We start from the raw sequence: 65,847 nt of genomic DNA, 5'->3' as shown, positions 1-65,847 counted from the left end.
ACCGGGGAATTCCCTCCACTGTCTACCACTCACACTCCTTTAGCTTCTCCGAAATACATCAGGATTTTGTCCCTCTTGGACGGCGTAGTGTAAGGAAACACATGCAGTCTTAGGAATCTAATGGCCGTACGTTAGATTCCTAATTCCTAATGTATTAGGCCGTACATTTTAGTCCCTCCTACTTCTTAATGGCTTTGGGCAATTAATTTTTCTGAGCTACATCAGTAAAATAAGGATAATGATAGCCACCACCTACAGGTGTGAAAACTAAATGAACAAAGAGATTGACACATGGAAGGCCCTCAAATTTATTTTCCTTACTCAAATTTTAAACCCCTGCAATATAACTTCTGCTCTAACAACTGCTGAACCAAGCTATTTCAAAGGACACTTAATGACTTATAATCACCAAACCAATCATCTGTTCTAATGCTTAGATGTATGTCTAAAAAGGAAAGTACACACACACACACACACACACACACACACACACACACACACACAGCGCCTCCTCTTGACCACACTCTAGCCAGGCTCCTCTGAGCCCTTTCTCCACTAGGCCTTACCTTGGCCTATAAAGAGGTGGAACAAGCACCACACAGTTCCACCGTAGGCTGTCTGTAGCCCCCTTAAAATATCTTCCTGGGAAAGCTCAAGGCTGCCAAAAGAATTTACCGTTTCTTCCAGCCAACACTTGAAGGCAGGATCTCTGGCTCCCAGCCTCTGTGGAAGGATAGGAGCTTAACTTCCATTAGCACCAGTTAACAAACCTGGATGGGTTTCACATGGACCAAACCTTCCAGCTTTTTTTCACTTAATTTTTCACTTTCCTGACTCTACTGAGCCTCCACTCACTGCCCTCTTCCTATTCTCCCACTCTCCTCTTAAAAGGCCAGTCACTTTTGTCCAAATGAAAGTTGGGTTTAATTCACACTGGATCCTTTTCCCTAATGCAATACATAGTGTATTACTGAATAAAATCTGTCCTTAACACTTTAGTGTCCAGCTGTGTTTGTCTTTAAACAAAGTTATGTACATATACATGCACACACATACATATATATATATGGCAATTTAGGCTGGGCTTGCGTGAGTCTCTGCTCCACTTGGGGTCCTCTGCAACAGGTCCAAGGCTGGGGACTTGAATTATCAGAAGTCGCTCTCACTCACAAGTCTGGTATTTGATGCTGGCTCAGCTAAGACCTCAGCAGAAGCTGTCAGTTCCAACATCTCCACGTGTCTTCTCCATTGTGGCCTGGGCTTCCCCACAACATGGCAGCTGGGTACCAAGGCATGTCCTTGGAAGTGACCCCGCATCACTTTCAGTGCATTGCATTTATAGAGGCAGCTGCAAAGTCTTGCTCAACTTCAAGAGGGAAGGGAAATAGACTCCACCTCCAGGTGAGGATGTGGTAAGATTCTGGAAGAGCCTGTGGGACACAAAATACAGCTCTGGCCTTTTGGAAAATGCAATCTGCCATAATCATCACTGCACATCCTGTGACTTCATTCTTCTCTCATTCTACTTTGTTTTAGTCATTTTCATACTTGCCTAATCTCCCCTAGTACACCATAAACTTCTGGATAGCAGGGAGGGTCTTATTTAATTTTTGTATCATTTTCAGTTACCTGCAAGTGTTTGACTTAAATACAGTTTTGACACTAGATTGTGAACTAATTTCGTGAATCCTTTCAATAAATATGAACTAAATTGAAAATCTAATTGACAGAAGGAGAAGAGTGGCCAGTACCTCTCCCTCTTTTTTTTTTTTAACTTTTATTTGCATTTATTTTTTGCAGCATTTATTCCCGGGCCATAAGTTTTTGTTTCTTCAGTTTCTTCTGGGATATTTTTCTTCTGGGCAACCTCCTCTTCTGGTTTAGGAACAATCAGTTCTTTTTCAGTAAGGATCGTCTCAATGTGGCAGGGAGAGCTCATGTATGGTTGATCCGACCATGAGCTCTGTAAGTCCTGCACCACATCGTTGGGGCTTTGTTCGCCTGGATTTGCTCAATGACCAGAGAATCTACATCTAAGCCCTTAAGTTCAGCCTTACTCTCTGCATTTTTGAGCATGTGCAGTAAAAATTCAGCACTCTTTTTGGGCCACCGACCCTGGGTCCAGCCCTGCTCTTTGGCCTGGGCACACCTACCAACTCCACCATTGTAACGACGGAATGGCACACATTGCTTCTTTAAAGTGACATCCTTCAGATACCTAGTGGTTTTTCAGATAATGCATACCCTTAATGGCCTGGGCAGTTTCACGAGTGTTCTTAAAGTGAACATGAGGATTTGAACCTCTTGACTTGCATGATTTTGTGGGGTTTTCTGGGTCAAGTGAATACCAAACCATTTTGAGAGGTCACCTCAGGCCCCTTACCAGAAAAATTCTCTCTTTACTACCTGTTTCTGGGACAGCTCGCTGGTTCAAGGAGAAGCCTGGGAACAAGCTGGGAGTATACCCTAGATAACTTTTGTGAACTCCCTTTCCAAGATTCTTCAGTCTTTCTGCTACTACTTGCCGCTCAGAACTTTTCCTTGCATAACCACAAGATGCCACCTAATCTACATCTATCAGGAATATCACTCTATCATGACCTTCCCCCTTGCTTTAAGCACATTCAGCAAGAATCTCTCTCTGCATGTAAAATACTTTGTCTTCTCAGATTATTAGTCCATTGGGGACAGTGGGCAACCCATTTTATCTCTAAATTTCATGTGTTTCTAATGTCCAGAACAATGCCATATATGCAACATGTGTTCAATAAACTATTTATTGAGGAAATACCATTCTACTCGTACAGGATCATATCTTATCTTTGTTCCATTATAGCTGGTTCTTCATGTGACTCAGAGAAGACACAGGGAAACAACACTAAAGTAGTATACCTTCATTAAAAGTTTGCTAAAATTGGGCTTCCCTGGTGGCGCAGTGGTTGAGAATCCGCCTGCCGATGCAGGGGACACGGGTTCATGCCCTGGTCCGGGAAGATCCCACATGCCGCGGAGCAACTAAGCCCGTGAGCCATGGCTGCTGAGCCTGTGCGTCCGGAGCCTGTGCTCCGCAACGGGAGAGGCCACAACAGTGAGAGGCCCGCATACCGCAAAAAAAAAAAAAAAAAAAAAGTTTGCTAAAATTAACTGATTTTGCAGCTGGCCGTGGGGAACTAACAGTCTGCTTTAGATTGTGCTTTATCAGATTTAAATACAAACATGATAGTGAATTACTACTTCCATAGAATAATTTAGGAATTGTCTACTTGTGTAATAGTGTGTTACAAATATTGAGGATTTAAACATTTTGTCCAAATTTCCCCCAAATTTAATAGTTTTAGCCTGAATCCTCTGAGAAGCTGAAAAATGTAAACCAAATATCCAAGTACATCTAAGAGAAATTAGGTAAAGCTTTTGGAACCTCAAGACCCAAGTCTTGATTCTTTCTTTCTTTCTTTCCTTCTTTCTTTAAATCTAAGTATAGTTGATTGTACAGCAAAGTGTACAGCAAAGTGGTTGAATATCATATATACATACATATATATATTCTTTTTCAGATTAGTTTCCATTATGGTTTATTATAGGATATTGAATACAGTTCTTTGTGCTATACAGCAGGACTTTGTTGTTTATCTATTTTATATACAGTAGTGTATATCCATTAATCCCTAGCTCCTAATTTATCCCTCCCCACCCCTTTTCCCCTTTGGTAACCATAAATTTGTTTTCCAGTTCTGTGAGTCTGTTTCTGTTTTGTAAATAAGTTCATTTGTATCATATTTTAATTCCACGTATAGGTGATATCGTATGGTATTTTTCTTTGACCAAAAGTCTTGATTTCTTAATCTGTGACTTCCTTCCTGTGTAACCCTTAATTGCTAAAACCATATTTCTTCAATTTTGCAAAAGTGATACTGTTTCTATTGCCAGCCAAGGAATTTTTTAAAATAATAAAACTTCAAAGGTAATACAGTCAGCCCCCAAATGGCTGTGCTTTAGAATATTTTTGCTTATAGTATGTGTACAGAAAATATAGGAAAACTAAGCAAAATTGTTCTTATAAAAAAGAAAATTTGGGGGACTTCCCTGCCGGTCCAGTGGTTCAGACTCTGTGCTTCTAACATAGATTTATATTAATGGGATATTATACCACATTATCAATTTTTAAAATGTTTTACTTTATTATTGATATATTTATCCCGTTCTTTATTATGTGAGTATTTGATTTGGAATTCTTCAAATGGCCTCTTCCTGCAAGGTAATTCAAAATGCTGATCCACGTTGCACTGGTGATTGAGAGCAAGGTTAAGATACAGAAGACATTTCACAGCTCAAGTTGGAGATGTAACAGGAAACAGACTCATGAGGTGTAAAGTTAGAAATTTGGAGAGATCTCAACTAAAAAAAAAAATCTGGGGCTTCCCTGGTGGCGCAGTGGTTGAGAATCCGCCTGCCGATGCAGGGGACATAGGTTCGTGCCCCGGTCCGGGAAGATCCCACATGCCGCGGAGCGGCTGGGCCCATGAGCCATGGCCGCTGGGCCTGCGCGTCCGGAGCCTGTGCTCTGCAACGGGAGAGGCCACAACAGTGAGAGGCCCGCATATCGAAAAAAAAAAAAAAAAAATTCCATCTCATTTTGTGCTCAGACTTTTGAAATGTTTTAACTCAAGAAACGGAGATCTGAAAAAAAATGGCACTGTGCTTTTATTTTTTTTTCTAGTTCAATATACAGCATTGATAACCGTTCTCATTAAACAGACTTTTGTAATTTTACTGGTTGACATGCGTGGCACTGAGTTACATGATTTATAAGGCTTGGCGAAGGAAGAAAGCATTCACATGTATAGGAATAAAAGGGATGTGAATATTACAGAAACGGTACCTCAGTACACTGATGTACACGTTTAAGATGTGAATCACGAATCTACTGCTGTGGCCAGAACAACCTATACATTGATTCTGAAAGACATTAAAAGTTGCCAGTAAAAGTGGAGAGGGTGTTACAGGGCCCTGGTACTTCCCCCGTTTCTGAGAAACACAGTGTCCCAGCACGAGCAGGGTACATGGTAGTGCTCTGCAGCACCAAGCCATGTAAAGGTACACAGTTTGCTGATATTTAGTTATACTTCCAGTGATAAGCTTAATTTCAGAATTAGGGAGTGGGTTGGTGACCTCTAGAGATCCAGAAAGCGCCTGATGCTGGGAAGTTCCTGCTATCAAAGTTAAAGTGACCCTTAAGTATCAGAAATTAATATCATAAGACAGCAGGGACTTTTAGAGGCAAGACTGATGATCGACTGGGGGCTGAAATCCCCATGTCAGACACCCAGAGTTAATTAAAAATATTAAGGTATCGTGGCAAGAACAATTTAAGGAAAAAAAAAAAAAAAAAAAGATACTATGGCAAAGTAGACCACAAATCAATATCATCGTAACTATAACTCAGCTTAACAATACTGTGCTCAAGGATCATACACCCGGAGGTTTATATTTAATAAGACCTATATTTAAGGATAATGAGTAAAATAGTGATCTTGAGGAACACAAAGCAGGAATAATACAGTTTTGCTATAGTGTTTGGTGAAACATTTTTCACAGTCGCTGGAAAGCAGTACCAGAGATGACATAAATTGAAAATATAGGTAGTCAAGGACTTTGAATAAAAAAGGGAAAATCCGGGCTTCCCTGGTGGCGCAGTGGTTGAGAGTCCGCCTGCCGATGCAGGGGACACGGGTTCGTGCCCCGGTCCGGGAAGATCCCACATGCTGCGGAGCGGCTGGGCCTGTGAGCCATGGCCGCTGAGCCTGCGTGTCCGGAGTCTGTGCTCCGCAACGGGAGAGGCCACAACAGTGAGAGGCCCACATACCGGAAAAAAAAAAAAAAGGGAAAATCCATGAAAGTCACATGCGTCAAGAAAATAGGGAGGTAATGTTGAGGTAATCCCTATGCAGCTATAAATTCAGACTCAAGGACTTTTCCTGGGTATACCCAGTTAATTAGAAAGAGTTGAGTCTGGAAACATCCGGATAAGGACCTAGCTCTACAACCCACGCAGGTCTACCAAAATATAACACTATGGTACTTTTAAGGACAAAAGTGACTTGTGGGATTCACGTCTCGATGAACAATTCCTTTGGCTGTTCCATGTATTCTTCTAGATTAACCTCTCCTCTGTCCTCATCAATCCCAACATCTTCGAGGAATACATTCTTTGTGTGGCACCTAATGGAAGGAGGAGAGAGTGGAGGGGGCGAGCCTTTCCTTTTGTGGCAGTTTTCTTACAAGTAAGTAGCGTTTCTTCGAAGGGCATCATTGGGTGAAGGTCTTGGCGAGGACTTCTTCATGCTGCTCTAGATGAACACTGCCAATTCCTACAGCAGGTACCGGCAACGCGGGTCGGCTCACCAGACGGAGCTAGCGTTGGAGCAGAAAAGAAATACAATGACATTTGGACTAGACCAGAGCTCTGCTTAGCTCGTCCAGGGACGTGCATGTATTTCTCTGAAGTTGTTTAACTATAGATCACCTTTTTGGAAAATAATGTGTTACATAAAATAGATTGCAGGGAGATCTATGTCACAACTGAAAACTAAATTCCAGACATGATAAGGTGAGACATATTCTGGAATCTGTCCTATTCTTAGGTAACTGTTAGTTGGTTTTAGCTGTAGAGTTTCCTAAATTAGACCTATTTACAGGTGAAAATGATTTGAGTGCCGTAAACTGGTATCAAGTGACCTGAGTTTTAATCAAAGCAGAGTAGAAAGATAAACAGAAGCACAACTGTTCTTCTCCTTGTTTTCCTCTTCCTAAAGCATAACAAAGAATCTGGCCTCCGATGTCTACCAGCTTTGCAGGTGGGCCTGGAATTAAGTGTTACTGTAAAACAAGCGAGCTCATGGCTCTCCTCCCCCAGGGCTTGGATACTGACCTTTGGGACAAGAATGCTGACTAGGCTCATGGGAAAGGTAGACGACAGGCAGGTCTTCTACCTTTTCGAGTATAATCATTGTTTTTGTTTTTGTTTTTAACATGATACTAGTAAGTACACATATACAGCTTGCTAAACACTCAGCAGTTTAGTCTGAAAAAGGAGCCTAAAACTAGGTTTTATATTTTAGTTTATCTTTAGAAGCTTTGGACTGATAATAAGGGATAAACCTATTTGTTGGCACTCCAATAGGAGAAAAGGGACGCACACAAAACACTGCAAAAGAGAAAGAGCTATCACCTTGCAGGCCAGTTGCTTTTCAAACCTTGGAGAAACAAAAAACCAAGGACCCATGTTCTGAGGCTCCTCCTGACTCCAAATAAAATCTATGAAAGAAGAAAGTTCATCTCAGTACCTCAAGTAAATATGTACAACACACTACACACACAGACACACTATATATGTATGCGTGTGCACATACATACACATGTATATGTATATATACACATATACATACATAGTTATATACACACACACACACACACACATACATCCTCAAGTAAATATATTATTACCTTTCCAATAGGGCACAGTGTTGTCTGTTTTGTTTTTGAGAAATGCATTGTCATGTAACCATCACCACAATCACCATACAGAACAATTCTCTAAACCCCCAAATACTCCCCCATCCTGCCCCTTTGTGCTCAGCTCTTCCTCCCACCACCAACCTCTGACCTTTTCTCTATCCCCGAAGTTTTGCCTTTTCCAGAGCACCAGGTAAGTGGGATCACACAGTATACAGCCTTTCGGTTTTGGCTTCTGTGAATTAGCAAACTCCATGGGTCATTTTGCCGATAGCAATAGTTCACTCTCTTTTATTCTTAAGGAGCATGAAATTGTAGGGGTGCACAATGAGATGGCTTCTTCATTCACCAGTTGAAGGATGTTTTGGTGGCTTCCAGCTCGGGGCAATTATGAATAAAGCCACTGTAAATATTCACATATGGGTTTTTCCTTTCTCTTGAGTAAATACCTAGGAGTGGGACTGCTGGGTGGTAAGGACACTCTGTGTGTAACTGCATGAGAAACTAACAAAACTGTTTTCCGGAGTGGCTGTACGAGTTTGCATTCCCACCAGCAGTGAATGAAGGTCCCAGTTGCCGAGCATCCTCATCAGTCCTTGATATTGTTTTGTTTTCATCTTAGCCATTCTAATAGGTATGTAGCCGTATCTCATTTTGGCTTAATTTGCATTTCCCTATCACTAATCATGTTGAGGATCTTCTCATACGGGTATTTGCCATCTGGTTCTTTGGTAAAATGACTGTTCAATTCCTTTGCACCTTTTGAAAAACTGGATTGTACATTTTCTCACTGTTGAGTTTTCAGAGCTCTTTAAACATTCTGGAGAGTCCTTTGTCAGATATGTTTTTACAAATATTTTCTCCCGGTTTGTGGCTTGCCTTTTTTATATTCTTTGCAGTGCCTTTCGCAGTGCAAAAGTTTTCCATTTTGGTAAAATCTACTTTTTCTTTTCTGGAACGTGCTTTTGGTGTTATGTCTAAGAACTTCTTGCCTAACCCAAGGTCATGAAGATTTTCATCCACTTCCTTCTAGAAGTTTTATAGTGTTACATTGAAGTCTATGATCAACTTTGAGTTAATTTCTGTATAAGGTGCACAGAGATATATCTAATCATTCCAGCCCCATCTGTTGAAAAGGCTTATCTTTTACAATTTTAACGGATGTATCATAAACGATTGTATAGCACTGATTCCCTCGAAACTCAAGAAATTCGATGTCATGGGCTTCCCTGGTGGCGCAGTGGTTGAGAGTCCGCCTGCCGATGCAGGAGACACGGGTTCGTGCCCTGGTCCGGGAAGATCCCACATGCGGCGAAGCAACTAAGCCCGTGAGCCATGGCCGCTAGGCCTGCGCGTCCAGAGACTGTGCTCCGCAACGGGAGAGGCCACAACAGTGAGAGGCCCGCGTACCACAAAAAAAAAAAAAAAAAAAAAAAAAGAAATTCGATGTCTTATATGAAAGTGGGGAAGAATGAAAGGGACACCCAAAGGGACACCAAAAAAGACATAGAGACATTGGCTTCAGTTCTATTACTTTCATATCTCCAGATTCCATGAGATTAAACTTTCTAATAACTCACTGCTCCCGTACCATCTTTTTATTTGAGATAGTTCAGATGGGTTTCAGGTAACTTAAAACCAAAAGAGCCTAATAAGAAGGACCCTTTACCTCTAACATGTTTGTATTTGCTCATCTCTTCCTGCAGCGAATCCAGTGGGAAAGGGCAGAGTTCTTCCATTCGGATGATAGCAAAGTCATGCCTCCTGGCCTCCAAAGATTCTCTTTGCTTCAGCAGGGCATAGAAATGTTTGCCGCAGCAGAACACTAAACTCTTAACCCTGATGGGTAGAAAAGGGACAATGAGGCGGGGGAGAAATATCTTAAAGTAAGAACTGTAGCAGAAGAAAGGGGGAGACCACAGAGATTTAAATGCTTCACCACTGAAGCAGCGGGGGCGTTGTAGTGGGCTTCAGTCATGCTGTGCCCTGGCCAACCTTCTTGAGCAACATGTGCCTTCAAAATTCAATCTTCTGTGCATATTCTAACTCCTACCCCATGAACTTAAAGGACTTATATAAGGAGAGAGAAGATTTGGGTCGCTTGGTTCACTCAACATGAACTAGTTTTCCCACTCACTACAAATCTACTGCAGAGTATGAAAACAGCTCCACATCAGATTACTTTTTTGGATCCACAGATGAGTCACCAATGACTGGTTTGAATGCTGTTCCTGGTGCCATTTCTTGAAGAGTTGACACAGCTGCCTAAGGAGGGGGAGGGGGAGAAAAAAGCCACAAATCTATCAACCAAGGGAAAGGATCTGAAGATGCTTTTACTTATCAGGGATCTTTCCCAAGAACTAGTACCAAAATTCTCTCCTGGGACTATAAGTAAACATATGTACTAATAAACAAAATATCTTTCCCAAAAGTATCTGTTCTGTATACTTCAGAATAAAATATTTTTCTGAGGTTATATAAGATTGCCTTTTGTCTAGTGCCACAATAAATTTTAACAGTCAAAATTGCAGTGTGGGGGACTTCCCCGGTGGCACAGTGGCTGAGAATCTGCCTTGCCAATGCAGGGGACACGGGTTCAAGCCCTGGTCCATGAAGATCCCACATGCTGCGGAGCAACTAAGCCCGTGCACCACAACTACTGAGCCTGCGCTCTAGAGCCCAAGAGCCACAACTACTGAGCCCACGCGCCTAGAGCCCGTGCTCCGCAACAAGAGAAGCCACCGCAATGAGAAGGCCGTGCACCGCAACGAAGACCCAACGCAGCCACAAAAAAAAAAAAAAAAAAAAAAAAAAAAAATTGCAGTGTGATGACTCAACTTTATTATCAATAAAAACTACACCTTAACTTTCTGGAATCAGAAACAACATTTTATAGGATTTATATTGTGAACTGGAAGAGCTGAGTTAGGGCAATTATTTCTGTCTTTAGGATTTTGACTATAATTTATAAACGAAACAGAACAAGTAGGAACAACATATGAATATTTCCACGATGAAAAGAAATTTTATTACTGAGCCCAATTTAAAAAAATACTTGGGAATTCCCTGGCAGTCCAGTGGTGAGGACTCAGTGCTTTCACTGCCGGGGGCCCAGGTTCAATCCCTGGTCGGGGAACAAAGATCCTACAAGCTGCGTGGTGCGGCAAATAAATACTTGTTGCAAAGAACTTAAAGTAGAAAACGGATGAAGCCGAAGTGAGGGATTTGATCCCTTTTGCTATCATCTAGTTAGCTTCCCTCTAGTCTAGTCCCAGATGGGTACATGACATTTAGACTAGGCCATTGAGGGCAGCCATACTGATGCTGGGATATTGCATATAACCTAAAAAATTAATATTAGCTATCCAGCTATGCTTATTAGTAAATAATGTGTGATAGAGGCAATCTTTCTCCCTTCTGAACCAGAGCGTTTTGTCAGTCCCCACTTCCTACAGCAGGAATCAAAAGGTTCAGAGTTCAGAGTTAGGTGGGAAACTGGGGTGGGATTTTGGTACCACTTGACAGACAAACTCCCTGTACCCCTGAGTCATGTTTGCTACATGGCAAGTCATCTCTGAGTGGGCCATGGATAGAGAAGTCTGGCTATTTATATTCTGCTAGATCCCTTGTACCAATACTCCAATGTTCAGGAAGAAATCAGAATTCAATACTGGTTGTACTGACTTTCCATTAACAAAAGGACTTACATGTTTAATGAAAATATTTGACTACTTAATAAGAGTAGTTTTTCACTTGAAAGTCTATACGATAGCTGTTGATATTTTTTAAGCTCCCCAAGGAAGGCTTCACTTATTTAATAAGTTGTATATTAGACTTGGGGAGAGGGGTGGAGCATTAGGGCCAGCAAATGAACTCATTTTCAGTTTCAAACAGCAAAAGAAATTCTCAACAAAACTTCTAATAGTTCACTCAATACCTAATAATATACATGCATTATATTTAATATCATTGTACTCCTTTTCGTTATGATTGAGAGAGCAGGTGACAACGTTAGGGATACAATGAAAGTTGGGTTCAAGAATCCCAGATCAGGATATGGGAACATATGTATATGTATAACTGATTCAGTTTGTTGTAAAGGAAAAACTAACACACTATTGTAAAACAATTATACTCCAATAAAGATGTTAAAAAAATTTTTTTAAATAAAAAAAAAAAAAAATAGACAATCAACAAGGATGTACGGTATAGCACTGTGAACTATACTCAATATCTTGTAATAACCTATAATGGAAAAGAATCTAAAATATATATATGTACGTATATGTATATAAATAACTTTTCTGAAACTAACACACTATTGTAAATCAACTATATTTCAATAAAAATTAAAAAAAAAAAAAAAAAAAAGAATCCCAGATCAGGACTTCCCTGGTGTTCCAGTGGTTAAGACTCTGTCTTCCAATGCAAGGGGGTGTGGGTTCGACCCCTGGTCAGGGAACTAGATCCCACATGCCGCAGCTAAGACCCAGAGCAAAATTATAGTAACTTTACATTTTGACTTGGCTCCTTTCACATTGCTGTTTCAAAATATCGGTGTCAAGACAGCCCCATCAGAAAGATGGTGTAAAGGGACTGAATTTGTTTGTCTAGAATGTCCGATGATCCTCATGAAACCATCTCAAAGTTCACAAGGTTGTTCACAGAGAGAATAAGCAGACCAAACAAATGAACTTTCAGCCATTGGTGAAAGAACTTGAAATGCATTTCCTCATTATTGACCCCTGAGGCTGGGGTGAGACAGGTGAGGGGCCTGGAGAGCAAAATTTAAGGGGGCGCTCACTCTGGGATCACTCAAGTACCCTTGACCAATTGTGAGAACAAGGGGTCACCTTACTCCCCTCCAAATGCTAGAAACTCCAAAAAAGGCAACAGGTGAAGGCAGATCACTGGCAGCTTCCCTCAACAGCCCTCACTTCCAAATACACGTTCTCTAACCTTTGTGAGAAGACAAGATCATCTCAAACAGCCAAGTCCTAAACGACTTAGTTCACTTCAGCAGTGGCATCCAAATAAATGCAGAGGTTTTTCGAATGTTAATCCTAATTCAGACTCTCATACAAAACTGAAAAAAAATTATAGCAGGTGGCATAAATATATGCTTAGCAGTGTTTCTTATCTTGAACTCTGCCACTTGAAAACTAGCATATTTATGTGATTTAAAAAAACATGTGCGGGCTTCCCTGGTGGCGCAGTGGTTGAGAGTCCGCCTGCCGATGCAGGGGAAACGGGTTCGTGCCCCGGTCCGGGAGGATCCCACGTGCCGCGGAGCAGCTGGGCCCGTGAGCCATGGCCACTGAGCCTGCGCGTCCGGAGCCTGTGCTCCGCAGCGGGAGAGGCCTCTTTGTTTGTTTGCCTAAGAGGCAAACAAACAAACAAAACATGTGTGCTTAACACTTAGTTCCGGTAAACCAAGAGAAAATATACTCTGGTAAAGCCAAGTAGTGATAAGCTATACTGTTACAATGTTTGAAATGGAGTCCACTGGTGATAAATCATTTAACAGAAAAAGTCTAAATAAAAGCCAATGAATAAAAGCACTCATTTTCATCAAAGTACTTTCAATTCCCAACTTGCAACTATCAACACAGCAGTGCTGAGACCATTTGGACTTTGAAACTTTTCCTAAAAGATTATTTCTGCTCAGACTGGGATGCCAGGTTTGTAATGTTTGCTATGCCTGTCCTTCATGACAATGAAACTGAGAGCGACTTAGATTTCTAGTGATTCTTGAAAGGTTAAAAAAAGAGAGAGAGAGAGAGACAGAGCAGCATGGCCAACTAAAACCAAAGAGATGCTTCTGTCATTTGCATCTACAATCAGTTACAGAAGAGACGAAAATGCAGGGGAAAAAAAATGACAGGAGGAAAAAGACTAATAACCAGCTTTTTCTACTTACAGGGAGTCTGAGCAACACCTTCGGAGAAGCAAGGATGAGGGGCTTCCTGAAGTTCCGGACCATCTGTCTCCGTAGCAGGTGAAAGTACTGGGCGGGCGTGGAGGGGTGAGCCACGCACATGTTCACGGTATCCCCGTCCACGCCCTCCTCCGCGCTGTCACACATCTGGGAGGGAAGTGAGAAGAAGGGGCAGACAGTCAGGTCGTCTCACTCCATCCTAAGGGCACAGGCTGTCCTAAGGGGGACACGGGGCTCTCGACGAGCAGGAGAAGAGATGTGTCTCTTCATCATAGAAAAAGACCAGAAGGTAAATTTATGACCTGTGAAGAATTCACCAGAGGAGAAGCCTGATGGCTCCCCATCGGCCACGTCTGTGTGTTTTAATGTGGTTCTATCAAAACACAGCCGACTGCAGGAAGCCTGTGGAGGTGGGGACTTCCCTGGTGGTCCAGTGGTTGGGACTTGGAGCGTTCACTGCCGAGGGCCCGAGTTCTATCCCTGGTCAGGGAACTAAGATCCCACAAGCCGTGTGGCATGACCAAAAAAAATTAAAATTAAAAAAAAAGAAGCACCTGGAGGAGACTTTTTGAAAAAATACAGATGCTGATGACTGTGGAGTGAAGATGTTGGAAGGACGCACTATCCGAATCTCACTCTCCTGACGGAATAAATCTCACTTTTCTAATAAATAAATAAATAAATAAATAAAACAATAGTTTGTTTTAGAGACAAGAACAAGAGCAGCTAACGAGGTTGAAAAACTGAGGGCAAGGAATGAAATCTCAGTAGATCCTGCTGGGACAGAAACTTGAGGCATGGCTCCTAACCCTGATCAAGGAGCAGTACAGGGCTTCCCTGGTGGCGCAGCGGTTGAGAGTCCGCCTGCCGATGCAGGGGACACGGGTTCGTGTCCCGGTCCGGGAAGATCCCACATGCCGCGGAGCAGCTGGGCCCGTGAGCCATGGCCGCTGCGCCTGCGCGTCCGGAGCCTGTGCTCCGCAACGGGAGAGGCCACAACAGTGAGAGGCCCGCGTACCACCAAAAAAAAAAAAAAAAGATACAGTACAGAGGAAAGTAAGTGAGTTGACAAAATCCTGAGATTTTTACTGGGCTCCTTCAATTTGGTGACAGGGTGTGAGTGGCACCCGGGGGGAAATAAAGGCAAAATCTAGGGCTGAAGCCCCTGCAGAATTCAGTGGAGGCAGATGGGGCTGCCAGGCTTGCCGCTTCCAGGGCCGGGACATGCCAAGGAAAGAGAGGCCCATGAAAGTGATACACAGCCCTGACCAGGGAGTGGACCCTTGTATGGGCTTAGCTATTGAACCTCAGAAGGAACACCGGAATTTAGCAAGAAAAACCCTCTCTGCAGCAGAGCTATGTCCTCCCACGCCATGTCCTCAGGATTTGTGTACTGGAGACTATTCTCAACTGTTGTTCTAAGAAGGTAAATTGGTACCAAATGGGAAGGAAAATTAAGAGGAATTCCCCCACACGCTCTCAGGGAAACTGTAAGGTTTTTGAAGAATTGCCCTAAATAATCAAAGACAAGATGAAATAAAATGATATAGCAACAATGTAAATATTATACAGCCCCTTATAACTTTTTATAAGTGGGAGGGGACAAAAAGAAAGGAACATAGCAGGCAAAAGGCAGCCACTTTTAACAGATGACATAAGTATTGGCAAGGCTGTGGAGAAAAGGGAGCCCTTGTACACTGTTGTTAGGAAGGTAAATTGGTATAGTCACTACGGAAAACAGCACGGAGGCTCCTTAAAAAATTAATAATGGAATTACTGTATGATCCAGAAATCCCATTTCTGAGTATTTAACCAAAAGAACTGAAATCAGGATCTCAAAGAGGTATTAGCGCTCCCATGTTCATTGCAACACTACTCATGACTGCCAAGATGTGGAAACAACCTAAATGTTCATCTACAGATGAATGGATAAAGGAAATGTGGTATGTGGTATATAGGTATATTTATCTACACATGTAATATTACTCAGCCGATTCAAGGAAGGAAGTCCTGCAATTTGCAGTAACACAGATGAGCTTTGAGGACATTATGCTAAGTGAAATACAGATACTGCACAATTCCAGTTATATGAACAATCAAAAATAGTCAAACTCATAAAAGCAGAAAGCAGAGCAGTGGTTGCCAGGGGTGGGGAAGGGGAAATGGAGAGTTGCTAGTCAAGGGGTATAAGGTTTCAGTTATGTAAGATGAATAAGTTCTAGAAATCTGCTGTACAACATAGTAGCTACAGTCAACAGTGTTGCAATGCACACTTAAAAATCTATTAAGAGGGTAGGTCTCATGTTAAGTGTTCTTACCACATTTTACAAAACAACAATGTTTTAAAGGGCAGATAGTCTTAAAGGTAACACAAGAGAATTAGATAAGAAAGGTGAGTGCAATGCCAAGGAAACCAAGTGAGAACCAAACTCTACCATTACAAATCTAATAAATAAATAAGAAACAGCAAGAAGCAGAACAGACAGGACAAAAAAGAAATGGCATGAACAAAGAGCTTGAGATAATCACAATGAAAGAAGATGAAGTAAGCAAGTGCTTATATAAACAGCAAACACTCTTCACTTTACATATCGATAGATTAATTCTTTTGCAGGGCTAAAAATAAAATTAGTAGTGTAAACAAAGAGCTTGAGGTAATCCCAGTGCAAGCACAGGAAACGATAATAATAAAAATAATAAACAGCAGGGCTTCCCTGGTGGCGCAGTGGTTGAGAGTCTGCCTGCCGATGCAGGGGACACGGGTTCATGCCCTGGTCCGGGAAGATCCCACGTGCTGCGGAGCGGCTGGGCCCGTGAGCCATGGCCGCTGAGCCTGAGTGTCTGGAGCCTGTGCTCTGCAACGGGAGAGGCCACGGCAGAGGCCATGGCAGTGAGAGGTCCACGTACCCCTCCCCCACAAAAAATAATAATAATAAACAGCAAACATATAAATGTCGATTACTGTTCTAAGCATTTACATATATTGACTCTTTATGCCTCACAGTAATCCTATGAAGTAGGTTTGAGAAAATTATTAACATGGACTTGGTAATTTTAATGCATATGTAGATGATCCTTTCAAAACCCTGGCAACTTGGTTCCTTGAACTCCTGTCCTCCAATCACTCTGTCCTCCACCCTACCTCAACAACCCATGTCCATGGCTACATCCTGGTTTCAATGACAGGGATCTCTCCATAAGCTCTATTTTATCCATTCCACTCTGACCACCACTTCCTACCTTTCTAGCTCAATTCCCTTTAACACTTTGACTCCATCAATCCTTCAGCCTCATCAATACCACCAACATATTGATCCTATCACCTTTTCACTGGCCTTCACCCTTCACATCTCCTCCCTCCTCCTTACTTAAGCTAAATTCCATAGTCAATCATTATAATCATTCTTTTGCATACACCCTTAACTCCCTTGATATTTTTTCACTCCAAACCACAAGCCAAGTTAATCTCAACTTTCCATCTGTCCCATTTCTGCACCTATGCAGGAAATGAAGCTGGAGAAAACACACAATCACACTGACGGATCTCACTTTAAAATCTTGACCAAGGGGCTTCCCTGGTGGTGCAGTGGTTGAGAATCTGCCTGCCGATGCAGGGGACGCGGGTTCGTGCCCCGGTCTGGGAAGATCCCACATGCAGTGGAACAGCTGGGCCCGTGAGCCATGGCCACTGGGCCTGCGTGTCTGGAGCCTGTGCTCCGCAACGGGAGAGGCCACAACAGTGAGAGGCCCACGTACTGCAAGAACAACCTGAAACAATTAAGTAAATGGTAATAGGAACATACATATCGATAATTATCTTAAATGTAAATGGATTAAATGCTCCCAACAAAAGACACAGACTGGCTGAATGGATACAAAAACAAGACCCATATATATGCTGTCTAAAAGAGACCCACTTCAAACCTAGGGACACATACAGACTGAAAGCAAGGGGATGGAAAAAGATATTCCATGCAAATGGAAATCAGAAGAAAGCTGGAGTAGCAATTCTCATATCAGACAAAAATAGACTTTAAAATAAAAACTATTACAAGAGACAAAGAAGGACACTATATAATGATCAAGGGATCGATCCTTGAAGAAGATATAACAATTGTAAATATTTATGCACCCAACATAGGAGCAACTCAATACATAAGGCAAATACTAACAGCCTTAAAAGGGGAAATTGACAGTAACACAATTATAGTAGGGAACTTTAACACCCCACTTTCACCAATGGACAGATCATCCAAAATGAAAATAAGTAAGGAAACACAAGCTTTAAATGATACATTACACAAGATGGACTTAATTGATAGTTACAGGACATTCCATCCAAAAACAACAGAATACACATTTTTCTCAAGTGCTCATGGAACATTCTCCAGGATCGAGCATATATTGGGTCACAAACCTAGCCTTGGCAAATTTAAGAAAATTAAAATCGTATCAAGTATCTTTTCCGACCACAACGCTATGAGACTAGATATCAATTACAGGAAAAGATCTGTAAAAAATACAAACACATGGAGGCTAAACAATACACTACTTAATAACGAAGTGATAACTGAAGAAATCAAAGAGGAAATCAAAAAATACTTAGAAACAAATGACAATGGAGACACGACAACCCAAAACCTATGGGATACAGTAAAAGCAGTTCTAAGAGGCAAGTTTATAGCAATACAATCATACCTTAAGAAACAGGAAACATCTCGAATAAACAACCTAACTTTGCACTTATAGCAATTAGAGAAGGAAGAACAAAAAACCCCCAAATTTAGCAGAGGGAAAGAAATTATAAAGATCAGATCAGAAATAAATGAAAAAGAAATGAAGGAAACGATAGCAAAGATCAATAAAACTAAAAGCTGGTTCTTTGAGAAGATAAACAAAATTGATAAACCATTAGCCAGACTCATCAAGAATAAAAGGGAGAAGACTCAAATCAATAGAATTAGAAATGAAAAAAGAGATGTAACAACTGACACTGCAGAAATACAAAAGATTATTAGAGATTACTACAAGCAACTGTATGCCAATAAAATGGACAACCTGGAAGAAATGGACAAATTCTTAGAAATGCACAACCTGCCGAGAATGAACCAGGAAGAAATAGAAAATATGAACAGACCAATCACAAGCACTGAAATTGAAACTGTGATTCAAAATCTTCCAACAAACAAAAGCCCAGGACCAGATGGCTTCACAGGCGAATTCTATCAAACATTTAGAGAAGAGCTAACACCTATCCTTCTCAAACTCTTCCAAAAGATAGCAGAGGGAGGAACACTCCCAAACTCATCCTATGAGGCCACCATCACCCTGATACCAAAACCAGACAAAGACGTCACAAAGAAAGAAAACTACAGGCCAATATCACTGATGAACAAAGATGAAAAAATCCTCAACAAAATATTAGCAAACAGAATCCAACAGCACATTAAAAGGATCATACACCATGATCAAGTGGGGTTTATTCCAGGAATGCAAGGATTCTTCAATATACGCAAATCAATCAACGTGATACACCATATCAACAAACTGAAGGAGAAAAACCATATGATCATCTCAATAGATGCAGAGACAGCTTTTGACAAAATTCAACACTCATTTATGATAAAAACCCTGCAGAAAGTAGGCATACAGGGAATTTTCCTCAACATAATAAAGGCCATACATGACAAACCCACAGCTAGCATCATTCTCAATGGTGAAAAGCTGAAACCATTTCCACAAAGATCAGGAACAAGACAAGGTTGCCCACTCTCACCACTCTTATTCAACATAGTTTTGGAAGTTCTAGCCACAGCAATCAGAGAAGAAAAAGAAATAAAAGGAATCCAAATAGGAAAAGAAGAAGTAAAGCTGTCACTGTTTGCAGATGACATGATACTATACATAGAGAATCCTAAGGATGCTACCAGAAAACTACTAGAGCTAATCAATGAATTTGGTAAAGTAGCAGGATGCAAAATTAATGCACAGAAATCTCTGGCATTCTTATACACTAATGATGAAAAATCTGAGAGTGAAATTAAGAAAACACTCCCATTTACCATTGCAACAAAAAGAATAAAATATCTAGGAATAAACCTACCTAAGGAGACAAAAGACTTGTATGCAGAAAACTATAAGACACTGATGAAAGAAATTAAAGATGATACAAATAGGTGGAGAAATATACCATGTTCTTGGATTGGAAGAATCAACATTGTGAAAATGACTATACTACCCAAAGCAATCTACAGATTCAATGCGATCCCTATCAAATTACCACTGGCATTTTTTACAGAACTAGAACAAAGAATTTCACAATTTGTATGGAAACACAAAAGACCCTGAATAGTCAAAGCAATCTTGAGAATGAAAAATGGAGCTGGAGGAATCAGGCTCCCTGACTTCAGACTATACTACAAGGCTACAGTAATCAAGACAGTATGGTACTGGCACAAAAACAGAAATATAGATCAATGGAACAGGATAGAAAGCCCAGAGATAAACCCACACACATATGGTCACCTTATCTTTGATAAAGGAGGGAAGGATATACAGTGGAGAAAAGACAGCCTCTTCAATAGCTGGTGCTGGGAAAACTGGACAGCTACATGTAAAAGTATGAAATTAGAACACTCCCTAACACCACACACAAAAATAAACTCAAAATGGGTTAAAGACCTAAATGTAAGGCCAAACACTATCAAACTCTTAGAGGAAAACATAGGCAGAACACTCTATGACATAAATCATAGCAAGATCCTTTTTGACCCATCTCCTAGAGAAATGGAAATCAAAACAAAAATAAACAAATGGGACCTAATGAAACTTCAAAGCTTTTGCACAGCAAAGGATACCATAAACAAGACCAAAAGACAACCCTCAGAATGGGAGAAAATAGTTGCAAATGAAGCGACTGACAAAGGATTAATCTCCAAAATTTATGAGCAACTCATGCAGCTCAATAACAAAAAAACAAACAACCCAATCCAAAAATGGGCAGAAGAACTAAATAGACATTTCTCCAAAGAAGATATACAGATTCCTAATAAACACATGAAAGAATGCTCAACATCATTAATCATTAGAGAAATGCAAATCAAAACTACAATGAGATATCATCTCACACCAGTCAGATTGGCCATCATCAAAAACTCTAGAAACAATAAATGCTGGAGAGGGTGTGGAGAAAAGGCAACACTCTTGCACTGCTGGTGGGAATGTAAATTGATACAGCCACTACGGAGAAAAGTATGGAGGTTCCTTTAAAGACTACAAATAGAACTACCATACGACCCAGCAATCCCACTACTGGGCATATACCCTGAGAAAACCATAATTCAAAAAGAGTCATGTACCAAAATGTTCATTGCAGCTCTATTTACGATAGCCAGGACATGGAAGCAACCTAAGTGTCCATCAACAGATGAATGGATAAAGAAGATGTGGCACATATATACAATGGAATATTACTCAGCCATAAAAAGAAATGAAACTGAGTTATTTATAATGAGGTGGATGGATCTGGAGTCTGTCATACAGAGTGAAGTAAGTCAGAAGGAGAAAAACAAATACCGTATGCTAACACATATATATGGACTCTAAGGAAAAAAAAAATGTCATGAAGAGATTAGTGGTAGGATGGGAATAAAACACAGACTTACTAGAGCATGGACGTGAGGATATGGGGAGGGGGAAGGGTAAGCTGTGACGAAGTGAGAGAGTGGCAGGGACATATATACACTATCAAATGTAAATTAGATAGCTAGTGGGAAGCTGCCGCATAGCACAGGGAGATCACCTCTGTGCTTTGTGACCACCTAGAGGGGTGGGATAGGGAGGGTGGGAGAGCGGGTGATGCAAGAGGGAAGAGATATGGGAACATATGTATATGTATAACTGATTCACTTTGTTGTAAAGGAAAAACTAACACACTATTGTAAAACAGTTATACTCCAATAAAGATGTTTTTAAAAAAATAAAAAATAAAAGTAAAATAAAGAAAAAAAAAAAAGAGTTAAACTTTCCTCCTTCCATATACTCCTAATACCACTCCACCTAAACATTTGGCAGTACGTGGGCCCCCTAAATTGGGAATGCGGAGTCCAGGTTCCATCCCTGGTCAGGGAACTAGATCCTGCACACATGCCACAACTGAGCCTGCATGCCGCAACTAAAGATCCCGCATGCTGCAACTAAAAATCCCACATGCTGCAACTAACTCCCGGCACAACCTAAATAAATAAATTTTTTTTTTTTTTTTTTAAAAAGAAGCACTTTCATTGCCGTAAAACCATGATACTAACATGCTTGAGGCATCACGTTTCCAAGGAATATTGATTGACATTACATTAAATCTGTTTCATTCAAATACTTCAATGTCTTATAGTCCAAGGTTCACATTAGGTATTTGCAGGAGGCAGTTCTATTTCAAAGCACCTAGAAAGCAGGGAAACATTTCGTGGAATCCAAAAGGCAGTGGACATACCTGCAAGAAACGCTCTATTCGACAAGATGAGTGCTCTGGTCCAGCCCCGTCATACCCGTGAGGAAGGAGGACCACGATGCCACTCTGGAGGAGCCACTTGGCCTCACCTGCAAAGCAGCAGTGGGAGTAAAAACGCTACGAGGCAGGTGCAGGACAGCCCGGGGCGACTGGGCAGTGAGACACATGTTAATTTGTTGCTGGACCCCCAAAACCATTTTCATCGCACCATTCACTACAGCCAAGCACATTCCCCAGGAGACACAGCCCTCCTGCTGACAGAGGACTTACATGCTCTTCCTGGCAGCTTATTTAACTGCCTGATAGCTGCCACGCCCCAGTGGATGACAGAACAGGCTCCCAACTCTCGGAGCCGGGGGATGCCATGGTACGCAGGAGTCTCATAAGCAGTTACGGCCCCTTTTCTGTCATTTGTCCCCGTGAGACTGGTGCCACACGTCCACTACACACCCACAGGCCAACACCAACCTCCAGAGATGAACGTGTCAAAGATGATCTGGGCACCGTTGAAGAAATCGCCAAACTGAGCCTCCCAGAGGGGCAGTAGCTTAGGGCTTTCGATGCTCATCCCATACTCAAATCCCAAGACGGCCTCTTCCGACAGTGGGCTGTTGCTGACCTAGGGCAAAGGAGGAGAACAGAAACGTCGTGCGGGGAAGATGGGATGTGAATCAGTAAAGGTAAAGCATCATATTGGTACCAACTGCTCAAAAGGGAGGAGGGCCGTGAGGGCAGCTGTGCTTTCATTCATTCCCGCATCCCTTTGAGAGAGGACATCTCCTGCTCTCCATGAGTGATGTGTGTGGGAAAAGTTGGGGCAAACAGAGGAAGACATACAAAAGGTTGGAATATGGGCATTAAAGATTTTCTTGAAGGAGAAGCAAAATTAACTTCTCAGATGGCCCCACCTTTGAAGCTGAGAGTAAAATGGTATCATAAGAGCTTTTTAAAAAATGTCACAAAACAAAGTGGGGGGGGAGGGACTTCCCTGGTGGTCCGGTGGTTAAAAATCTGCCTTCCAATGCAGGGGACGTGGGTTCGATCCCTAGTCGGAGAACTAAGATCCCACATGCCATGGGGCAACTAAGCCCTCGTACCGCAACTACTGAGCCTGCGCTCTAGAGCCCACACTCCACAACTAGAGAGAAGCCCACGCGCTGTAACGAAGAGCCCATGTGCTGCAACTGAGACCTGATGCAGTCAAAAATAAATAAATAAATGTTTTTAAAAATCTAGAAAAATGGTATAGATGATCTTATTTGCAAGGTAGAAATAGAGACATAGACGTAAAGAACGAATGTATGGATACCAAGGGGGAAAGAGGTGGAAAGGGAGGAATTGGGAGACTGGGATTGACACATATACATTATCGGTACTATGTATAGAATAGACAACTAATGAGAACATACTGCATAGCACGGGGAACTCTACCTAATGCACTGTGGTAACCTAAATGGGAGGGAAGTCCAAAAGGGAGGGGATATCTGTATGTGTATGGCTGATGCATTTTCTTGTGCAGCGGAGGCTAACACAACATTGTAAAGCAACCATATTCCAATAAAAATTAATTAAAATCAAACAAACAAACAAAGGGGGGGAAAGTTACTTGACAAAGGCCTACCTTTCGGAATCCATTATTCTAATATCCTGTTTGCATGATAAAGCAAAAGAATCATCATCATATGTTAAGATTTAAAAAGCAGAACATAAAATTACATCTCTGAAGAGGCTAAAGAGATGTGACAGTTCAAGGCAGCACAATTCTGAACTGGGTTTGTGGACCAGATGTCTTCATGTCTCAGTGTTAACTTCCTGACTTAGATGGCTGCATTGGGGTAATGTAGGAGAATGACCTAGTTTGTAGGAAATACACATGTAGGGCATCAGGCTGGCAACCTGATGTTGCCATCTGGATGGCTCGAATGTCTCAGAATGAGAAAAAGTTCCTTTTGCATTATACATCCAACTTTTTTGTAATTTTGTGTTTGTCTCAACATTTTTCTACAAAAATTTTTTTAAGTTACTTTTTTTTTTTTTTTGGCCATGCTGCGAGGCATATGGGATCTTCCTCAACCAGGGATCAAACCCACGTCCCCTGCAGTGGCAGCGCGGAGTCCTAACCACTGGACCACCAGGGAAGACCTTAAGTTACATATTTATAGAATAGTACTTGGCAACAAAAAGGGATAAAATACTGACACATGCTACAACATGGATGGACCTTGAAAACACAATGCTAAGTGAAAGAAGCCAGTCATAAGAAGCCACATATTTATGAGTCTGTTTATATAAAAAGGCCAAAATAGATAAATCAATATAAATAGAAAGTAGATTCGTGGTTTTCAGGGGCTGAGGGAAGGAAGGAATGGGGTATGACTGGTAATAAGTATGGATTTCTTTTAGGGGTGATGAAAATGTTCTAAAATTAGATAGTGGTGATGGTTGCACCACTGCATACACTGAAAACCACTTAATTGTACACATTGAAACGTTGAATTCTATGAGTTTTATCTCAATAAAGCTTTTAATAAAAAAAAACTCTGGAAAAAAATTTCATCTCTATTATAATTACAACCATAAAAATGCATGATTTATACGGATAAGCACTCAATGACAACAGCAAAAAATGAAAACAGATAATGTATTAGTATGGCAGGATTATGCATAGTTTACCTTTCCTGATTTCTATTTGATTTCAATTATGATCTTTATAAGACATTAACTTGAAAAGAGACACTGTATTTCTCAGATCCATGAGTCTGTTGTCAACGGGATTTGAACTGAGTGCTTTACTTGCACCTCTGTGTCTTCACCTCATTCCCCATCTGTCTTCCTACCCAAGGCTGACACACCCACTCATTCTAATCCACACCCTTTTTCTGCTTCTTCACTCGGCTCATCACCAAACTCCTTTTTTCTGAACCTCTCCCCACTGGCTTTCTCCTCTTGGCAAATGAACAATCAAAAGCTTAAAAATAAAACAAGAAAGGACTTCCCTGGGGGTCCAGTGGTTAAGACTCTGTGCTCCCAATGCAGGGGCAAGGGTTCGATCCCTGGTGGGGGAACTAAGAGACCACATGCCACACAGTGCGGCCAAAAAAATAAATTTAAAAACAAAAAACAAAAAACAAGGAATATTCCCCTGGCCACTGCTCTCTAGCTCCTGCTTCCTTTGACAGTCAGGCTTCTAGAAAGAATTATCGAATCTAGTTGTCTCTACCTCCTGAACCCCTGTCTACCCTTCAACTAGTACAATCTAGCTTCTGCTCTCCCCACTCCACAGAAATAGCTCTAGAGGAGGCCAACCTTGACCTTCCAGTTGCTCAATCCAATGGCCATGTTATCCTTCCTCTTTTCAGATTCCTCCCTCCTTAAGTTCAATGACACAGGGACTCTAAGCTCTCCTCCTGCCTTTCTGGACACTCTGGACGCTGGAAAACGCTTCCTCTGCCAGCCCTTTAAAAGTTGTTTTTCCCAGGACCCTATCTGTTCTCATCCTGCTCTCTGAGAGATTCTCCCGCCCCTGTGGCTTCAAACACTCCTGCACCCTGATGACTTCCAAACAGACATCCAAGACCAGATTCCTTCATTAACTCCACACACACATATCTAATCACCTGAAAGATCTATGTCAAAGTTGAATGTCCAAAACTTAGTCCATCATCTTTCCTTACCACACCTGTTCCTCCCCCTCACTCTTTATGTGGGTAAATGCCATCATCATATGCCAGCTGTCCTAGTCAGGGAGCTAGGAGATAACCAGGACTGGTCTCCTTCACTCGCTACACCTACCACTGAGTCCGATAGCTGTTGTCTTCTAGCTAGTTCTCCAATCTTGGCCCCATCTCCCCTCTGCACTGCTATTGCCCTAATTCACAGCTCCAGGACTTCCTGCCTAGATGACTGAGAAGCCTCCTTAGAAATTGTCCTAAGTCTCACCCTTCTTCAGCTCAGGCTTCCAAAGTATCATCAGGAGTGCTCTTTCTAACATGGAAATCTGATCACCTGTTCAAAATTCCTCCATGGTTTCTATTCTACATAACACTCAAAGTCTGTCACAACGTGGGTAGTCCTGACTGGCCCGCCTCTTCTTTTACTTCTGTATCCACTTTGCAGCTTAAACTCCAGTCACATGAAGCTATATGTAGTTCCCTGAGCATGAGGTCAGGGCCTCTTTCTTCACAGCTTATGTACGCACTACTGTGTCCACCTAGAATGTTCTCCCTACATTTACTAGACTAGGCAATTCCAAATGTCCCTCAAGTCCCAGCTCAAATCTGGCCTCCTCTCTAAAGCTCTTCCTTTTATTTTTTATTTTATTTTATTTTATTTTATTTTTGCAGTATGCAGGCCTCTCACTGTTGTGGTCTCTCCCTCTGCAGAGCACAGACTCCGGACATGCAGGCTCAGCAGCCATGGCTCACGGGCCCAGCCGCTCCACGGCATGTGGGATCTTCCCAGACCGGGGCACGAACCCGTGTCCCCTGCATCAGCAGGCGGACTCTCAACCACCGCGCCACCAGGGAAGCCCTAAAGCTCTTCCTTTTAATCCCCAAGTAACCTAGCTGCCCCTTCTCCTATGCATCTATTGTACTTCATATACTTGTATACCCTTATCTACATTAATTTGTTGAATCTATTAATACTTTCATGTATTCCAAAAATTATTTAAGATGGCCTGTAAATATAGATAATACACAAAATGATAGTTTAAATGTAAGGGGACAGGGAAGTCCCCGGTGGTCCTGTGGTTAGGACACTATGCTTCTTTTGCAGGGGGCATGGGTTCAATCCCTGGTCGGGGAACTAAGATCCCACAAGCTGTTCTGTGCAGCCAAAAAAAAAGTAGGTGGACAGAAAGAAAATAAGTAGATTGACACACCCAACAGGGTTGGGGAAAACATACAACCTGGTAACCTACTTTCTTGAGGCTGCCATGGTCTCTACCCCTTCCCAGAAGGCATTATTGATAAGGGAAGGTTGATCGGTTGCAGAATTTTCAATGTACACACAATAAAGACGAGCCACTGCTCAGGGAACTACGACTCCTCTCAATACCAAGATCAAGCAGGAGTCCCCCCTAGGATCTTCATATAAAGGACAAAGCGCTAGATAATAAATGAAATCTTTGACAGTATCCCCATAACAGATGTGAGACGTTTACTTGGGGCTTTCTAAATAGCAATATTCAAAATTAATTGATATTATATCTCAAATCACAAATCAGTAAAAGACATTGGGTGGGGAAAATACGAAATGTTTCAGTATCTAGGTCACCAATCTAGATACTGATCAAGGAGGGGATTTTAGACTAACTTAAAGAAAAGATGAGCTGCATGTCCTTTAAGCAATTGTCCTGGAAGCTTGCTTTTGACAAAAGTGAATTTTTTAAAAAAAAATATTGAGTATTGGGCTTCCCTGGTGGCACAGCAGTTAAGAATTCACCTGCCAATGCAGGGGACAAGGGTTAGAGCCCTGGTCCAGGAAGATCCCACATGCAGTGGAGCAACTAAGCCTGTGGGCCACAACTACTGAGCCTGCCCTCTAGAGCCCGTGAGCCACAACTACTGAGCCCATGTGCCACAACTGCTGAAGCCTGTGCGCCTAGAGCCCATGCTCCGCAACAAGAGAAGCCACCGCAAAGAGAAACCCACGTACCACAATGAAGAGTAGCCCCCACTCACCACAACTAGAGAAAGCCTGCACGCAGCAACAGACCCAATGCAGCCAAAAATAAATAAATAAAATAAATAAATTTATTGGAAAAAAAAAATCGAGTATCAGTGAACCCCATACTCTCAAGCAAATGGCTAGAGTAGGAAAAAAGATGACGCACCACTAATTGTACCTTAAAGGATAATTTCATAAACTCCATGTGCCAGGCACTATGCTAGTTGTTGGAGAAACAAAAATGAAAAGACCCAGGCCCTGCTCTTGACTCTAATGAATCTAACTCAGCAACTGGCACAGAGAAATACATGGCGATGAATACATTCGTCAAGCCCACTAACCCCTAGGGAATAAAGTAACCTTAAGTCAGTGGGGGCTTCCCTGGTGGCGCAGCGGTCGAGAGTCCGCCTGCCGATGCAGGGGACGCGGGTTCGTGCCCCGGTCCGGGAGGATCCCACGTGCCGCGGAGCGGCTGGGCCCGTGAGCCGTGGCCGCTGCGCCTGCGCGTCCGGAGCCCGTGCTCCGCAACGGGAGAGGCCACAGCGGTGAGAGGCCCGCATACCGCAAAAAAAAAAAAAAAAAGTCAGTGGGTTTTTTTTTTTAAGTTGGCAAGAAATGTTGGCTTATTATCCACATCTTCGACTCACTTTAATGAATTCAGCAACCAGCAGGTTATATAATCAATTTTAGATGGACAAAACGAACACCCATTTGACATTTACATGATTACAGATAAGTAGCCAGGGTAAAACAGCTCTAGTCTACTCGCTAGTCTGTTACTTCCACTCCAAGTGCACAGACTGGCATTGTCTACCCAGTCGGCATCCCTTCATTTCAAAAAGGACTGAACCCAAAGTTTCCGACACCTGTTTCTAGTTGGTCTGAGAAGCCTGTAGCTATAATCACCAGCACCTGAGGTTTATACTAGATAATAAAACAGCCTACCTCTAGAAACCCCTTTTGATTAGGGTCCATATGGTTCAGGGGGATATAGGTGTCATCAGTCTTCTGGCAAACAACCATTGCGTGCCTCTGGCTAAAAGTTCCACGGCCAACATCTTGGCCACTCAGACGGACGTTAAAACCTTAAAGCAAGCAAGAAGGAAAAGAAAAAAAATCCAGATTCCCATGAATAACCTAAGTAATAATAAGGCCTGGTGACCCTGAATTCTTATACATCGGCTCATCCTGAGAACTGTCCTTAGGACAATAGATTCTCCTTCTTGAAATATACCTGTCTTATATTCAAAACTCCATAGTCTAATTCAGCATGAAGAGTCATCATTTGTCCTACAATTTTTAAAGGAAAATGTCTCTCCAATACATCCAGCACCGAGTCCTTTGCTTCCATGGTCTGTTTGCTGATGAAGATTGTCAACATGACTTATACCAAGATTAAATAATGTTTTCAGGTAAGAAACGTTAACACGTTTGAGAACCTCTCTAGTCAATAAACACAATACAAGGTAGCTGTAACTCAAAACTGCAGGCGTCACATATAAGAAATGTCATGTAAAGCACCCCCTACCTGCTGTGCAGCTACACAGAAATGTCTTACCTTCAGCAAGTAATGAGCCCAGGGCAAGAGCTTCTGCCGTGGCCCAGTCTAACTTTGTTCCATCCATCACTTTCTCCACTCTGGACTGTAAAATTGAACGGGAGGGGAAAAGAAACTTTTAAGAGTTCCCATCCTTTTTCACATTGAGTTCAAAAAATGTAAGGCAACAATGGTTATGAATCAAAAACATAACATTAAATGTGACAGAGAGTGCAGAAGGAAACATCGGAGTATGACAGCAAGTACATGATGTTTGAAAGCAGGCAAAACAAACAGGCGCTCTGGTGAGCAGTTAACCGGGCAGATGGATGGGAGGAGGAGACATCAGGGAGGGGGAGAGAGGAACGGTATTGGTGATATTCTATGTCTTCAGCCTGATGGTGAGTACACAGATTGTTTTAATAGTCTCTATACCTATAATAGAAACTTACAAACGAAGTTAGTGTTTTAAAAATAATCCAGAGTTCATCCTGTCTTCATCCAAGTTCAAGAACGATGAAGACCTCTATCTCCTTGCTCTCCTCCTGCTTTTAGCGCTGAAAGTCCCACGTTCCAGGAGACCACAGGCAAACCATGACAGTTTGTCAATCCATCCTTAACATGAGACAACACGTGAAACCTCAACATGCTTAAGGGTGTAAATGATTGCCTTTCGGCAGTATGTGTGCTGATTTTTATTTATTTTATTTAAGTCAAAACGCCGACCACCTTTCTCAAAATGAAAGTGTCTCCTGCTCACTGCTCAGAAGCACCAAAAAGGGCATTCCCATATGGCTGTGTTTTTAATAATGTGCAGGCAGTACCTGTGTATATAATGTATTGATGAATGACTGAAAGAATAAGTGGAGGAAAAATAGAAGTAGACAAAATTTGAGTTAATTGACGATCAGTACCGAAACACCGCTAGGAGTGGTTCACAATAAATATTTGCCAAGCGCATTAGCCAACCAACAAGACCAGACCAAGACCAATTCCTTGCTGGGAGAGATGGACAAACAATTCCCAGAGATTCCCGGGCTCCCTACCTGCACGTGCATCTTCAGAAGGTGACTGTGCATTTGGAGCTCCTCCGGCACCTCCACAGACTTCCTGCCAATAAACCGCAGGAGGTCAAGGGGCACACCTGTGTTCCAGGTGGTGATGCAAGCTTCAGGCTGAACCAGGCCCTGCCAGTGGGCCTGCAGGTTCGTGGCAGGGGGGCTGTAGTGCGCCATGTTAGTTAAATGGCCATTTAACTTTGCGTAGTAGGAGGCTTTGATTTCCGACACCTCCTCCTGGGTCATGAGTCCATTGGCCACAAGGTACTCTGCATACGTGTCGGGGATGCTCTTCCGGGCTCTGTCCAAGGAAAAGGGAAACAAAATCAATATGATTTGTAAAAATCAAAGAGACAGATACAGGAATTCCCTGGCAGTCCAGTGGTTAAGACTCGGGCTTTCACTGCCATGGACCTGGATTTGATCCCTGGTCGGGGAACTAAGATCCCACAAGCCATGCAATGTGGCCAAAAAAAAAAAAAAAAACAAAACAAAACAAGAGACAGAAACAGTTATTGTCAAAGGTATTCTGGAGTGTCATTGCTATAAATGCACACGGGAAATGTTTTGGGAATAGATAGAGGGGGGTGCTTGTACAATATTGGGAATGCACTAATTCACACTGAATCATTCACTTTAAAATGGTCCATTTTAGGGAATTCCCTGGTGGTCCAGTGGTTAAGACTCCACACTTCCACTGCAGGGGGCACGGGTTCGATCCCTGGTTGGGGAGCTAAGATCTCACGCACCCCGTGGTGTAGCCAAAAAATAAAAGGTCCATTTTATGTCATGTGACTTTCACTCCAATAAATTTGTTTTTTAAAGGCAGTGGTGAGTAACCACCTCTTTCAGGCAAGCAAGTGAAAACAAATTTATCTTTTTTATTTTTCTTTTTAAAAATTTATTTATTTATTTGTTTTTGGCTGTGTTGGGTCTGCGTTGCTGTGCGTGGGCTTTCTCTAGTTGCAGTGAGCGGGGGCTACTCTTCGCTGCGGTGCGCGGGCTTCTCATCCCAGTGGCTTCTCTTGTTGTGGAGCACGGGCTGTAGGAGCATGGGCTTGAGTAGTTGTGGCACACGGGCTTCAGTAGTTGTGGCTCTAGAGCGCAGGCTCAGTAGTTGTGGTGCACGGGCTTAGTTGCTCCGCGGCATGTGGGATCTTCCTGGACCAGGGCTTGAACCCGTGTCCCCTGCATTGGCAGGATTCTTAACCACTGAGCCACCAGGGAAGCCCACAAATTTATCTTTATAAGCTTTTGTCTACAGTCAGGCAGAAGTAATGAGTAGTAGAGTTTTCTTACAAACTGTTAATTCTGGACAGTTATTTACAAGGCTGACTTACATTGTCTACCTATTCTGCATCCCTTTATTTCAAAAAGGATTGAACCTAAAGTTGCCGACACCTGTTTCAGGTTGCTTGAAGAAGGCCGTAACTATTCAGCATCCAGGTTTTACAACAATAGAAATAATGATGATGCTACTCTGCATTTGCTTAATACTTTAAACTTCCAAGTCTGGTCACATTGATCACCATATTTAATCCTGAAAAAGTGAGTGGTAGACAGGATATATTTTTAAAAGCAGGGTCCTGAGTCACATCAAGTCATTCAGGTGCTAAGTTCAAAGCTAAATGGAGAAACCAGATTTGTTCTTAGATGGGCAGTCTGCTACCTACGAGCAGAAAGGCCCATAAAATGTCACCAAGTTTATTCCTCTGCTTTAATTTATGTCTATGAGGAAATAAAGCAGGAAAGAGGGATCTACTTTACTTTCTAGCATCTGAAAAGGAAAGCCTGGGACTTCCCTGGTGGCCCAGTGGCTAAGACTCCATGTTCCCCTGCAGGGGACCCGGGTTCAATCCCTGGTCTGGGAACTAGATCCTGTGTGCCGCAACCAAGGCCTGGTGCAGCCAAATAAATAAACACATAAATAAATAGGAAATCCCAAAGTAACATACACCTCTCCATCACGTGAACCTTCTGACTTGGCGCTGTCCCACAGAAATATAACGCAGGCCAATGTGTAATTTAATTTAAAATTTCCCTGTGGTCACATTAGAAAAGGTGCAAGAGGTGGAATTAATTTTAATCATATACTGATTTAACATAATATACCCCAAATATTGTCCCTTCAGTACCTAATCAATATAAAAATTATTATCGAGATCATTTACACTCTTTTTTTCACACCAAGTCTTGGAAATCTGGTGTACATATTACACTCCCAGCACATCTCCTTCAGGAGTTGGCACATTTCAAGAGTCCAACAGCCATTTACGGCTCGAGGCTCCCACACTGGACAGTGCAGTTCTGAACTTCATTAAAATCCATCATGTAACCTCTTGCCAAAGGCACAAAGTAGGTCCATGTCTATAGTTTGCAGAAGTGAATCACGGAGGTTCTGTTTTTGCTCCTGTCAATGTCGCACTGAGCAGCTTCGGGCAAGGCTCTGCATACATCTTCTGTTCAGTCCTCCCTCTGCTAAGTGAGGGGGTGAAGTCACCCTTTGTCTATTCATTGAGGAAATATGTAGAGTTGGACGAACATGGGGCGCTTTCCTGCGACCCATAGGTGACCAGCCCAGCGTGTCTAGGTCTGTCCCAGTTTGAGCATTGAAAAGTTTCATGTCCCAGGCACGCTGGGAAAGCTGGTCGCCCTACCGGAGAGTGTCTAACACAAATAATAATGTGAGCACTGTGGGGGAAAGGGCCCGTCGCATAACGGTTCATCCTTGTACCTGATGATCTGGTACATGACCGGGTTGGTGAAGAACGGCTCGTCCAGCTCATTATGGCCCCACTGCCTGTAGCACAACAAGTCAACAATCACATCCTTCCGGAACTGGCGCTGGTATTCAAACGCCAGTCGCGTGGCCCGGACCACTTCCTCTGGGCTGTCTCCATTGACGTGGATGATGGCGCAGCCCACAAGCTTCCCTGAGGCAGAGAAGCTGGAGATGAGGCCGGCTAGTCAACCCATGAACCCACCCCCCAAGTCCTGTTGCCCGCATGGGGAGACAGCCCTTGTCCTTAGGGGTAGTTTGGCTTGGGGGTTAAGGACCTGCACTTTGGGAGTTCCCCGGTGGCCTAGTGGTTAGGATTCTGGGCTTTCACTTCCATGGCCTGGGTTCAGTCCCAGGCTGGGGAACTGAGATCCTGTAAGCCACATGGTGCGGCCAAAAAAAAAAAAAAAGAACCCACACTTTATGGAAAAAAAAAAAAAGAACCTGAACTTTAGAGGCCAGGTGACAAGCATGATTTCAAGTCCCAGCTCTGTGTGATCCTGGTAAAGTTATGAATCTCAGTCTCCTTGTCTGTAACACTGGGATAATAGCTCTTACCTCTTAGTGATGTCCTAAAGAGGCAATGAGTTAATGCATACAAAGTGCTTAAAAGAGCCTGGTACATCATAACTGATACTTATTTGTTATTATCATCATGACTATTATCTTTCTTCCTGAGATAAAAGGGTCATTAAAGGATGTATCCAAGAAAAAAATGGATTTTCTCCAAAGAGAAGATTGAGAATGAATTTTCAAATCTCTACCTAACTAATTACAAAAAATTCATATAGGTAGCCCCAAAAGGCATCCAGGCCAGGCTCTGGATGTAAAAACAGAGCAGTTCTTACCATCTAACAGTTCTGGAAATGCTGTGAAATAGGGAATGAATAATAAAAAGCCCTGTGTTTCTTCTAATACTACTAGTTTCCACAGGTTAAAACAAGCTGACTTTGCTTCTTCACATCTGATTTCCAACCAGACCACTTGGCCAAGTTTACTGGCTGAACATATCCTTTTTGACTGTGATCTTGGGTACTCCAAATCTGAATATCCTAAAGACAATTGCTCTAGCTGTACTAATTGCATTATCTCTGGATTCCAGCAGATCGTTCAACCAGATACTTAAGCATTTTGAGATTGCACCCTCTAAATTCTACTCTTGTTTTATTTCCTTGGATTTTAAGATCACACTCAGACTTTTAAAGGAATATTGACAACACTGTTGGTGACCATTGACCATATCTGATCCAAAATTCAAAATGGGACCAGCAGTGAGGCTCACTGTCCTGAGTGAACTAGAATTTTCTCCAGGAATTCCTTGTCTGACTCCACAGCATCAACTCTTCCCTGTGTTACATACCAATGTCACTACAGTATAAGGAAGACCTTCCTCTTTCTGCAGGAGTGGTGTAACCCAGCTGGTTATTGACAATCAAATGGACACTCCCACCAATTCTGAAATGCGGGATATTAGAGAGCGTAAATGTTTCAGGAACAATCCCTTGACCACAGAAAGAAGCATCACCGTGAACCTAGATCATGGGGGAGAAAAAAAGAAAATGAACGTAAGGGATGGAGAAATTTAGGTTTTCAAATAGTAACAGGAATAAAAACAACCATGCTCTCACTGCTCCCCTGCCCTCCTAAAAATCTGCCGGTTATAGGATTTCCTAGAATGGTTAGGCTGATCTCAACAAGCAGCTTCCAAAGATGCTAAATCAGCCCTTTTCCTCCTGCAGCTACCACCCGTTGACCTATTCCTTCCATCCCACATCATCACCTATACCCATCACTTCTCACATCCCCATCAACACGCTAGTGTTCACAGCAGCACCACAGAAGGAAGGGCGATTGGAGGTGTAGAAGGAAAATCAACTCTAGTAAAGCAATCATGAAAACAGCCTGCAAGACACTAAGACCAATGCACAGCTTCGAACTCTCACTCTTCCCCAATCATTTTCCCCAAAAAACGAGACTGCGTGTAGCTCACATCACCTCATTCCCACTGGGTGAATTAGCCACCACTGTGAACATAAAAGAGAATGATGTGACAGCAAAGACAGGAGATAGGGGGGTAAGTATATCATACACAAGTGAAAGGAGGCTTTGGGGAAAGAGTAAAAAACTATTAGAAGAGAATCTCTGAAATGTGCTATTCTTCCAGAACTTGTGAAGTCTGCTAGATCATAATAGCACAAAACCTGACAACAAGGTCCTACTGTATAGCACAGGGAACTATATTTAATATCCTGTGATAATCCATAATGGAAAAGAATTTTTAAAAGAATGTATACATATGTGTATAAGTGAATCACTTTGCTTACAGCAGAAATTAACACAACATTGTAAATCAACTATACTTCAAAAAAATAAATTAATTTAAAAAAAACTGGTAAACAGAAGGTGGTAGAAAAGGGGGTACATTTTTTTTAGAACACTTGAAAGCAAATAATGAGGGAATTGCAGACCTTAGGAGAAAGTATGAGCTCCACTGACTTCATGCTGTATAAAAGGCTGTTATATCAATAAGGTGTATGTTGTACACCTTAAATTTACATGATGTTATATGACAAATGTATTTTAATTTAAAAGTTATTAAATAAAAGGCTACTATCATAAACAGCCAAAATGCTCAGCTAAAGAATAGAATGATCGGATATGGGGAATTCCCTGGTGGCCCAGTGGTTAGGACTCGGCACTTTCACTGCTATGGCCTGGGTTCAATCGCTGACCAGGGAACTAAGATCCTGAAAGCTGCACAGCGCAGCCAAATAAATAAATAAATTAATTAATTAATTAAAATGACCTGATATGGTAACCACTGTGGCTCTAATAATAGCAGAAATAAAAGACCTAAATACAAATGAAGAAAGACTCCTTGAGCTTCCCTGGTGGCGCAGTGGTTAAGAATCCGCCTGCCAATGCGCGGGGGGGGGGACACGGGTTTGAGCCCTGGTCCGGGAAGATCCTACATGCCGTGGAGCAACTAAGCCTGTGCACCACAGCTACTGAGCTGCGCTCTAGAGCCCTCGAGCCACAACTACTGAAGCCCGAGTGCCTAGAGCCCCCGCTCCGCAGCAAGAGAAGCCACCACAATAAGCCCGCGCACGGCAAAGAAGAGTAGCGCCCACTCACCACAACTAGAGAAAGCCCACATGCAGCAACGAAGATGCAACACAGCCAAAAATAAATAAATAAATAAATAAATAAATAAAATAAAAAGAAGGAATCCTTGGAAGCAGATTTTTTTTTATGACAGTGAAGACGTCCTAAAAGAGTAATTTGTATATAGGTAAAACATTTTGGCTAAGAAAGGAAGCACTGCTTTGCTTAGCAAAATCTCCAGCCCACACCTTCCCATTGCTAGGGCCTACAGGGATGACTGACGTTTTGGAGTATACAGATGTACTGATAACATACCCTTACATCACCTCCACAATGCTATGTACATTATCTCCATTGATCCATTCAACAATCAGGTGTAGGGGCCAGGTAAAGGAATCGCCACCGTTCTTTTCACAGAAGAGAAAACCAAGGTTCAGAAAGAGTACATATTTCACGTGCCAAGGACTAGATCTTCTGTGATGCCTCCATTTTTTTTTTTGGCCACGCTGCGTGGCACATGGGATCTTACTTCCCAAACCAGGGATGGAACCCGTGCCCCCTGCATTGGAAGCATGGAGTCTTAACCACTGGACTGCCAGCAAAGTCCTGATGCCTCCATTCTTTTGACTTATTTCCCCACCCCTCCAAGCCCTTCGCCTGGGTTAAGGAACTTACTATGTTCTCATTTAATCCTCAGAACACTGTAAGGAATGTAACATACTCCCATTGACCTCTGAGATTCAGGGAACCTGAGGAACAGAACCAAGCATGCCAAGCTAGAAGGCAGCAAAGCCAGGATCTGAACTCAGTGCTTCTTGGTTCCAGAATCCTTGTCTTTTCTACACCGGGCTACACTGTCAAGTCACCCTCAGCTGCACGGTGGTCCACACAGGGTCAAGGGGTTCCTAGCATCTGAACACTCCACACCCTTTGGCCTCCTCGCTGATGGGACTTCTTTTGGGGTAATGATGTAAAAGGAGACCAGTAAAGCAAGGAAGAGAGCTGGGTGTCTCTTCCACTCCTTTACAAAAGTGTTTACAGGAGAGGCATTGCTGAGAACATAACATCTGTTCATAACTTGCGTCGTTTTATCATAGTCTTAGGGTTCTTGGCACTAAAGCCATGTATCATCTGCTAATTTTATTTCCTGTCTTAAAAGAGAAAACACTCCATGATGCCCATACAGCTTTGCAGGAGTCGGGTCCATAAGTCCCAAGGAATGCTGGGGGCAGTGGAAACTGCTCAGCCAAACACAGCAGGGGGCTTGGACACACACAGAGGATCACATATGACAATCCACTTCCACCACATTCAGGACCAAGATGAACAGAAGACAGACAGCAAAAGTAGTATCCAGAGTCTCACCCACAATGATTTTATAGACTCTAAATTTCAAGTTCCCACAATAAATTAGAATTTTGAACTTGAGTGCAGCAAGACCCAGGCAGACACAGCAGGGCAAAATGTTTTGGGAACACAAAGTAGAGAAAAGAGGGCAATTTCCTATCACTTTAAAGAAAATGCCACTTTCACCTCTTACTTCAGAAATCAGTCTTAAGATCAGCTTAATGTACTGGGAAAATGTGAATGACTGAAATATTTTAGTCTCATGAATTCAAGTGAAAGGTGAAGAGAATGTTTGGCTAATGATTTGAAGATTTCTATTTAGAAAGACTATAACATAATCAAATCCAATTCTGCTTACCCCCAATTTATTTATGACAAGTGTCTGGCCCATGGAAAATTAACAATAAGATAATGTGGTTATTTGTATATGTAACCAAATACTCTACTGCCTTGTAGATTTACTTATTTCTGTTGAGTTTGAAGACTCAGTTACTGATATCCAGGATTAATTAGTAGTTATCCAGTAGTTAAAGGTTCATATTTATGTTTTCACTTTTTTGCCGTGGTATGTGGGATCTTATTTCCCCGACCAGGGACCAAACCCTCGCAGCTTGCAGTGGAAGCAGAGTCTTAACCACTGGACCACCAGGGAAGTCCCTAAACGTTCGTATTTAAATGAATACTTGCAGAAGAAAAATGTGACCCACAATCTAAACCACTAAAATATACCTGTTGGGCTACCAAACAAGGGGGGCAGAGGAAGCAATACATTATATAATTTGTATTGTCTGCCTTAATGCCAAAGACCTTCATTGGAAAACAAACAAACAAGCAAATAAAATAAATCCAGACTCTTGCAGCCTTGTTAGACAGATGGATACCACGTTGTTTCCAGGAGGGTTATAGTTTCAGAGAAGTAATGACATCTGTCCTCTTAACAGTAGCAGGTATGCTGGTCTATATCCCCTTAATTAATTCATAACTCAGAAAAGGAAAAACACAGTGAAGACCTCCAGCAGTTGCCTTGAGGGGGTAGGGATAAAGTGGGAGATTGGGATTGACATATACACACTACTATACATAAAATAGTTAACTAATAAGAACCTACTGTATTGTAATGACCTATATGGGAATAGAATCTAAAAAGAGTGGATATATGTATATGTATAACTGACTCACTTTGCTGTACACCTGAAACTAACACAACACTGTAAAGCAACTATACTCCAATAAAAAAATTAATTAAAAAATTTTTTAAAAATCAGTCAAAAATAAGTCAGTTGCCTTGAGACTACACCTCACATCTGCTATTAATTTTTAAAAGAACCCCCAAAACCTTCTTTTCCCAAAAGTTCATCTCAGTTTCATCTGGAACATCTGCCATCTCCTGTCGTAACTACCAACCTGGACATTCTTACTTCCTGGTCTTTCCAACCTCAGGCCTCCCTTCCTGAAGCTACTGGTACCTGCAAGCAAACGACCTTGTCCCCAGGCTGAGCCGAACCGTCTGGAGAGTAGTCCCCGTCCCGCCTGGACTGCTGTCTCCCGCGAGCCTTCCCAACAGCCACGGGGTTAACGGCTTCCAGGTGTGAGGGGTTGGGCAGCATTGTCACGTGGAGGGGATGGTGCGCGCCGAAGTCCAGGTCAACCGAGGACGTCAGGTGAGACAGGACATCGCCAGTGGCTGAGACATTTTCCGGAAATTCACTTAAGCCTCGCATTTTACGGAACATCAGCTACGCCGAATAAACGTACAAGAAAAAATGGGAAGAGGTGGTTCATTTAAAATCACACAATAGGGACTTCCTTGGTGGCGCAGTGGTTAAGAATCTGCCTGCCAATGCAGGAGACACGGGTTCGAGCCCTGGTCCGGGAAGATCCCACATGCCGCAGAGCAGCTAAGCCCGTGCGTCACAACTACTGAGCCTGCACTCTAGAGCCCGTAAGCCACAATTACTGAGCCTGTGTGCCACAACTACTGAAGCCCATGCACCTAGAGCCCGTGCTCCGCAACAAGAGAAGCCACTGCAATGAGAAGCCCACGCACCGCAATGAAGAGTAGCCCCGCCTTGCTGCAACTAGAGAAAGCCTACAGCCAGCAACGAAGACCCAACGCAGCCAAAAATTAAATAAATAAATAAATAAAGATAAGCACACACTTGTAACTGCTCGAATGCACAGAACTATTTGGAGATGTTCAGTCATATGAAGTTCCAACACTTTCAGAAGAGTCTAGCCTCATGCAGATGGTAAGATACCTCTGCCTTGCAATAAGCAAAATATTTTTTCTTAAATGCACCTGTTAGTATGTATTTTCCAAAAGAATTTGTATTATTCTTGTTAAAGGTAGAGAGGAAAATAAGAATTTAATCTCATTTAGTCAGGGGATGACATACACTGCTTAGCGCAAGTGGCATCTTAAAAACTATATTGTCCAATTCTCAAAGGACTTCTCTGCATACATTCTGTCACCTCATCTTCACAGTCTTCTATGACATAGATGTTACTACCCATTTTAAAAATGAACAAGTTAAAAAACTAAAAACAGAGTTGCTAGAGTTGCCATATGATCCATACATCCAGAGAAAACTCTAATTCGAAAAGGTACACGCACCCCAACGTTCATTGCAGCCCTATTTAGAATAGCCAATATACAGAAGCAACCTCAGCGTCCATGACAGATGAATGGATAAAGAACATATGGTGTGTGTGCGCGCGCATGCGCGCGCGCGCGCACACACACACACACACACACACACACACACACACACACACACACACTGGAATATTACTCAACCATAAAAAAGAACAAAATAATGCCATTTGCAGCAACATGGATGGACCTAGACATTATCATAGTAAGTGAAATAAGTCAGACAGAAAAAGACAAATATCATATGATATCACTTATGTGTGGAATCTAAAAAAATGATACAGGAATTCCCTGGCAGTCCAGTCATTAGGACTGCTCTTTCACTGCCAAGGGCCCAGGTTCAGTCACTGTGAACTAAGATCCTGCAAGCCATGCAGCATGGCCAAAAAAAAAAAAAAAAAGGAAAAAAAATGATACAAATGAACTTATCTACAAAACATAAACAGACTCACAGACATAGAAAACAATCTTATGGTTACCAAAGGGGAAGGGGAGGGGTAAATTAGGAGTTTGAGATTTAAAAAAAAAAATGAAAGAGCAAGAGAAATTAACGAGATGGTTTAAAGGTCCTCGGCTACAAATCTGGGTCTCAAACCAAGGTATTTACCAAAAACAGCATGTTATTCTCTACTGGCCAAATGGTTTGAATGACCCAAAAGCTTCTCCAGTTCACAAAAGCTTCTTATTGCCCTATCTGCAAATAGGAGCATACAAACTCACACAGTATAGGGATGGATGTGTTTCTCACAAATATGATCATTGATAATCATTTCTGTGTCTTTCAGTAATTATTTTGTCTGGGATATTTTAGGAATGCAATTTTTGGTTTAAGAACTTCTGCAGGGGAATTCCCTGGCAGTCCAGTGGTTAGGACTCGGCGTTTTCACTGCCAAGGGTGCAGATTCCATCCCTGGCCAGGGAACTAAGATCCCGCAAGCCGCATGGAGCGGGCCAAAAAGAAAAAAAAAAAGAGAGAGAGAGAGAGAATTTCTGCAGGTATCTAAGCATGTCTCCATTTGTCCATTACTTTATTCTGTCGTATTCTACCTTTTCTAAGGTGTCTTTTCAAAGCTGGTTACCAGTCTCTTCGCATCAGAAACACTGAGGTACGAATAATAAAGGTAAAGCTTGGCCCCTAGACATGACATCACATATATTTTCTTCATTAAAAAAATTTTTTTAGAATTGAGGTATAGTTGATTTACAATACTATATAAATTTCAGGTGTACAATGTAGTGATTCAAAATTTTTAGAGATTATACTCTGTTTATAGTTATTATAAAATATTGGCTATATGCTCTGTGTTGTACAATATATCCTTATAGCTTATTTATTTTTTACAAAGTAGTTTGTACCTCTCAATCCCCTACCGCTATACTGCCCTTCCCCCCTTCCCTCTCCCCACTGGTAACCACTAGTTTGTTCTCTTAGTGAGTCTGTTTCTTTTTTGTTATAGTCATTAGTTTGTTTTATTTTTTAGATTCCACATACAAGTGACAACATACAGTATTTATCTTTGTGTGGCTTATTTCACTAAGCATAATACCCTGCAAGTCCATCCATGTTGTTTCAAATGGCAAATGTTCATTATTTTTAATGGCTGAGTAGTATTCCAGTGTGTGTGTGTGTGTGTGTGTGTGTGTGTACACCACATCTTCTTTATCCATTCATCTGCTGATGGACACTTAGGCTGCTTCTGTATCTTGGCTATTGTAAATAATAAAAAATACTGCTATGAACATTGAGGTGCACATATCTTTTCAAATTAGAGTTTTCATTTTCTTCAGATATATACCCAGGAATGGAATTTCTGGGTCATATGGTGGTTCTATTTCTAGTTTTTTGAGGAACCTCCATACTGTTTTCCACAGTGGCTGCACCAATTTACATTCCCACCAACAGCATACTAGGGTTCCCATGTGTTTTTTCTAATATTCTCAAGGATAACACATCCTTCCATAGGCTCCATTAACTCCATCTAACTTTGAAAGGTCCTTTAACGTTTATAATTATTTTTAATCTCCCGGCCAAGAACAGTAATGAGATTTATCCATGCGTAATGGCTACAACCTTATCAGACATTGAGTCTCTCTGATGCTCCCTGACATCAAATCTTCCGTCCTGACCCTCAAGTCTTTTGAGACTTACAGAGCAGCTGAGTTGGACAGAACAGGAACACCAAGATCCAATAACCTATAAAACCACTCACTTAGAGGGGTCTCTTGAGATAACAATGTGTTACTAGTTTCATACAAACTATTAACTATAAACTGCAAATAAGTAGAAGGTAAAAATGACATTTTTGTAAGGTAAAATTGTATCAAATTGCACAGATCTTTGTGTTTGTTTGAATGATTTTTACGAAATAGGGAAAGCATGCTTCCAAAAACAGAATTTATCTGTTTGCATCATACATAGGAAACAAAATAACTTTTAACTTCCCTGAGTGAAGAACCTCTGTAAGTTGATACAGAAAATCAAACTAAATGCCAGGTCCAGGGACTTCACTGGTGGTCCAGTGGTTGAGCCTCCGTGCTTCCACAGCAGGGGGCACGGGTTCGATCCCTGGTTGGGGACCTAAGATCTCACATTCCACGTGGCACGGCCAAAAGAATAAACAAACAAAAGGAAAAAGAAGAGGGCCATCCAACAGCAACAGGTTTCATCAATTAACTAAGCTGAAGTAAGTCAGAAAGAGAAAAACAAATATCGTATGTTAACACATATATGTGGAATCTAGAAAAACAGTACAGATGAACCAGTTTGCAAGGCAGAAATAGAGACACAAACGTAGAGAACAAACGTATGGACACCAAGGGGGAAAAGTGGCAGGGGGCGGGGGGGGGGGGGGGGAAATAAGTTGAGAGACTGGGATTGACATATATACACTAATATGTATAAAATAGATAACTGATAAGAACCTGCTGTATAAAAATAAACAAATAGGGGCTTCCCTGGTGGCGCAGTGGTTGAGAGTCCACCTGCCGATGCAGGGGACGCATGTTCTTGCCCCGGTCCGGGAGGATCCCACATGCGGAGCGGCTGGGCCCGTGAGCCATGGCCGCTGAGCCTGCGCGTCCGGAGCCTGTGCTCCGCAGTGGGAGAGGCCACAACAATGAGGCCCGCGTACCGCAAAAATAAATAAATAAAAAATAAGATTTTAAAAATTAAAAAAATAAAATTCAAATTAAAAAAAAATTAACTGGGGCTTCCCTGGTGGTGCAGTGGTTGAGAGTCCACCTGCTGATGCAGGGGACACGGGTTCGTGCCTCGGTCTGGGAGGGTCCCACATGCCGCGGAGCGGCTGGGCCCGTGAGCCATGGCCGCTGAGCCTGCGCGTCCGGAGCCTGTGCTCCACAATGGGAGAGGCCACAACGGTGAGAGGCCCGTGTACCGCTAAAAAAAAAAAAAAAAAAAAAAAAAAAAAAAAATTAACTAAGCTGTCTCCTGGACAAATGGCTCAGATGCTTAGTCGGTTTTCTAAAAGCAGTTATGACCATTGGTTTTATTCTTTTACAGTCAATTGTACACGAATAGTGGAAAACATAGAAAGTCTTTTACCTCTGGAGGGAACTGCAGAAGGCCTGTCAATAAGTTCAGCCTCCCTCTGTGTGGCATCCCAATAATGACATCGGTTACCCCGCTGTAGGCCGCCATTTTCAGCAGCTCGTAGAAAAAGCCCATCATGCTTTCTGCTCCTTCGCCTCCGTATCGCTTCACCGTGGCAAACTTGGTGGCCAAAAAGTGGTCAAGCTCCTATGGAACACCATGTGAGATGCATTAGTTACAGGACAGCTAACTACTTGGGTCAAAGTCAAACACGTTTAAGAAGACCCCACACTACTTCAAGCAGCTGCAACAGGGTTCCTTCACTACAGACCACAGAGAGGCACAGAAGTCGCCCAGAGCCAGGCAGGAAAGCCCTGCCGAGGACACCAGACAGCCGCAGGGACGCAGAGAAAACCACCTGAGTGGTAGAAGAACTCACCCCAACAGGAATCCCCTCAGAATGCCGGGCCTTTCCCGTGACTTGAGTTTTAGCACAGGGCTCTACAATAGCATTTCATCTGGGCTGCAAACTAGCCAGCCACCCACATTATTGGGAACAGGTTTCTTGTTATCTTGATATGCCCGAGTCCTGATCACAGCCCTGGCAGACATTCAATCCCATTAATCTGTATTCCACATACAGTTCCTTTTTTTCTATCACTTCAGGTAATAAAATAAGATCTTAAGGATTTTGCAGGCTTCTATAGAGCGAATAGACAAATACATAAAACATGTTGACTCTGAGAAGAACCAATAGTTCTGTTGTTTGGTGATCTCCTTTTTTCTATTTATTTATTTATTTATTTTGAGATACGCGGGTCTCGCACTGTTGTGGCCTCTCCCCTTGCAGAGCACAGGCTCTGGACGCACAGGCTCAGCGGCCATGGCTCACGGGCTCAGCCGCTCCACGGCACGTGGGATCTTCCCAGACCGGGGTACGAACCCGTGACCCCTGCATCGGCAGGCAGACTCTCAAACACTGCGCCACCAGGGAAGCCCGGTTTTTTTCTATTTAGAATAAAGTGGTATGTGTTACACTGCCCCCTGTGTTGAGGCCATGGGGTAAATGGGGCTACATTCAGAGAGCCCATGTCTTAACTCCCTCTCTTCAATATTTATATGTCTTTGTAGAAAATGAGTCGACCTATTTCTTTGAATATTAGCTGCTATTTTTATACCTGAGATTCTAGCATTAGTTTTGACAGATGTTTTCGCTCTTCTGTGGTAAATGCCTCCTTTTTCAGTTCCTCAAACCGCTTGGCAAACCATTCTTTCTCCTCCTGGCTCTGAAGTTGGGAGGTTTCAACAGAAATTTGCCCACAGTAGATCTGGTTGAGATAGGCTACCACTTCCTCGAGAGAGGCCTCCTCCTTACCCATGTTCAGTAATCCTATGAAATGGAATCAAAGGGAACGTTTTAAAGAATAATCAACCATGTAACTAATTATAGAACATACCAAGATCCTTATTTGAATTCGGAGCATTTCATTCCAAGTAACTTGGGTTATCTAGATTTTTCTAAAGGCAAAACTAAAAATATGATCAAAGGCCATACGGTACTAAAAGGAGAGGGAAAACAAATCTTCCTTCTCTCGAACAGAGCCATGATGCATTATGCCAAATTTTGATTCTATAGTCATTTCGAACTAAATTGTGAACCTACCGCTTTATAGCTACAAATCATATGTACTACCTTTATCTGAAATATCTATCTACCAAAACGTTCAAGTCTTATTAATATCTATAAAGCAATGCCTATTATTGCACAGTTGGTCTTAATGTGAATTGATATTGATAGCAATGCAATATTCTAAGGTAAAAGGAAATCTCCCTGAATCTTAGCCAGAGAAAAGGTTTGTAGTACGTGATTGGCTCAGCACCATATCAATTATCAGTCATTTGCCTAAGCCTACAAGATGAATTTAACAAACCAACATTTTCTTTATATCGTGTATGGTTTCGTACAATGAACGTTAGATCTTTGATACTGATTGAGCAAAGCTGTGATCATGGGGGTGCAAATATCTCTTTAAGATAGTGATTTCAATTCCTTTAGATTTATACCCAGACATGGAATTGCTGGATCATATGGTAGTTCTATTTTTAGTTTTTTGAGGATCCTCCATACTGTTTTCCATCGTGGTTGCACCAATTTGCATTCCTACCAACAGTGCACAAGAGTTCCCTTTCTCTACATCCTCCCAAACACTTGTATCTTTGGGTTTTTTTTTTTTTTAATTGAAGTATAGTTGATTTACAATGTTGTGTTAATTTCTGCTGTACAGCCAAGTGATTCAGTTATACATATATATACATTCTTTTCCATTTTCTTTTCCATTATGGTTTATCACAGGATATTGAATATAGTTCCCTGTGCTTGACAGTAGGACCGTATTGTTTATCCATCTTTGGGGGATTTGTTTGACAATAGCCATTGTAACAGGTGTGAGGTGATAGCTCATTGTGGGTTTGATTTGCATTTCCCTGATGCTTAGTGATGCTGAGCACCTTTTCATGTGCCCTTTGGCCGTTGTATATATGATTTGAATACGGAGGAAACGGGCCCTATGAAAAGACCATTCTAGAACCCCAACACTGCTCCTCCCAGACAGTGTTCGAATGTGCCCCTCACTGTCTCCTCACACCCGTGGAAGCCTCAGCTCCAGCGGGCATGTGGGTCCTTCAAGAATAGAGACAGGAGCCCCACCTCACTGGCAGTTAACTGTCACACGGATAGACCATTGTTGATGGGCTTTACCTGCGGTATTAAAGGGTCCCTGCAGGGTCTGCACGAGGGCTTGGATTTCAGGCACGTTCTCCTGCAGGGCTTGGCCAGTGAAGAGGGGGTTGATTTTGGCAGCTTTATGGCCATGCTCACAATACACCGTCACCAACCTGGCAAGGCCATGGTCCACTAATTCAGGGGAAAAAAACAATAGAACAATATAGTTTAGGAAATGCCCACAAGCTGCAAAATCAGTTTTTCAAAGAAACCTCTGGGGCCTTGGACAGTTTTAAACACACGGCTCCTACCCACCACAGCTGCCAGTGGTTTTCAGGATTAAAGACTAACAGACTCCAGGAAAACACACTTATTTTTATCTCCGGAGAGCAAAAGTCACTGAAAAATACAGAAAGGAAACAGAACTATAAGTGCACATTTGTGAAACTAATTATGCACGAGGATAGATATTAAAAGGAAACACCCCAAATTGAAAATAACTATTAAAATGCTGAGATTATGGATAATTATAGTCCTCTCAATTATTATTTGAGATTTTTTATATCATACATTAGAAATACAGACAATTTGAACTACAAAATCAATGTTACATTTCCTTCCTTATTTTATTTCTTTTTAAAATAAATTTATTTATTTATTTCTGGCTGCGTCGGGTCTGCATTGCTGTGCATGGGCTTTAGCTGCAGCGAGCAGGGGCTACTCTTCGTTGCGGTGCGCGGGCTTCTCACTGCGGCGGCTTCTCTTGTTGCGGAGCACGGGCTCTAGGTGCGCGGGCTTCAGTACTTATAGCAGGCGGGCTCAGTAGTTGTGGCTTGTGGGTTCTAAAGCGCAGGCTCAGTAGTTGTGGCACACGGGCTTAGTTGCTCTACGGCACGTGGGAACTTCCCGGAACAGGGATAGAACCCGTGTCCCCTACATTGGGCAGGCGGATTCTTAACCACTGCACTACCAGGGAAGTCCCATCCTTCCTTATTTCTTAAAGACCCCAGGTACGTACACTCATGAAATCGTACACTAGGAAAAGACCTTAGAAATTATCTTGTTACTCACATAATGAAAACAATTTTTAAATCCCATTTGTACAGCCTCAAATGAGTAATTCCCCAGTCTCTACCCAAGGGGGAATCATTATCTTTCAATGAATCCAATTCTATCTTAGATGATTTTATATTGAGCCAGAAGCTGCTTTTCTTCCCTTTCCCACAGGAGAGCCCTTCTAAAATTTGGAAGAAAATCCTTCAAGCCCACAATCGATTAACCTTCAGTTCATCAAAGTGGTCTTATACAAATCAACCACAAATCTCTGAAGATGAGCAAATCTACTGTGAAGGGCACACATTTTCTGAACATTACAAAAATTTGCATTTTTTATTTTCAGAACCCAAAGAAAATTGTTAGCATATTTTGAAATACATAATGACCATTTTATGAACATGTGTTGCCATACAATGATTTCAGAGCTACATGTTTACGTGCTGGGGTTTGTATTCAGGGTACTGCACAGTGCATCTCTTGTCACAGGCTTAGAGGAAAGAACTGAGGTGTGTTGAACATGCATTCAATATTCATACGAATATGTAGGATGTGTTGGCACAAATTCGGCAGTTAAGAAGATCCACACTATGTCTAATAAACTCATCAAACAATCCCAGTAAATGACCTGATTTCAAGCTGGAGGAGTCGTATATAATTTTGCTATAATCTCTATTCTGGTTATGAAGTAGGACACCTTCATATTTCTGGCTAAAATACAGACAGGTACATCTGTCTAAAGCATTGTCCCTGTTGGCCTCTCCTCCTTAAAAACAGTTGCTTCCCTGGGCTCTCTGGCATAGCAAGATCCTGCGTTTCCTCCTAACTCGCTGGCTACTCCACCTCAATCACCTTTGCTGGGCGAGAAGGGGGTTAGGGGATCCTCCTCTTTGTCCACCTCTAAAATATTGGTTCTCCCCAGGTCTGCCCTGGGTCTTCGTCTCAATCTACTTTCTCTCTAGGTGATCTCATCCACGACTTCCAATATCATCTGCAAAACCACATCCTTAGTGGGGTTAAGTCCAATGGTAAATATATAGGGTCATCATCACCATTCTCACCACAATCTACTAGCCCTCTTTTCGTTAAAGCTTTATTTTTACTTTTCTAAGGTTTTGGCCATGCCACGCAGCACGTGGGATCTTAGTTCCCTGACCAGGGATTGAACCTACGTCCCCTGCATTGGGAGCGCGGAGTCTGAACCACTGGACCACCAGGGAAGTCTTCTACTAGCCCTCTTTTGAAAACATTCTCTTTAGTGAGCCACATCAGCTCAGGGATCACTGAAATTTCTAACGGAAATTTCTAACTGAAAAGCTAAGTTTTGGGGGTTTTTTTTTGCGGTACGCGGACCTCTCACTTCTGTGGCTTCTCCCGTTGCGGAGCACAGGCTCCAGACGCGCAGGCTCAGCCATGGCTCACGGGCCCAGCCGCTCCGCAGCATGTGGGATCTTCCCGGACCGGGGCTCGAACCCGCGTCCCCTGCATCGGCAGGCGGACTCTCAACCACTGAGCCACCAGGGAAGCCCAAGCCAAGTTTTTAATGATACTCTAGAACACTGACGGGGGAGTTGGCACAAAAGGATGCTGCTCGCCCCAAAGAACATGTGGCACCTACTGTTCTGGAAGATCCAGAGAGAGAGGACGATTCCCTTCCCACCTTGGGGCACATCCTCCAGCCATCCTGACCATCTACTTTCTCTCACACCCTCCTTTCACTGCTCTGGTTTCTTCTACCAGACCCAGTCCCATAGCTCTTCCCTCTCTGTCTCCCAGATCCGTCCATTATGACCTCTGGAATTCTGTTCCATGCTTAGCAGATCTCCCTACCTTCTTCACGTCTTCCCTAAACTTTGCTTATACTCCTGTCGTCCCGGGAACCTGCTTTCCCCTGAGGACACCAGTGGAAGGTGACATTACTCATCACCCCCACACACATCCCTCCGGTACTGAAGGTGGAGTCAGTGCCTCCTCATATTCCTCACTGACATCTCCCTGTAGTTAGTCCTCTAACGCTCTACAAACCCCCAGTCCTCTGAGGGACTTGCCCCGGTGTTGATAACTAATCCCCACTGACCAAAAGGCATCACCAGATAATACTGTAGGAGAGTGCTTACTGCAAAAGCGTCAGTTTGTCTAGATGAAAAAAGACTAGGGCTTCCCTGGTGGCGCAGTGGTTGAGAGTCCGCCTGCCGATGCAGGGGACATGGGTTTGTGCCCCGGTCTGGGAAGATCCCACGTGCCGCGGAGCGGCTGGGCCCGTGAGCCATGTCCCCTGAGCCTGCGCGTCTGGAGCCTGTGCTCCGCAACGGGAGAGGCCACAACAGTGAGAGGCCCGTGTACTGCAAAAAAAAAAAAAGACTAAAAGACACTATATATAGCATAAGCCTGATTTTTGTTAAAATGTGTGTATAATATATATTTCATTATATAGTATATCTAGCATATTAGTATCTATATACTTCATATATGTCTCTGCATTTGCATGTATATATTCCACATATATAAAGGCAATAGACCAAAAACGTAGTGATGATCCTATGTCAAAATTCCTAATTTGGGGACTTCCCTGGTGGCACAGTGGTTAAGAATCCGCCTGCCAATGCAGGGGACGTGGGTTCGAGCTCTGGTCCGGGAAGATCCCACATGCCGCAGAGCAACTAAGCCTGTGCGCCACAACTACTGAGCCTGTGTTCTAGAGCCTTCGAGCCACAACTACTGAAGCCCTTGAGCCTAGAGCCCATACTCTGCAGCAAGAGAAGCCACCGCAGTAAGAAGCCCATGCACCACAACAAAGAGTAGCCGCAGCTAGAGAGAAAGCCCACGCACAGCAATGCAGACCCAAAGCAGCCACAAAAAAAAAATTCCCAATTTTCTTCTTGCTTACCATAGTTTCTAAGTTTTCTGTAATGAACATGTCCAGTAGAGCTCTTTATTTATTTATTTTTTGGCCGCCGCCATGAGGCTGATGGGATCTTAGTTCCCCTGACCAGGAATCAAACCCAGGCCTAAGGCAGTGAAAGCACCGAGTCCTAATCTCTGGACCTCCAGGAAATTCCCAGTCTTTAAATTGTATCCATTTAACTGACTTAAATACACCCTGAAAGCTTCTGATGATCAGATTGTCTCTACTGCCCTCACCAGTTGACTATATGCTTGTAAGAGTAAATTATATTTGTTCCTAAGGCTGTTGCTATGGGGAAAAGTAAACATTAGGCGAGACACTATAAAAATCTAGGAGATTCCGCATTCAGATTGCTTTCATAAGTGCTCTTCACTTTAAAGATTTGCATATACAAAACCAAAAATAAACATACTTGAGTTAAAATACGTAAAGCATCTCTCATTTCGTTATGATAATCCTTGATATAATGACTTTTTGTTAAATCAACTGACCAAGTTTCAGTGTCAAATGCATTGGATAAAATTGCTCCAGCTGGATTACTTTGGTAGCAAATAATGAAATTAAAAGATTTAAATGGATGCGATCACAGCAATAGAATACATATCTTCTTCACAAAAAACTCCCTGTTACTGTATAAATCAAAGGATTACTGTAAGAGAAAAATGAATCCCTTCACCTGAGGCATAATACTGACCAAATGACTCAGTGCTCATGATATCTATGAAAGTTCAGAGGAATTTAATTGGATGTTTAAATTCCTAAGAAGCCAGAGAGAATAGGGCAAACGACAGTAGCAGATATATACGCTCTTCTTCCAAATAAAACGGAAAATACTGGAGGCATGCTTCTGGCTCAGGAGAATGGCACATAGTAGATGCTCAAGAGGCATTTGTTATTACTTGAATGAATGAAGTCCTGAAATTCACTGTATTGTAATGGCATCACAGAACCCTCCCCATCAAAGGTTTCCAGAGCCCTCAAACATGCCGTACGAGGGCTGCAGTGGATCCCTCCTGATCACTTTGGGTCCTTCTCTTCTGAGAACTGCACCCTGCCATCCCAGAGGGTGGGTTCCAGGGCCAAGTCTCTATTGCTCCACTTTGCCTCCCAAAGAGTCAATGGATTCCAAAGACACCTGAGTCAAGGTGGGTCAGATTCAATCTTCCCAGAATTTGAGACTTGGAATTAAGAGATATGAGAAGAGTGAGTGTGGGACTGCTATCCATAGAAAAGCCTGCTTGCAAGGTTTATGCTCTTGGTTGCTGGCTGGGAACTTGAATTTCAGGAATGGCCTCACCTGTCCCTAACTGATACCGGTGATCCACTGAGCCTCGACTGTTTGGGAGAACAAGGTAGTTTAGGCTGAATACCTGCTTTCCTTCTGGGAGTCTGGGATTTTGGCACATGCAGAGGGTGCTTATATGAACCTCTCCCAATAAAAACCCTGGGTGCCGAGTCTCTAATAGGATTCCCTGCGCAGGAACATTGCACGCATGTTGCTGTGTTTCTTGAAGAGGAGTGCATTCCGTGTGACCCCTCATGGGAGAACGCAGAAGGAAGCCTGCACGAAGGGTCTTCCAGACTCTTCCTGTGCCTTTTCCATTATGGTCCAGCTGTGCGTCCTTATCACATCACTGCAATAAACCTTAGCCATGAGTACAACTATAGACTGAGTGCCATGAGTCCCTTCTGGAGAATCTCTAAATGTGGGGTGGTCTTGAAAACCCCCAACACACATTATGGGTGACACAGGAGCTAAGTACCTTAACAGCTGTGCCTTATGGGGCCACACACAGCCTCTGCCAATATTCCCAGAGTTAGCTTTGGTTCACTCCCTTCTTGATTACTTGAAACGTTTTTCAGCTCTAGAAGATACCCTTGTACCCTTCAAATAAAGTCCCCTCTTTGCTTATGATAGCCAGAGTTGGTTTCTGCTACTTGTGACCAAAAGAACCTTAGCTAAAACAAGAGTAGAAAAACATCATGAGGGAATCCCTGGCGGTCCAGTGGTTAAGACTCTGTGCTTACAATGCAGGGAGTGGGGGTTCAATCCCTGGTCAGGGAACTAAGATCCCACGTGCCGTGCAGCCAAAACAAAAAAACAAATAAAAAACATTATGATGGGGATATCTACATCACTTTATTCTCTGCTGTAAGCAAACACGGTGGGGGCACTGGATAGTGTTGAATAGTATTTTATTTTCAGAAAGAAATGTGTTCATATTAACCAGCATAAAGTACACTGACAGATAACCTAAACTAAACTTAGTACTTCAACTGGAAGTCAATACAGTTCTCTTTCATCATCTGGTCATAAACAGCCTCCCCCCAAAATATCTAGATCCAATCCACAGTCTCTTTGCATTCAAGTCAGCATATGCTTAGAAAAAGTGGGAACATTGGCTATCTATAAAAACACTGACGACTCCAAGAAAGAGAACTCCATAACTGGAGTCTCATAAGCCCTATTTTTTTTTTTTTTTTGGCCGCACCGTGCGGCATGTGGGATCTTAGTTCCCTGACCAGGGATCGAAACCACGTCCCTTGCAATGGAAGTGTGGAGTCTTAACTACTGGACCGCCAGGGAAGTCCCCTCTTAAGCCCTATTAAAATGAGACGGGGACTTCCCTGGTGGCACAGTGGTTAAGAATCCAACTGCCATTGCAGGGGACACAGGTTCGATCCCTGGTCCTGGAAGATCCCACATGCCAAGGGACAACTAAGCCCGTGCTCCCCAATTACTGAGCCTGCGCTCTAGAGCCCGTGAGCCACAACTACTGAGCCTGCACACCACAGCTGCTGAAGCCCGCGCGCCCGAGCCCGTGCTCTGCAACAAGAGAAGCCACTGCAATGAGAAGCCCACACGCCGCAACTAGAGAAAGCCCACGCACAGCAACGAAGACCCAAATGCAGCCAAATACATAAATAAATGAACAACAGAAATGTATAGAAAATGAGACAGCTGCCACCAGCTTCAACTTAGGAACTTCATAGATAACCGTATCAAAAGGCAAGACTTGGTACCAGAATACTGTTATTATGAATTTTGTACAACAAACTCATACCTAGGCCATGCAGCTGAGTTCGTTTTACATCCTGTCTTCTCTTCCCATCTCAAACATGATATCGTTATAAGCTAAATTAATTTTGCCAGATAGTTCTTTCTGATTTTTTTTTGATGTTGGGGGTAGGAGTTTATTAATTAATTTATTTATTTTCTGCTGTGTTGGGTCTTCGTTTCTGTGCGAGGGCTTTCTCTAGTTGTGGCAAGAGGGGGCCACTCTTCATTGCAGTGCATGGGCCTCTCACTATCGTGGCCTCTCTTGTTGCAGAGCACAAGCTCCAGACGCACAGACTCAGTAGTTGTGGCTCACGGGCCTAGTTGCTCCGCGGCATGTGGGATCCTCCCAGACCAGGGCTCGAACCCGTGTCCCATGCATTAGTAGGCAGATTTTCAACCACTGCACCACCAGGGAAGCCCCAGATAGTTCTTTCTTGCAAAAAACCAAACTTTAAATAGAAACCTTGTTCTGGTCCTTTCCTTTTTTTTTTTTTTTGAGTTTCCTCTCTTAAATCATTGCAGAGATAGGTTAGCAACAGTCAACAGATTGATGATAAATGAGAGTGACCATTTACTGAGTACTAACTTGTGCTACACATTGTGCTGGATTTTTCACATACATCCTCTTATCTAATCCTATAACAGCCCTGAAATAGGTGCCCTTATCTGCAGAAGAGTTAACTGAGGCCCAAACAAGTTAAGTGACTTGCAGAAGACGACACTGGTAATGAAGAAGCTGGAATTTGAACTATTTGTACTCAGGTGTGCTTGATTTTAATCCAGTGTTTTACCCACTATACCATAACAAAAATTGAAAAGGAAAGTCCAAGACCTACAGCAAACAGGATGAGATAACTAGAAGTCAATGAAACATTTAAAAAATCATCTAAATTTTTTTGAAAATCTCTAATTCAATAAGATTTTCCCCAACTGTTTTTCCTATACCTCCAGTAAAGGCTCCTATTATTTCTTTTCTCTCTCTTTTTTTTTTTTGTCCACGCCACGCTGCTTGTGAGATCTTAGTTCCCCAACCCGGGACCGAACCCAGGCCCCAGCAGTGAAAGTGCCGAGTCCTAACAACTGGACTGACAGGGAATTCCCAAGGCTCCTATTATTTCTAATATGCAACATACCTGCAACCTCACTTCAGCTACTAAAGCTGATAGCCAAGATCAGCTTTAGTAACCACTAAACACTGTTTGGACTCTTACAGCTCCCATCTCCTAATGGTCTCTGAATTCTGCCATTTTCTAATAACCCAAATCCTTCATAATGAGATTTATGCCTATGAATCACTGGTCCTAAGCTGTTGCATTTCTATATACTAACAACTATCAGAAAAAGCAGTTAAGGAAACAACCCCATTTAGTGTCATACCAAAAAGATAAAAGACATATACTCGTAAAAGTATAAGACACTGATGAAAGAAATGGAAGATGACACAAACAGATGGAAAGATATACTATGGCCTGGGACTGGAAGAATTAATATTGTTAAAATGACCATACTTCCCAAGACAATTTACAGATTCAGTACAATTCCTATCAAAATACCAATGGCTTTTTTCACAGAACTAGAACAAATAATTCTAAAATGTATACGGAAACCCACCTCCATTTTAAATTAGGATTGTTGATAAATAAATTCAAGTTTACTTGGAAGTTGAGGTATACAGAAGTTAAAGTACAAGCTGTTTTACTAACAGCCAGCTACAAAGGACACTCATCACAGGTCAAATTTTAACTAGTGAAACCACTGCCATCCAAAAAGGTTACTACAAGCAAATCCAATATCTCTTCAAAGCCTTACTACAGTGAAAATCTTAGTAAATGAGGTAGTCATCCTATGCAGGCATTAATATTTGGCCAAGATAAACATATTAAGAAAGAAGGCTGATGAAGATCAAAGAGGAGGAGGGAGGCACCTTAACTATGACCATACCTCCTCCCATTTCTCTATGTCACCTTGGATGTGGGAGGATGCCTTGTGTCCATTTTCAGTAGGGTTTGTCCTTTGATTCATTTTGCCAATACCAAAAGTTAATGTACATGATCCATCCCACTAACTCAGTCATTCCTCTCAACAAAGATGGTACCCTTTAGGACAACTGGTAGGCATTATGAAAGAGACTAAAGCTGGGACTTAGCTGGCAGTCCAGTGCTTCAGACTCTGTGCTCCTGCGCTCCCAATGCAGTGGGCACCTCCCAATGCAGGGGGCATGGGTTTGATTCTTGGTCGGGGAACTAAGATCCTGCATGCTGCACAGCGAGGCCGAAAGAAAAAAAGACTAAAGCCAATTAAACTGTGTCCTTGGCCTCATCAGCCTCCTATAATTAATAGAACAGACCATAAGCACACAGTTAAACAGAATTTAAGGAAAAACCCAATGAATCTTAATCGTCTTCATCAGCAAAAAATAAGTTATTCCTTCTTCTAGAACATGGTAATACAGTATATTACCCTATATATAAAGTGCTTCTTTTCTTAGTTCTTGGTGTTATGGTTGTACGTGCAAAATTCAAATGTACTAAATGTCACAAAGAAATTGCATATACAGAACCCTATTTCCACTTCTTAGCAGGAATCAGTCATTTAATAAGTATTTAGTTAAGTGTAGAGCTGAAAGGAATATAAGACAAGGTCTTTACTAGGCAGGATCTTACAATGTAAATGAGAAGATGATCCCCGCACAAAACTGCACACAATTAGAAAAAGTTGAATACAGTCCAAGGGGTGGGCCCCATACTGAGAGTTAAGGGAATTCAGATTAGGATAGCCTGGGGTTGTCTGGAAAGGTGTCACGGAGGACTTGGGAATGGAGCTGGACTGTGGAGAGTGAGTAAGAAGTGGAAAGGCACAAAGCGAAGAAGAGATCTGGAAAGTGGGGGAATTTATGTTGGAAAGAGGTAAGAAAGAATACAGGTCAAGAAACATGAAGGACATTGAGTAGCAACCTAAAGAACCGGGATTTTATTTTGAGAGGCAAAGTAGAGAGAGCCTTTGGGGACCTGAGTAAGAAAGTGACTCAGTTAAACCAATGTTTTAGAAAGACTGGACTAAGCTGGAAGGGAACTAGGCTATAAATTATAAAACCATTTGTTGTAAAGCAGAAACTAACACACCATCGTAAAGTAATTATACTCCAATAAAGATGTTAAAAAAAAAATTATAATACCAGCTAGGCTAGCAGTTTTACCTCTTTGAAGTCATGGATCTCTTTGGGAATGTGATGAAAGCTATGGGCCCTCAGCCTAGAAACAGACACGCACACAGAGTTGTGCAAAGTACACAGACCCCCTGAAACCTTCTCATAGGGTTCCATGGACCCAGGTTAAGAACCCTTGAATTAAACTTTTTTTTTTTTTTGGTAGCAGGCCAGAATTAAACACCTAGACTAGGATCCTAGTTAGTGAAAATATGAAGAAAGCAAGGCTTTGAGAAATAGAGTGCTCAAAATGTGACAGGAAGTACAAGGTGAAAAAGCTGCTTGCCCCAGATTGTTAAAGTACATCTGTAGCAGAGACTATTATAACTCCCAACATCCATTTTCCCTTCTCTTTTATGGTAACAGATAGTTGAGTATATGACCACCCAGAATAAGGATACCCTTTCCAGCCTTCCCTGCAGCCAGGGTGGCCATATGACTATGTTCTGGCCAATGACAGGACAGTAGAAATGATGTTTCAACTTCTGGGTCTTACCCTTAAAGGGATGGTGTTCTCTTCCCCTCCCGCTTTTCCTCCCTCTTGCTGGCCAGTATGTGGCTATAGTGGTGAGCTATCCTGGACCAGAGTTGAAAGCAACACCCGCAGGGTGGCGAAGAAACAACGTAGAAGAAACTTGAACCCCTACAGCTTTGCAGAGCAGAGCTGTCATACCAGCTCAGACTTCTACTTATTTTATTCAACCCACTGGTATTCCGGGTCTCTGGCACAGCCCCTGAACACATCCTATCCAATATTGAATTTGCTACCAGAGGTGGGCTGCTGCTATAACAGAACCTAAAATGTATATGACGCTGGCTTAGCAGTCAGGTGGCAGGTACCAAGGACCCAGGTATTTCAGACTAGAAAGCTGAAGCAGTGTTATGTTATCTGACAAAACATTTGGTAAAACTGTCACTTGCGATATCTTGAAAGGCAGGCTGCATGCCCATGGAGCCTGTAGCTCAGCAGTCTGTGTTCATTGTTTCTTGTCACTTTCAGGAAAGCCCCAGAAGAAAGGTGAGGTCAAGGAGGAGCTAGTTCATCAGCAAGAAGAGATGGAGGGAAATTCACTCCACTACTGGGAGATTTTCTCCATCTGTGGCCTCAGTACCTAGAGGGCAGACCCAGCCAAGTTTGGAAGAGTAGAAGCAATTAGTAAAGGTAGTTCTGAAGAGGCTGTCTTAGCCCAGATAGGAGAAAAGACAAAACCCCTTTTTAAGTACCTTCTAGTAAGCATTATCTGTTAGATGATGAAAGCCAGCTGAGCCTTCAATATCACACAAAGGGTTTTGCCTTCCCACTACAGCATATTAGTTGAGATGGTCTCAAAATAAACACCATTAAATTTAGGGAGTTGAGTGGGTAGAAGCAGTACATAAAAGACCAGGGTTTTCAGGCTTAAAAACTAGGCCCGGATGAGCTCTTTGACTGTGGGCAACTTGCTCATGGAATGACTAGAAGCAAAAAGCCAAAAAGCAAAAAGCAAAAAGAGTGCGGTCCTAGGAATTTTATTTAAGAAACTGAACTGCCAGGCTTCCCTGGTGGTGCAGTGGTTAAGAATCCGCCTGCCAATTCAGGGGACATGTGTTTGAGCCCTGGTCCGGGAGGATCCCACATGCCGTGGAGCAACTAAACCCGTGTGCCACAACTACTGAGCCTGCGCTCTAGAGCCCGTGAGCCACGACTACCAAAGCCCGTGCGCCTAGAGCCCGTGCTGCACAACAAGAGAAGCCACTGCAATGAGAAGACCACGTACCACAACGAAGAGTAGCCCCTGCTCACCGCAACTAGAGAAAGTCCACGTGCAGCAATGAAGACCCAATGCAGCCAAAAATAAATAAATAAAATAAATTTTTTAAAAACCTGAATTGCCAAAGAAATCCCAACTCCAAATCTTAAAAAAATGGTACAAATGAGCTTATTTACAAAACAGAAATAGAGTCACAGATGTAGAAAACAAACCTAGGGTTACCAAGGGGGAAATGGGGTGGGGGAGGATAAATTGGGAGATTGGGATTGACATATATACACTACTACATATAAAATAGATAACTAATAAGAACCTGCTGTACAGCACAGGGAACTCTACTGAATACTCTGTAGTGACCTATATGGGAAAAGAATCTAAAAAAGAGTGGATAGGGCTTCCCTGGTGGCGCAGCGGTTGGGAGTCCGCCTGCCGATGCGGGGGACGCGGGTTCGTGCCCCGGTCCGGGAAGATCCCACGTGCCGCGGAGCGGCTGGGCCCGTAAGGCATGGCCGCTGAGCCTGCGCGTCCGGAGCCTGTGCTCCGCAACGGGAGCGGCCACAACAGTGAGAGGCCCGCGTATCCCCCCCAAAAAAAATAAAAAATAAATAAATAAGTAATTAAAAAGAGTGGATATGTATATGTATAACTGATTCACTTTGCTGTACAGCAGAAAGCAACACAACATTGTAAATCAACTACACTCCAATAAAAATTAATTTAAAAAATAAAAATAAATAAAATAAAAAACTGAACTGCCAAAGGAATCCCAACTCTGGCCAGAAAAAAAAAAAAATCCGTAATTGATGACTACCTAAAGTAACTCTCAGGCTCCTAACTTCATCAAAATAAAGTAGACCATGAAAGGTGTGCAGCCCCCCAAGGAGGGCACACTCCCCAATGCCCTCAGAAGATACAGGTTAAAGAAGAACCCATAAGGCAAGACCAGGGGAAGGGACGGGGGCAGAGTTGAGGGGCCAGATAATCTAGTGAATTTACCACTCTGCCACATCAAGGGACTTTATCATTCCTACCCAACAGGACTTGATAACTGGTCTGAACCAGTGGCTGCTATAGATTCCTCATTCTTTCCTTTTGCGGATGGGAGTTTCCTTTATACATCGAATGTGTATATATTCAGGATAGATGGCAGTTCATAAAATTCCAGACTCCAAGGAGCCACAGCCAGAGCTGCTGGAGAGGCCTGCACATTCTTCAGAGATAATGGACTTTGAGCTGGATTCAGGAATTGAATGGAGGACGGAGGAAGTGAGTACATTCTATGTGTGGGAAGAAAAACTTAGGATATTTGAATGGCCAAAGGGGCCGAGCATGGTGATTACTAATTATTTTCCAACATCTATTTTCCTCTTCTCTCTCAAAATAATTTTTAACTGGAAGGTAGCCAGCCTGAGTAAAGACTATGCTTTCCAGTCTCCCTTGCAGGTATGTATAGATGTGTGACCAAGCTCTTTGGATGTGAGCTATACGCAAACTCCTTTCCTATTCTCCTACACAGCCTAGTAGGAGTAGTATCTATAAAAAGAGTTTTTACAAAATGATGTGATAAGTTCTGAAACAGAAAAAAAGAAAGAACTGTCACAGATCTACATGGAATGATAATTTTGAAGAAAGTTACAAAACGGCCCACTTGCCTCTAAGTTTTATTCAGAGTATTGAAAAAAGATACAAGGAAAAAATTCCTTAAGTCAGATCCCATAACTGCAACAAACAACTATTTCTCAGTATTGACTTTACTCTCTCCTCTCAGTACAACACAATATTGTACCCTTAGCCTGCAGTTCCAACTCAATACTGAACTTTCAAAGTTCACCAAGGATCCCACAATACAGCAAGTTCATTGCTAGGAGGGGTGGGGAGGCACAAGTTGGTGATGAGGCAAGAGAGAAGATCATATACAGATAAAATCAACCCCAGAGATATTTTTTCAAACCACACCAGCCCAAAGCTCCCTGGATGATTTGGATACAGTCTGGCCATTGGGAACCACCAGCCCAGACTTTTCCCAGGCAAAGATTAATTCTCATAGGCCAGGCTGTTAACAGGAATCAAACAGAGACCCTGCAGTGACGAAAAACCTCAAATAAGATCACAATAATTGCACACTGAGCACACACTAGTGAGTTCTTAATTGAAGGAGAGATTGTGAAATACATCTTACACATACATCCCTTATGATTATAACAGTGTTTGGCCACGGTGGCCACGGACGTCCTGCTAGAGAATTACCTAGAGTGACATAAAAATACAAATTCCTGAACCTCATCTCAGGCCACTGAATGAGAACTAGGGTGGGGTTTGGGGGAGGGGAGAGGGAGGCTGGCCTGGGAGCTAGCATTTTAACATCATGCAGAGTGATCTGAATGCACGCTTCAGTTTGAGGACAATTGGCATATAAAATTCTGGGCACTCAATTTGTCAAGTGAAATAAGATACCTGTAGTCTTACTCTCAAGGGATTAGCAATCTAGCTGGTCAAAATCCTGTCCCTAAAGAAACCCGCTAGACTCAAGAAGGAGAATCAGTTTTATTCTAAATGTCCCCTGGAATCAAAAGCAAAATATTGAGGTTCCAGTGTGTGATGTACTGCTCAAAGGTCAGGTGCTTAGATGATGAAGGGGCTCCTAATTGTTAATCCAATAACTGGATCAAAACTGCCAGATGACCTTCCTCTAATAATCGATCTGTGTTCATCTTCTATTCTGTGATGATGAATAAAGATACAATAACTTTGGAGCATAAACCAAATACTCAAAATTAATCTCTAGCATATGAGGATGCAGCAGATCTTCCAAAAACTGATATTCGTGTCTCCTAATACATTAAAACCTGAGTAACACGTTTCTAAATTCAGCAAAGAGTTCTAAACTCTGAAATTAAAGAGGCTACACAGAGGAGACAAACGGATAATAAATACCATGCTGTGGTCCAAGACCATCTACTAACTGCCCTCTTCACCCTAGTCACAGTCGCGATCCCCACACATCCCGGCTCACACCAGCTTTGGAGATGGCCCTGGAAATGTATCCTTGGGTGAACTCCAGGAGCTGGGATATCTTAGAACTTTTCTTTTCCTGCAGCCCCGACTCCGCAAAGAGCTAAGTTCTTACACGTTTTACGACCAAGGAATGGAAAAGACAAGAGCTCACAAAACCATTCTGTGACCCCGACCCCGACAATATGCACGCCTGTCCGCCTCTGCTCCCTCGCCTCACCTTCCTCCCCACCCTCCTGCTCGCACACTGAGGCCCCTAGAAGCCCCAACTATCAAAAGCAGCCCACCTCAGGCCAGGCAGGAAGGCCCCCTGCCTCCCCGGGCCCCACGCCCACCGCCCGGGCCCAATCCCTGACCTGGGGGGCGCGCCAGGCCGCCCTGGGGCTCCCGGCTCTCGGGCTTCCTCGGCGGGTAGCCGTAGACACCCCTCTCTGTCTGGTAGCCGCGCCGGAGGAGGAGCGGAGGGGCCCGACCGAGGCCCAGTCTTGCTGCTGCCACAGTGGCCAAAGCCATGTCCCGCCAGGCCCCCCGGGGCCCAGAGACTTCTGCGGGAGGTCTAGAGGTGGCGTCCACAGGGTGGTAGCTCCTGGAACCCCACCGCGTGGGAGGGGAGAGGAGGGAGGGGGTAGGCGAGGGGAAGCCCCGCCTTCGAGACAACGCCCCCAGTTCTGATTGGCCAGGACCGGCCCTCGGAGCCAATCTAGATCAGCGGCCTTCAAAGCGAAGCCACGCCCCGGGATCCGCTGGGACTCGCGCGGTCCTAGAGGCTGAGGGTAGCGCTGGATTGGGGAAAATGGGGAGTGTTGAGCAGAGCGTTACCGGCTTTCTGGTATACACCTTGATATACCTGTATATGCTGCGGTCTCCCACCAGGAGTGATCACCCATCACCCCTCTCCTGGAAGCCCTAGAGCACATCCTCACACACACGATTCAGTCTCCTACAGAAAGGAAAAATTAGCGACAGGGTGCATGAAAAGTGGCTGGGACTCAAACCAAGGGACTTGGTTTGAAGGAAAGCTCATAGGAAGTAACCAGAAAATCAACATTCCCCCTCCATTTGCATTTTTGTAAGAAACATTGAGGGAGAAAGAATAAAATAGGGGAGAAGGAGCCTGTACGAAAGCGAAGGAATAGGAGTGAAGAGAAAGGGGACGCGGAAGATTTCATGTGGAGTGAGGTAAATGTGCAAGGTGAGGGGCACACCAAGGAGAGGGGCAAGCATGAGCACAGAAGCCTGGGAGAGGATGCAAGGCATTGCAAGTGATTCCAAGAGGCCGGTGAATTGGGTGTGTATTGAGAGATGGGAGTGGAAAGGTAGATAAAGGATAACTGCGGGATTAAAAGAGTTTTCAGTAAAAAAAGAAGGAAGTAATTACGAGATCAATGTCCCTTTATATCCCAGAGAAGGGGATCTCCAATCTCCCACAGTGACAAGATTAGCCTTGGACAGGAACAAGGGCACTTCGTAGAATATAAGAGGAAAGGCAGAGCATAAGCGTATCTATTTTGGTAGGCTGATAGATTTAATCATGGAAGGACGATGAAGTTCTTTTCTGCTTCTATTTTTTTTGGTGAACTATTAAGCAAGATGAACAGCAGAAAGTGGGAGTGAAAAGACATGGGAGGACGTCCGAAAGGGATACAAAGGTATGAAGCAGTGAGATGGGAAAGTGAACAGACCCAGAAATGTCATGATTTGGGGGATGCCAAGAGCCCACTGAAGCTTGTGGTTATGGACTTGACTCAGACAAGACAGAGTGATTGTGAGTTTTCTTCCAGATATGTTCAGCTCCTTTTGCAGGTGTAGGTTAGGCAGGAGTTGTATTTAACTAAGGATGGATTTTTGCCTGGCAGGTATGATGGAGAGATGGGGCAAGGGAGAATTCATAGCACTGAGCCATGCAGTCCAGGCTGGAGAAGTTGAAGGGAGGCTCATATTGAAAAGTTGATTGGATCAGGGGACTGAATGTACCAGGGGCAAAAGAGTGCACAGTTGGAGTGGGGATTCTCATGTAGGTGAACTGGTGATCTCACTGACTGACATTTGAAGTTGGGACTTTGGGTGGGAGGCAAAAATTTGAATCAATTTCTTTTCTTTCTTTCTTTTTTTTGGCCACGCGGCATGCAGGATCTTACTTCCCCTACCAGGGATCCAACCTGTGCCCTCTGCAGTGGAAGCACAGAGTCCTAACCACTGGACTGCCAGGGAAGTCTCTGGAATAAATTTCTTGAGGCCTGTGGACCTCGGATAAGAATTCTTGATGTGGATTGGCAAAGTTCATAATGTTTCAAAAAGTTTGCTGGCACACTGTTTTGTTAAATATATGATAAATAGGCACTCTTATACATTGCTAGTGGAAATGTAAAATGGTACAAACTCTATAGAGGGAAAACTGTCAATATCTTACAAAATTAGAAATGCACATTTCATTTAACCCAGTGATTCCGCTTCTAGGAATTTGAAAGTCTAGGATAGACTTTCATACACACACTCAAACACAATTATGTGTGTACAAGAATATTCACTGTTGTATTGTCTATAACTTAAATTTTAAAAGATTGTGAGTATCCTAAATATCAAAAAATAAGAGATTAAATAAGTTACACTACTTCCTTACAACAGACTACTACAGAGTCATAAAAAATGAAGCAGCTCATTATGCCTTGAATTGGAACAATTCCTAAGATATATTTTTAAGTGAAAAAAAGCAAGAGCAGAGAGCAATATGCATAGAATGCCTATATTAGAGCATTAAAATATATAGACTTTAAAAATTTGTGGGACTTCCCTGGTGGCTCAGTGGTTAAGAATCTGCCTGCCAGTGCAGGGGACACGGGTTTGGGCCCTGGTCCAGGAAGATCCCACATGCCATGGAGCAACTAAGCCCGTGTGCCACAACTAGTGAGCCTGCACTCTAGAGCCCGTGAACCACAACTACTGAAGCCCACACGCCGAGAACCCATGCTCCGCAATAAGAGAAGCCACCCAGTGAGAAGCCCGCACACCGCAACAAAGAGCAGCCCCACTCACCGTAACTAGAGAAAGCCCATGTGCAGCAATGAAGAACCAATAAAGACAAAAATTAATTAATTAATTAGTTAATTAATTAATTTTAAAAAATTTGTAAAGGTAACTATACACACGTATATGTGTGTGCATAAATATGTATTTCTTTATGCATAGAGCATCTCTTGAAGAAGATGCTGGAAATTATTGCCTCTGAGGAGGGGAATTGTTAGACTGGGGATGGGGAGGGCAGAAGTTTTACTTCTCACTTTTGTAATTTTTGAACTTTGCTACATTTGTGTTTTTCAAAACATAAGTTAAAAATCACTATTTAATTTTTTTTCAAAACTTTGTATCTCCTACCCAAGATTTAATATTTTCAATACTTCCCTTTGGAAGGGAAACTATTGCAATCTCTTTTTTTTTTTTTTTTTTTTTTAGTGGTACGCGGGCCTCTCACTGTTGTGGCCTCTCCCATTGCGCAGCGCAGGCTCCGGACGCGCAGGCTCCGGACGCGCAGGCTCCGGACGCGCAGGCTCAACGGCCATGGCTCACGGGCCCAGCAGCTCTGCGGCACGTGGGATCTTCCCGGACCGGGGCACGAACCCGCGTCCCCTGCATCGGCAGGCGGATTCTCAACCACTGCGCCACCAGGGAAGCCCGCAATCTCTTTTTAAAGAGGTCTTGAGGTTTTGAGCTGCAGCACCCATGAGAAATGGGCATCAAAAGACATGCACAAGAATGTTCATAACAACTTTATTATAAATAAATAAATATTTATTATATTGTTTATTTATAATATAATTTTTAAAAATTTAAGTATCAACATTGAAATAAAATTGTGGATAGCAACACTTTCAATGCAGTCCTTCCATCCAGAAGGCACTCAATAAATATTGCTGAAAGAAGGAAAAAAGGAGGAAAGGAAGAAAAATAAAATGAAAGAAAAAAATATTTTCTAGCTCTGCGCCCCTAAAGTCTACAAGCAGTGGCCAGTCCGGTGGTAATAAGCTATCCTAATAACCAGACTGTCATCTCTAAATATCATTTTTTACACTAAAATGAGACATGGCTGACACCATATCAAACCCGATCACAGGACAAGTGTGAGGAGGAATGAAAGTGCCCACTGAATTTTGCAATATGAGAGCGTAAGTGACTTTACCAAAAGCAGTTTTCACTGTGTAGTAGGTGCAGAAACCAGACCAGGGTGAGAGGAGAAGGGAATCGAAGGTGAGGAAGTGGAGATGGTGTGGGCAGACAATGGTTTTGAGAAACTTCACTCTGAAAGGGAGCAGAATGAATTATACAGCCGATGTGATGAGTGAGGTATTTTTGTTCCTTTACATTACTTATCTATTTATTTCGCCACACCATGTGGCTTGCTGGATCTTAGTTCCCCAACCAGGGGACCAGGGATTGAACCCAGGCCCCTGGCAGTGGAAGCACAGGGTCCTAACCACTGGACCGCCAG

At 42.8% G+C, this 65,847-nt stretch overlaps 1 protein-coding gene across 3 annotated transcripts; it reads right to left on the bottom strand.

The window, feature by feature from the left end:
• Nucleotides 1-5,374: 5,374 nt before the first annotated feature.
• DHTKD1 (dehydrogenase E1 and transketolase domain containing 1) lies at nt 5,375-61,979 on the bottom strand. 3 transcript variants are annotated; one of them, XM_059056677.2, is made up of 17 exons: nt 61,721-61,979; nt 46,414-46,569; nt 44,834-45,045; nt 43,668-43,862; nt 38,919-39,188; nt 34,361-34,532; nt 32,956-33,154; nt 30,210-30,522; nt 29,185-29,269; nt 28,572-28,711; nt 22,425-22,575; nt 21,939-22,045; nt 13,433-13,597; nt 9,695-9,777; nt 9,182-9,351; nt 7,229-7,314; nt 5,375-6,411 (listed from the first exon to the last, which is right to left on the bottom strand). In XM_059056677.2, the coding sequence occupies exons 1-17, from the start codon at nt 61,875-61,877 to the stop codon at nt 6,307-6,309; spliced, it is 2,766 nt and encodes a 921-aa protein (XP_058912660.1). In that variant the 5' UTR covers nt 61,878-61,979; the 3' UTR covers nt 5,375-6,306. The 3 variants fall into 3 exon arrangements, with proteins under 3 accessions (XP_058912660.1, XP_066886366.1, XP_066886367.1); XM_067030265.1 differs by having other exon boundaries at nt 38,934-39,188; nt 61,721-61,975; XM_067030266.1 differs by lacking the exon at nt 38,919-39,188 and having other exon boundaries at nt 61,721-61,975.
• Between the last annotated feature and the right edge of the window lie 3,868 nt (nt 61,980-65,847).

Source organism: Kogia breviceps, chromosome 3 (genome assembly GCF_026419965.1).
Source record: "Kogia breviceps isolate mKogBre1 chromosome 3, mKogBre1 haplotype 1, whole genome shotgun sequence".
Taxonomy (NCBI): domain Eukaryota; kingdom Metazoa; phylum Chordata; class Mammalia; order Artiodactyla; family Physeteridae; genus Kogia; species Kogia breviceps.
This window is presented reverse-complemented; position numbering and strand designations above follow the sequence as displayed.

Bases quoted from the DNA above. Each gene is read 5' to 3' on its own strand.
- DHTKD1 (XM_059056677.2), bottom strand. From the start codon at position 61,877: ATGGCTTTGGCCACTGTGGCAGCAGCAAGACTGGGCCTCGGTCGGGCC. The intron at 9,778-13,432 runs GTAAGTAGAAAA...CCCCCTCCTTAG, and splicing joins AGGTGTTGCTCAGACTCCCT to GCAGCTGTGTCAACTCTTCA. The intron at 9,352-9,694 runs GTAATCTGATGT...TCTACCCATCAG, and splicing joins TCATCTGTGGATCCAAAAAA to GGTTAAGAGTTTAGTGTTCT.